At 41.9% G+C, this 72,089-nt stretch overlaps 1 protein-coding gene and 1 long non-coding RNA gene across 3 annotated transcripts; both read right to left on the reverse strand.

Moving 5' to 3' along the window:
• Positions 1 to 43,003: 43,003 nt before the first annotated feature.
• On the reverse strand, positions 43,004 to 47,654 carry LOC311253646. 2 transcript variants are annotated; one of them, XR_014621760.1, is made up of 8 exons: positions 47,607 to 47,654; positions 47,350 to 47,478; positions 47,110 to 47,205; positions 45,546 to 45,621; positions 45,180 to 45,331; positions 44,838 to 44,948; positions 44,581 to 44,695; positions 43,004 to 43,590 (listed from the first exon to the last, which is right to left on the reverse strand). It is a non-coding gene; the product is annotated as an uncharacterized lncRNA (long non-coding RNA). The 2 variants fall into 2 exon arrangements; XR_014621761.1 differs by lacking the exons at positions 47,110 to 47,205; positions 47,350 to 47,478; positions 47,607 to 47,654 and adding an exon at positions 46,886 to 46,972.
• Positions 47,655 to 47,997: 343 nt separating this feature from the next.
• Positions 47,998 to 54,587, reverse strand: LOC311253647 (uncharacterized protein; the record flags this gene model as incomplete). The annotated part of the gene is made up of 13 exons (XM_084384153.1): positions 54,565 to 54,587; positions 53,284 to 53,483; positions 53,040 to 53,187; positions 50,708 to 50,810; positions 50,414 to 50,572; positions 50,189 to 50,233; positions 49,987 to 50,079; positions 49,816 to 49,890; positions 48,999 to 49,087; positions 48,798 to 48,900; positions 48,559 to 48,675; positions 48,303 to 48,454; positions 47,998 to 48,148 (listed from the first exon to the last, which is right to left on the reverse strand). Exons 5-13 carry the CDS (start codon positions 50,432 to 50,434, stop codon positions 47,998 to 48,000), a joined length of 846 nt encoding a protein of 281 aa, XP_084240279.1. The 5' UTR covers positions 50,435 to 50,572; positions 50,708 to 50,810; positions 53,040 to 53,187; positions 53,284 to 53,483; positions 54,565 to 54,587.
• Between the last annotated feature and the right edge of the window lie 17,502 nt (positions 54,588 to 72,089).

Here is a 72,089-nt window from a genome sequence, read left to right on the forward strand (position 1 = left end):
CTCTTGAACAAGGAGAGAGAGGGGAGAGTATGCCTCCTTTTCTACTCTCTGAGACTCTAGGAACCATGAATGCACTCTGGGAGTGCAGTGCTCTGGTGCGGTAGTAGGGGACTTGAAGATATGAGCTCCTATTGCTCAAAAAGACATCTGTGATGAGTTACGAAAGCATGGAAGGAGACCTCAAGAGTACAGACAAAGATACAGACTACGAGACCATTGAGAAGAAGGACCTTGTGAGTAGCAGTTGAATATGAATGAAAAGCACCACTGTAAACAACTGCAAGGTCGTAACCCTAACCCTAAGGAGATGTAGGGTCACATGACCTGACAGTACGAAAATGTCGGGTTTGATACTGAGATAATAGGTGTGACCAAACATCCTGTTCTTCACATGGTAGAAGTTAGAAGTTACCATGGGGTTACTGTGGTGTGTGTAGTGTGGATGAATAGTGTGGTAGGAACTGGTTTTATTGCTGCATGGTAGCACGAGTACAAATCACCTTTCTTTTTAACTTTCAGGATCAACAACTCCCACAGATAGTAGGGATGTGCGCATCAATCCAGAAATATCGATACTTCCGATCTAGACGTGTGTTTTTTAGAATCGATCTTCCCATCAAAATATCGATCCTGTTGTGTTTGCAGACACAGATAAGAACGGTAATATTGAGACACTACACTGTATGGCCAGTGAGTGGCGCTGTAAGATGGTGATAGTGGATTAAGACTGGATAGAGAAGTACGAAGGAGAGTTCAGAAAGAGATGCTACGAGATGTACATGTACCCTGCTACTAAGAGTTCAGTAAAGTAACTAAACTGTTCGTCTGGCTCCTCTACTTTACTCACCTACACCACAAATTGGCGACAAGGATGAGCGCTTCTGTACCGAGTCCACCGCCCTTCCTTCCTCATGTGGGTGAGCCGCAAATACTGTTCGAGACGTGGCGGAAGATTTTCGACAACTACATGCTCGTCATTCATGCAAGAGGAGACGCATGGCCGGATGCAAGGCAACGTGCAGTGTTACTTCATTGCCTGGGTCCGGAAGGACAACTACTTTTCTACACTTTGCCAGACCAAGGTACGACATATGAGGACGCCATGTCCACCCTCGAGAAACACTTTGTACCAAAAGTTAATGTTGTGGCCTGCAGACACACATTCAGACAACGCACTCAACGAGCGGATGAGACGGCATCACAGTATGTGGCAGCTTTGAGAGCATTAGCTTCATCGTGTAGTTTTGGACAGATGGAAAACAAGATGATCCGTGATCAGCTGATTTCAAATGTTTACCTCGCTGCTGTGAGAGACAAATTACTGCTAGAGGACGACCTCACTCTGGAGAAAGCTCACACAATCGCATGCCAGGTGGAGGCAGCGGTTAAAAACGCCACACTGCTTTCTTCAACTAAAACGGTCCCGACCGCGCCAGTGCAAGCTGTCGGTGCATCCAAGGAGCATTTCCGAGGGCAAAGAGGAGCTCGCGATGCCAAAGCCCCAGCTCCAGACCGTGATAAAAAGGGGAACACAAACCAACAGCAACGTAAGTGCTTCAGATGTGACTCCAACAAGCACTTGGCTAATGATAAAAACTGTCCAGCTGCTTCAGTAAACTGCAATAAATGTGGCAAAAAGGGGCATTTCGCCAAAATATGTAAATCTACTGTAAGTGAAGTAAGAGAAGTTGTAGTCCCTGAGCTAGCTGTACTGTGGATGGATAACGTTAAACTTACTGCAGCAACTTATGATAAAATCACCTGCAATGTCAATGTTGAAGCACCAGAGGGAAATTCTCATGTCCTGGAGTTGATTGTTGATACGGGAGCATCTGTGTCTATTCTGCCAGAGACAATGTACAGACAATGTTTTGCAGATTGCTCACTGACAGAACCTCAAGTCAAACTGGTCACTTATGCTAGACGTGAGGTGCCTGTTATTGGTTGCCTGCCAGCAAAAGCAGCCATAGCAGAGCAAGGCAGCAGGGTCCCAGCCTCCTTCCACATTGTTAAAGCTGGATCACCTCTGCTGGGCCTGGACTTGATTAAAGCGCTCAATGTCAACATTGTTGGAGGCAAGGTGAACTACAGCAAGGAAACTGATTCAAACTTACCTGCTAATGACATCCAAAAATCCACAGTGCAGATGGTTGAGTTAGCTCCACCGCATCAGCTTGGATGTGTCAAAGGGTTCATTCATAAAGTACAAGTTAACAACACAGTGCATCCAGTACGTCAAAAGTTGAGACGCCTACCACTGAGAATACGTAAGGAGGTGTCAGCAGAGCTCAACCGCCTACTTCAAGCTGGCATCATAGAACGTGTGGATGCGTCTGAGTGGGTGAGTCCCCTGGTCGTGGCACGGAAACGTGGGGGAGGGCTGCGACTGTGTGTTGACCTGTGTGAGCCCAATAAGAGTGTCATCATGGACTGTTATCCTCTCCCTCATATGGAGGACATATTTACAGAACTGGCAGGTGCTACACACTACAGCCAAATCGACCTGAGTTCTGCTTACCACCAACTGCCTTTGCACCCTGACAGCCGAAATCTCACGGCATTCATAACACATGATGGTGTCTTCAGATTTACACGAGTCTCTTTTGGCCTGGCTTCAGCACCGTCTGCATTTCAGAAAATGATGCAGACCATCCTGAAGGATTTGCCAGGAGTTCAGAACTACTTGGATGACATCATAATTTATGGTGACTCAAAAGAGATGCATGATCAACATCTACAAGCTGTTCTGCAGCGACTGAGAGATACTGGCCTTCAGATCAACTTCAACAAAAGCTCGTTTGGTCAGACCTGCATTCCATTACTTGGACATGTCATTTCAAAGGAGGGCCGAGCCCAGATCATCTGACTGCCATCGCTGAAGCTCCTGCTCCAAAAGACATGGCAGCACTACGCTCTTTCCTCGGCTTGACTTCCTGGTTCAGCAAGTTTCTTTCGAACTATGCAACACTGGTTGAGCCACTACGACAGCTGCTCAGAACAAATGCTCAGGCTGAACTTCAATGGGACACGGCAGCAGATGAAAGCTTCGCTAAGCTGAAAACTTGAGAGTCCAGCGCTTGCCATCTATAACCCAAAGCTTCCGACCTTCATTACGACAGATGCCTCAGACTACGGGTTAGGAGCTGTCCTGACGCAGCTGCATTCAGACAATGCTGAACACATTGTTGCCTTTGCTTCCCGTACACTTTCAGCTGCCGAGAGGAAGTACTCCACAACAGAAAAAGAGGCCCTAGCCTGTGTATGGGCTGTGGAACGTTGGCGTACATATGTGTGGGGGCACAGATTCACACTTAGAACCGACCATCAAGCTCTTACCACCCTTCTCAACACCAAAGGCATGAACAGAGCTGGCATGAGGATCGCCAGATGGTCAGCGAGACTGATGTGTTTTCAGTACGATGTGCAGTACCGCCCAGGTTCACAGAATGTTATGGCAGACTGTCTTTCACGTGTTCCCCTCGTCAACTCCAACATTGCTGCGGAAGCTGAGCAATCAGAATCAGAATCAGAATCAGAATTCCTTTATTTGTCCCGCAAATGGGGAAATTTCTTTGTCACAACAGCCAAAGGACAGTATCACACTTAAACAGTAATAAAAGTAAAAAATAAACAATATAATAAGACATAAGAAATAGAATTTAACTGGTATATACATAATATCTACAATATGAAATCGGTATTTACAATATGACATAGTATTTATTATTTATAATATGGACAGTGTAAGTTTAAACAGTTGGTATTTTTATTTACAAACAATAAATAATAAATATGGATATTAAAAATTGTCCAATTTGTGCAAACCAGAAAGTGTGTGGATATGTGCAGAGTTTTTTATTGCACAGTGCACAGTGAGGTCTACTGGGAGCAGTGCTGGTTGTAGACTCTGACAGCAGCAGGAAGGAAGGACCTGCGATACCTCTCCTTCACACACTTGGGGTGTATCAGCCTGTCACTGAAGGAGCTGACCAGTGCTGTGATAGTGGCCTGTAGGGGGTGGGACTCCTTCACCAGCAGCGATGATAGCTTGGCCATCATCCTGCTGTCTCCCACCACCTGCACTGGGTCAAGAGGGCATCCCAGGATGGAGCTGGCCTTCTTGATAAGTTTATCAAGTCTCTTCCTATCTGCTGCCGAGATGCTGCTGCTCCAGCAGACTATACCATAGAAAATGGCTGATGCCACCACAGAGTCATAGAAAGAAGTCAGGAGTGCCCCCTGCACTCCAAAGGACCTGAGCTTCCTCAGCAGATGGAGTCTGCTCTGACCTTTCTTGTATATTGCTGCAGTGTGATGAGTCCAGTCCAGTTTGTTGTTCAGGTGAACTCCCAGGTACTTGTAAGACGTCACCATCTCAATGTCCGTTCCCAGGATGTTCACCTGAATGCAGGGTTGTTTGCGCCTGCGGAAATCCACCACCAGCTCTTTGGTCTTCCCGGCGTTGAGCTGGAGGTGGTTCCGCTGGCACCAGTCCACAAAGTCCTGAATAAGTTCTCTGTAGGCTCCGTCATCCCCGTCCCTGATGAGGCTGACGATAGCAGAGTCGTCAGAGAACTTTTGTAGATGGCTGTGGGGTGTTTGGTGGGAGAAATCAGCAGTGTACAGGGTGAACAGGAAAGGGGCCAGGACTGTTCCCTGTGGGGCCCCTGTACTGCAGACAACCGTGTCCGACACGCAGTCCCGAGTCCTCACATACTGTGGCCGGTTGGTGAGGTAATCGAGGATCCAGGACGTGAGGTGTTGGTCCACCCCCGTGAGCTCCAGCTTGTCCCCCAACAGTGCAGGCTGTATGGTGTTGAAAGCACTGGAGAAATCAAAGAACATGATCCTCACAGTGCTTCCAGGCTGCTCCAGGTGGGACAGTGATCTGTCCAGGAGGAAGATGATGGCGTCGTCCACTCCGATGCCAGGCTGGTAGGCAAACTGGAGTGGGTCCATAAAAGGACCCACCAGAGGGCGGAGATGGACAAGGACCAGCCGCTCCAGGGTCTTCATCAGGTGTGAAGTGAGAGCAACTGGTCTGTAGCTGTTGAAGTCCTTTGGGTGAGGGATCTTTGGTACTGGTACCACACAGGAGGTTTTCCACAGCAGTGGCACTTTTCCCAGCTTCAGGCTCATGTTAAAGATGTACTCCACAATCCTGCACAGCTGGTCTGCACAGGACTTGAGGAGCCTGGAGCTGATCCCGTCTGGACCCGTGGACTTCTTCACCTTCATCTTCCTCAGTTGATTCCTCACCTGGATAGTGGAGAGGGACAGATTGGAGCAGGGGGGCTGAGTGTCGGGTGGGGGAGGTGGGTGAATGTCAGGGGGGGCAGTGGAGGGTGTCTGCGACATGAAAGCAGTGGAGAGGGAGGTAGAGGTGAGAATGGGGCAGGAAACAGGGGGGGTGGAAGAGGTGGTGGGGGGCAGCAGAGATGAATGGGCCGGGGGAGGGGTGGGTGTCTGGTCAAACCTATTGAAAAATAGGTTCAGGTCGTTCACCCACGTCTGATCCCCGGCAGCCTGGGAGTCTGGTTTCCTCAGTCCTGAGATGGTTTTAAGGCTTTTCCAGACTCCACTAACGTTACTCTGCTGCAGCTGGACCTCCATCTTCCTCCTGTAGCTGTTCTTCCCCTCTCGGATCTTCTTCCTCAGCTCCTTCTGCACAGCCTTCAGCTCCTCCTTGTTTCCTGACCTAAAGGCCCTCTTTTTCTCCTTAAGGAGAGCCTTAATGTCAGGATTAATCCAGGGTTTGCTGTTTGAAAAACACCGTACAGTCCTGGTGGGTACAGTGTTTTCAACACAGAAGTTGATGTAGTCCGTTATGCATCCTGTTAAGCTGTCGATGTCCTCCCCATGAGCAACACACAGTTCTTCCCACACAGTCGAGTCAAAGCAGTCCCTCAGAGCCTCTTCAGACTCCTCAGACCATGCTTTAACTGTGCGGGTTTCCACTGGTTGCCTGTTTACAAGGGGCTTGTACACAGGCAGGAGATGAACCAGGTTGTGGTCAGATCTTCCCAGGGGAGGGAGGGGGGATGAGTTGTATGCCTCCTTGCTGTTGGCATAGAATAAGTCCAGTGTTTTATTGTCTCTGGTGTGGCAGGTGACATACTGAGTGAATGTGGGCAGGGTGGAGGACAGAGAGGCATGATTGAAATCCCCAGAGATGAGGAAGAGGGCCTGTGGGTGCTGTGTCTGCAGTGAGCTTGTGACTGAGTGGAGAGCGTCACAAGCTGCATCAGCGTTAGCAGAGGGGGGGATATACACTGCGATCATGATCACCTGTGTAAACTCCCTCGGGAGGTAGTACGGCCTCATGCTAACCGCTAAAAGTTCAATGTCCTTACTGCAGACCTGCTCTTTAACAGTGATGTGCCCAGAGTTACACCATCTGTCATTAACAAACACAGCCAGCCCTCCTCCTTTCCTCTTACCGCTCTCTGCCGTCCTGTCCGCCCGCCAAATTTGAAAACCGTCCAGATTAGCGTCCGTGTCCGGGGTCTGCGCCGTTAGCCACGTCTCAGTAAACACCATGATGCTGCTCTCACGGTAGTCCCTCTGATGCCGGGTCAGCGCCGTTAGCTCGTCCATCTTGTTGGGGAGAGATCTTACATTCCCCATGATGATGGACGGGAGGATGGGTCGGTAGCGTCTCCTCCTGCTACGGCGAGCAGCTCCAGCACGGCACCCGCGTCTCCTCCTCTTCAACTCCCGCGGGACATCGGGCCGCTCGAGCGGCGGCACCGCAGCGCTACTGAGGGCCAACAGCTGATCCCTACTGTAAACAATAGGGCCGCGTACAGGCTCCCCGGGCACGGCGGAAAACAGCGAAAAAAGCAGAATTAAGACCAGAGCGATAAAAACAACTCTGGTCTCCATACTGCCCGGAGAAAGAGCTCCAAAGTCAAGTAAATAAAAAAAGTTAAAAAGTACTAAAAGTTATAAAAAAAGAAGAAAAAGCTCAAAGGTGAGCGAGAGCTGCTGTAACAGGCTGCCACTCACGCGGCGCCCCCTCCTACCCTCCTACCCTAGCAAGAGTTATTCGCGGAGATTGCTGAGATTTCTCCTCTCCTGTCAGCCCTGCCACTTGCAGATTTCAAAGCTGAATGTGAGGACTGCCCTGAACTTACAAAGCTGAGACAGGTCATTCAGTCAGGATGGCCTAAGACGAAAAAGTCTCTTCCAAGTGATGTGCAGCTGTACTTCCTAATGCGATATGAACTTGCTGTTGAGGCACCACTGATCTTCCGTGGAACTCGCCTGGTAGTGCCTAAGTCTCTTCGACAGAGGATAGTACAACTGGCACACGAAGGGCACCAGGGCGTGGTCCGCACGAAACAACGCCTCAGAGACCTTTACTGGTGGCCACACATGGACGACCTAGTTCACACAGTTCTGTCATCCTGTACGATCTGTCAGTCATGTGACAAAACAGCCAAAACTCCTCCTGCCCCAATGCAGCCTGTTGAATTTCCAGGGGGCCCTTTTCAGCATGTGGCTGTGGACATTGTCGGCCCGTTTGAACGTGGGACTTATGACTGCAGATTTGCCATTACTCTCATTGACTATTTCAGTAAATGGCCGGAAGTTGCCTTTACTTCATCTGCAACTACAGACACAATCATAACATTCCTGTCTTCCATCTTTGCACGTGAGGGAAATCCCTGTGCCATTACAACTGATAATGGCCCACAGTTTACGTCCTCTGCCTTTGCTGAGTTTCTCACAGAGAGGGGCATCAAACACATCAGAACAAGTGTTTACCATCCTCAAGCTAACGGAGGTGTCGAGCGCTTTAACAGAGTGCTCAAGGACTGTATTCAGAAGCTCAAGCAGCCCAACGCCCATGGAAAGCAGCAGTCACTGAAATGCTACACAGCTACAGAGCAACAGCTCATGCGACAACTGGTGAATCCCCTTTCCAGCTTCTGAGAGGACGACCGATGTGGACAAAATTAAATGTTCTGCTAAACCCTGAACACAGAGAAAAATATGGTCACATTGCAGCCAGAGTTGCCCTACAGCAGGAAAAGAGCAAACGCTACACGGACATGAAACGAGGTGCGAAACCTCCCAAGGTCACAGTCGGTGATAACGTCCGGGTACGCAAGCCTTTTCATGTTGGAAAAGGAGAGAGACAGTACACTGATCCCATGTCTGTGGAGCAACAGACAGGACTGAGCACCTTCATCCTGAGCAACGGGAAAAGGTGGAATGCAGCACGCCTTTCTCTCTGCCCAAAGAGCAAAGAGGAGGAACAGAGAGCTGGTACAGTACAGACCACCAGTCCAGCTGAGACCATAACAAGACAAACTGCTCAGAGAGAGAGACAGAAACCAGCCTGGACCAAAGACTATGTGTTGAAATAGCTCCAAGCCTAAAGCAAAACAAATGTGAAGTTGATTAAGTGACAGTAATGTGAATTTCAGTTGCTACATTTTGAATTGATATAGGTCACATTTTCAGTTATTCTTATGAAGTAAGGTCAAGTGAAATGCCTGAAGAATTTATTTTGGTCTACTTTATATGTATACAGCATTTGTTTATGTTTGGAAATACCTGACGTACGGTACAGTCACTTTTCTAAGTATGGTATATAGAAAGATATGATTTCAGGTTACAATAACACTGTTACAGTTGTAATATTACATTAACAGACTGAATAGAACAAGCTGGGAAATGTTGAACATTAAGTTACGTGGTAATGTTACCTTACAGAAGAAGAAAATGTTTACTACTGCTGCTAAAAGTTGTTCATATGGAGAAGTAGTATTTCTATGAGTAACAGGGGAGTTGTTGTGTTTACAGACACAGATAAGAACGGTAATATTGAGACACTACACTGTATGGCCAGTGAGTGGCGCTGTAAGATGGTGATAGTGGATTAAGACTGGATAGAGAAGCACGAAGGAGAGTTCAGAAAGCGATGCTACGAGATATACATGTACCCTGCTACTAAGAGTTCAGTAAAGTAACTAAACTGTTCGTCTGGCTCCTCTACTTTACTCACCTACACCACAGATCCCAAGTCCGCTTTTACAAGATAATACTTAATAATACTTAATACTTTTGTGACACCGAATCTGTAATCAATTCTAAAAAAGTAAAAAGTGAAATCTGTAGTCAGTATTTGTGTAGGATATAGGAACTGCTTTTCCTCCGCTCTCTCCTCATGCTTGGCGCCCGCGCACTGATACGCGCGCACACGCCAGCAGCCCTGTCAGTCACATCATCACAGGGGAGAATAAGTGAAGCTCTGCAGTATGGCAGACAGAAAAAGAAACATAGTTTCGCGTTATTTCACTCCAGTGAAAGCAAATGAAGCAACTTGTGACATGTGTCGAAAGTCTGTGAGGTATTGTGGCAACCTAAATCTAAACAAACACTTGAAGATGAACCACATAGAAGAGCATGACGAGTTACAGCGGAGGCGATTAGAGGAGCGTGAGAGAGAGGGAGCGCAGGGAAATGACCCCACACCTGCCGCCCGAATGAGACAGACCTCTATGATGGAAAGCCCTTCAGAGAGGCAGGCAATATCCAGGTATATAGTGAAAATACGTCACAGTGCCCATCACAGGCTTATAGACGTAGATTAGATAATTTACATAAAATACCAGAATGTATTTTGTCAATTTTGCATTAAAACATAATCTTTATTTTTTTTATTATTATTTTAGTGTTTAGTTAGAAAAACAACGTTGACTTCCAGAACAATATGTAGTAAATTTAACTCGTATTCCTGCCATCATCTTAACACAATTCAGTGTCACTTTTATCAAAAGTTGGATAATGCATTGTATAATTAAACTTGTACTACTTAAATGGCACATTCAAGTGAACCTGTAGCTATTAAGTCTATTGTTGGTTGTGTTTGAGTTATACTTCCCATAAAAAGACTTCCTTATACATCAAAAATATTTTAATTTTTTATAGATGACTCCCAAAGAGCTGCAGAGATTACAAGAAGTCTGGGAGAAACGATCGTAAAGGACCTACAGCCAATATCAATAGTAGAAGACAGAGGTTTTAAGGCATTTGTTAAGACTCTTGATCCCCGCTACAAAATCCCAAGCCGCAAACATATGATGGAATGCACAATTACAGACTTGTACAACGACTGTAAAGAGAAAGTAAAGGCAGCTCTACAACGTGCACACAGTGTGGTTCTCACAACAGATATGTGGACTTCGTGGTCCACAGAAGCATATTTGACTGTGTCCTGTCATTTCATTGACAACTGGCAAATGCAAGAATTTGTTTTGGAAACTCGTTGTTTCCTTGGTCAGCACACAGCAGACAACATCAGTCTAGAGCTGAAAAGAATCACAGATGAATGGGCCATAACTCAGAAGGTGATAGCAGTTGTCACAGACAACGGTGCTAATATGGTTTCTGCAGTTCACAAGGCTGGGTGGAAGCACTACCCTTGCATCGCTCACACCTTAAACCTTGTCATAAAAGATGCAATAAAAGCGGTCCCTGAAGTTGCTCAGCTCTTGACAAAATGCAGCAGCATAGTCTCCTTTTTCCACCATAGCACAAAGGCTACAGAGAAGCTGAAGCAGATCCAAAAACAACTGAAGGTTGCAGAGCATAAACTGATCCAATCAGTGGAAACTAGGTGGAATTCAGTTTTCTACATGTTAGAGAGGCTCCATGAACAGAGGGAAACCGTGATCACAGCCCTTTGTCTACTTGGGAAGAACTCTTTTTGCTTAAATGATGAAGAGCTCTCCATGATCCACCTAATTGTTGAGGCCTTGAGACCCTTTGAGGAGGTGACAAGAGAGGTTTCAGCAGAAAAATATGTCTGTGTGTCAAAAGTAATCCCCCTTGTATCACTTCTTCACAGAGCAAATGCAGCCACTGAGCGTCAAGGTCTCTTTCAGCAGAGCTGGCACTGCAATCTCAACGCAGATTCCATGGGATTGAAACCTACCACAGTCTTGCTGCCAGCACTTTCTTGGATGTCAGGTTTTTAAACCTTGCATTCCGTGACAAAGACAATGTAGAAAACATGAAAAAGCGACTCCTCACTGAAATGCAGGAAACTTATCAGCTAACCTCAGAGTCGTCTTCTGCAGCCCCACCAGCAGCTGCCTCAGCACCTGGGCCGAGCTCTGCCTCACCAGGGAGTGCTGCACCTTCTTCCAGCTCTGCCCCAGTGAAAAAAGGGATATGGGCCGATTTTGACACCGCACAACGGGTACTGATGCACTTATTGAAATACGTCGCTACGCGGAGGAAAAGCCAGTTCCAAGGGACCAGGACCCATTACTTTGGTGGCAAAGCCACGAGCAAGCCTTCCCGTCCCTAAGCAGACTTGCAACCAAGTACCTCAGAATCACTGCTTCATCTGTACCCTCAGAGAGGATATTTTCCAAGGCAGGAGAGTTAGTGAGCCAGAGAAGAAACAGACTGAAGAGGGATCATGTCAACATGCTGTTGTTTCTTAACAAAAACATGTAAATAGGAAATGGTAGAGAATGTAAAATGTGACCTTTGTTGTCAAAGTTCAAGTTCAAGTTCTGTCAAGTTCTAACCTGAAGACCATTCCGTCTGGTCCAAAAAGAATTATATTGAAGTCAAAGTAACTGTTCTTATTTTCATTTTTTTTTTTTTTTGAGAGAGAGATTTTTTTAAAAATGTGATTTGCTCAGATTTTCAGTTGACCTGTTGATTTTCAGTTGACATGTGGATTTGCACAGATTGTCTTTAATTGCTCTGATTAAAGAGAAAACAAAATCTGATTTTTGGCAGCTTGTTTAATTCTTATACATATGTATAAAATACATTTTTCATAATCACATTCACAAGTGTTCATTGTAAAAGTCATAATTTACATATACACAAGTGGACGTCTAAGTATCAATATCAATATCGGGATACTAGCCTTGGTATTACTTGGTATCAGATCGAAAGGAAAAACAGTGGTATCGCACATCCCTAACAGATAGTTACTTCCCCTTTCTTTCTTCTTCCTTCACTATCTCACAGTGCCCCCTTGTGGCAGAACGTGAACTCAGGAATCTAAGTGAACACAACAGTGTGTTGCTCTAATAAACATGTATCATGTATGAGAATATGGAAGGAGGGCTCAAGACTATGGACAAAGAGATATGCAGCAAGAGGACTTTGTGAGTAATACTCTGATATATATGTAAAACACATTGAGTGCATGTCTCTGTCTATTGATTTGTCTGATGCTGTGACGGAAACAGTAAACAACTGTAATCTCCTCAGTCCTCTGGTCCTTTCAGGACCAAAACCAGTGATTGGATATACAGTTCAGTTAATGTGGTGAACTGAAGTTTTTCAATATACTGATGATGAAAACGTGGAACTTTGGCATTTATAATGAAATTAAGAACTCAAATTCCATCTCTGTGTCCTCTGAGTTAAATAATGTATTGAATATTCTTCAGTCGCTGTTGCTGTTTTCCCCATTAAAATGGAAGTCAGCTGGATCCCTGAAACATGGTACACGAGCTGGTGATGAAACTAAAGTGAGTGGTATAAAAATGGGCTTGATGTGTACATAAATTACAGGTATACATCAACTTGCACACAAGTCTAACTTAAACTCATGTAGAGGTCATGCGCCATGTGTTGTCTGATCAGGGTCTGGATTACTAGGCGTGTTTATTCTGAAAAATGTGTTGATGAAGGTTTGACCCCTTTTGACATTTGAACAGGAGAAAATTACCCATTTCTCTATGGAGAGAATTGTGTTCCTTCATTATCTAATCAAATAGAATAGATTTGAAACGAAAAACTTTGATTTGATTTGATTTGATTTGAGAGCAAAAGAGAATAAGTAGTAAAAAATATGAGAGAGCATATTTCTTCAACTTCAAACCTTTGCTTGCTAATCAGTCCTCTTTGCTTGCGGGTTATAAAGTTTTGTTTGCAAATCAGTCCTCTTTGCTTGCAAGTTCTAAAGTTTTGCTTGCGAATTTAACTGCACTTGATGGGCGGGGCCTACGCTGGTGGATGAGAGAAGAGTTTCTATTGATTGGTTTGACCTGGCTCCTGCGCCAGCTACGCCTTCCGCATTACACCTACTTCTCCCTTGTGCTGTGCTGCTTGGAGGTAAGTTGATAGCCTGTTGCTCTTGAAACGTTTCCCATAAGTAATGAATTGTGCTATATGTCATTGGCATATGTACAGGCTACAGCCTGTCGTACATTCACAACAACAACAACAACAACAATTTAACAAATTCACACCCATATTTCTAACCAGCCAGCATTACTGGTCTATACAGGAGTAGCTGTGTCAGACGGTCAGACTTAAATGACACTGAATGATGCTTTTGACCTCCGAGATGTAGAATGTGTAGGCTATAGAAGAGAAACGCAAATATCAGCACCACTGATCTGTATAATCAGACCAAAGGGCATTGTTAAATTATTCACCATGTGTGTTTGTTGACATTAGAACAGCTGTAGTGAGAACCGGATCCAGGAGGAGTAGCGGCAGCCCACTACACAGTGGAAACTGGCACCGCGTTCAGCTGTAGTTTAGTAATCCACAGTAGTATTGTTGTGTGGGAACCGTGACGTTTTGGCACCGCGAGTACCATGCAACACTAAATGTTTAAATCACAGCCCTACGTTGTATATGCCTCCCTGTAATTCACTCACTCATTAGGCTACTCTGCTCAGGCCATAACTAGCAGAGACAACCATGTTGCTGCCAATCAGTGTGCTTGCAGCAGCAGGGCATTATAATTCATAACTTGTGTTGTTGTTGTTGTTGTTGTTGTTGTGACTGTACGGCAGGCTGTAGCCAACGATATATAGCGCAATTCATTACTTATGGGAAACGTTTCAAAAGCAACGGGCTATCAACTTACCTCCAAGTAGAGCTTAGATCAGGCCCAAAAAATCAAACCCGATCCTACCCGAGCCTGTGTACGTTGTGTCCAAGCCCGGCCTGGCACGGCCCGGCCCGTCACATTAACTGTAATTATGAGCCCGATTTAAACTCGCCAATTTTGTTTAATACGTGGTGTAACAGTCAGAGTTATTCAATGTAGCGCCACTAGGTGGCGCCTCCTTTTGTTTAGTGGGTAATGTAACCTGTACGATGAAGAAGAGCAGGTGTACTTCCGCTCCCCTAGAGAAAGGATACTGCCGACAGAGCAAAGACTCCCCATTTTATTTTGTTAAGTGTTGGTGCAAGAACCTCTGCCTGGATTATTTGCATGTATGCCTGTAAAATCTAGTGCCGTAGAGACCTGGCATGGTATGGTCAGTATTATGAATAAAAGTGCCATGCAGAAACCCCCACATGTTGCCTGCTGTCTCTTGAGTAAACGGAGGCACCCGCACTAAAGTGGACCATCACCTTCCCCTTCACCAGCCCACATTACAGTGGGCTGTTATAACTGATGTTCTCAACTACAACTCCGAGTTGTTTGAACTACAGAAATCTGTTTACAATTATCTTAATGAATAATGCAACAAGGACGAAGCATGTACACTGCGTTGTTTGTTCATTCAGAACGTAATGGATCACAAATGAATAAAGTAATGATTTAAAAAAAACAAAACATACACAAATGCCTGATCAAGGGCCCGGCCCGGCCTGGCCTGAGGATAGTCTGGGCTCGGGCTTGGCCAGAGAATCTAAACTCTACCTCCAAGCAGCACAGCACAAGGGAGAAGTAGGTGTAATGCGAAAAGCGTAGCTGGCGCTGGAGCCAGGTCAAACCAACCAATAGAAATTCTTCTCTTATCCACCAGCGTAGGCCTCGCCCATCAAATCAAATCAAATCAAATCAAATTTTATTTGTATAGCCCAAATTCACAAATCACAGTTTGCCTCAGAGGGCTTTACAATCTGTACAGAGACGACACCCTCTGTCCTTCGACCCTCGATTCGAGTGAGGAAAAACTTGCCCCAAAAAAGGCCCTTTTAACAGGGAAAAAAATGCGGAAGAAACCTGAGGGAGAGCCACAGAGGAGGGATCCCTCTCCCAGGACGGACAGACGTGCAATAGATGTCGCATGTACAGAGCAGATCAACGAGATCACAATATATTCAATTATAAGCGATGGTTGACAGGAGTGAAAGTACATAAAGATGTATTACAGCAATAATAATGAAATGCACATGGAAATGTGATTACTAGTGATAACAGTAGTAGTGATTAATGGTAAGGATAGTGTGTAGTAATGCATTACAATAATAGTAGTGGAACGTATGTAACAGATGTGATTAATATTAGAGACAGTAGTGGTGGGTGTCAGGCAGGGTCATGGCACTAGGCGCATCCACGATCCGGCAGGGTCATAGCAGTAGGCGCATCCACGATCAGGCAGGGCCATGGCAGTGGGCGCATCCACGGTCAGGCAGGGCCATAGCAGTGGGCGCATCAAGTGCAGTTGATTTGCAAGCAAAACTTTAGAACTTGCAAGCAAAGAGGACTGATTTGCAAACAAAACTTTATAACTCGCAAGCAAAGTGGACTGATTAGCAAGCAAAGGTTTTTGACTTTAAAGCAAAGAGGACTGATTTATAAGCAAAATGGTCCGGGTATGAAAGTATAATCCGTTTTTCTGTCAAAACCAAAAAACCAATAAACTGAAACAGCGCCCCTTTTTCCTTCTTTCGTTTTGAATCAAAAACGAAAAAACCAAAACCAAATAACGGCCGAAATTTGGTTTTTGCAAATTCATTTTTTCGTTTTTCGTTTCTTTTTTTCATGAATATGATGGCGAATATGACGGCAGACAGACCGGAAGCGGAAGTGAAGTGTAAAACTGTCAAAGTAATAGTTTAGCGTGCTGGCGCTAACTTCTTAGCATATTATAGACTACCATCCTCTTTCTACACCATATGGTTCACATTTATTTTACTTCTATGAAACTATAACAGCTGGTTGTTTGGAAGAACGTGTTAGGCCTATAATTATAATTTTATGCAGTTTATTCGACAATGCTGTAAACCAACAACCACGCCCCTTCCGGGAGGCTATCGTGGAACTGATCACTGTGTCGCGGCAGCAAGGGTAAAGACAAAAGGAAGAAAACAGATAGCTGTTGCTATCGTTTATTTTGTTTAAATGGGCGAAGGTTGATCTGCAATGCTCAGCTGTCAGAAATTAAAAGCTTGCCTCATTGTCATATTTAGCTGTGATCACTTTTTTGTAGGCTATTCCTCACAGCTCTCCATTAAATCAACCTGCTCCTCCCGACTGAAATGAAGTGATCACAGGCGCAGCTCATCACCGCCGTGACACCAGTTGGGTCTGTCAGGGGATTTAGTTTTTGTTGAGCCGCATCATGAACACAGAGCCTGGCTGTGTTGGCCATTATCCGCCGTGGTAGCCCTGAGGTCTACTATTCATGTAAAAACTGCGCCACCCTGTGGCTAAACAACTGCACTTAAGTTCTCATTTTCAAAATCATTCAAGACAGTCTGGCTGCAGACCTGCACTGTCAGGACACCTAGTCTTGACTGTGGGTGACTTGATAGATGTTCTTAATTTAGGCAGGGAACGTAAAGCCTAGCTAATAGTAAAGTTTTTCCACAAAGTGCATTCACACACTCGGCTAAAATTATAATTATAGGCCTAACACGTTCTTCCAAACAACCAGCTGTTATAGTTTCACAGAAGTAAAATAAATGTGAACCATATGGTGTAGAAAGAGGACGGTAGTCTATAATATGCTAAGAAGTTAGCGCCAGCACGCTAAACTATTATTTTGACGGTTTTACACTTCACTTCCGCTTCCGGTCTGTCCTCCGTCATATTTGCCGTCATATTCATAAAAATAAAGAAACGAAAAACGAAAAAAATGAATTTGCAAAAACCAAATTTCGGCCGTTATTTGGTTTTGGTTTTTTGGTTTTCTCGTTTTTTGATGCTGACAGCAAAAACCGTTTTACCGTTTTTGATTCAAAACGAAAAAAGGAAAAAGTGGCGCTGTTTCCGTTTATTCGTTTTTTTGGTTTTGACAGAAAAACGGATTATACTTTCATACCCAGACCCAAAATGGTTGTATGTTTTTACTTACAAACATTAGTTTTGATTGAAGTTGAAGAAATTTGCTCTCTAACATTTGTCTTTAAATTGCAACCTGTTCTGTTTCGATCTAAAAAATAATAATAAATTGATTGCCACTTTCTCTCACATCTCTTTTTTGGTCTCAATTCTATTCTATTTGATTGAATAAAAAAAGGAACAAAATTCTCTCCATATTTCTCGGTATGAGCACACTCTGTATGAGAACTTTAACACAAAATTGTACAAATTCCATGATGTATCTTTTAAAGCAGAAACCCATTATTACATTTGTACTTGAACCCAATTCCTGTCCTCTCCATGTGTCCCTCTAGTTAGAAAAGTGCTATCCCCATTAAAAGAGAAGTTGACTGGATTCTCAAGATGTGGTTACAGTTATAAGTTAACTTGCACACAAGTCTAGGGTAAAATCATGCAGAGCTCACGTATCTAGGTTGTCTTATCAGGGTCTGGATTACCAGGCAAAGGTTATCTGATTATTCTGAAAAATGTGTTGATGAAGGTTTGACCCCTTTTTACATTTGAACAGGAAAAAATTACTTATTTTATCAGTATGAACACTTTTAATACAAAATTGTGCAATTTCTGTGATGTATCTTTTTAAGCAGAAGCCCATGAGGGAGGGTGTGTCAGAAATTGATCCTTGCAGCCTTGATGAGGAGGGCAGTAAGACGGATGAGGTGAGAGTACCATCAGTGTCATTCAGTGTAGTGTAGTGGTTCTGAATCCAGGTCTTCAAGGCCACAGAACATTTTATTTTTTCATCTTGTATTTTTAACAGTCAGTGATTATGTCAGGGGTCTTGTCTTAGCCAGGACTTGGTTGCTTGATGTTGACTGGCTAAAGACAGTTGATGTAATGAAACAAGTGTCAGAGTATGGTGAAGTGGAAAACCTTCAGTGCTGTTGATGTAGAGGACGAAAGATTTAGGGCGAATCCTGGAGCGTTTACCCTATTGGTGCAGTTCGTTTGGGAAGGTGTGAACACATCAATCGCACTCGGGTGCGGACCAAAACAACTGGACCGAGACCTTGTTGAAGAGGTGGTCTCGGTCCGATTTCAAACAAACTCTGGTACGATTCGTTTGTGGTGAGAACATGATCCAACCTCGATCCGACCCAACTGCAGGAAGCATTAAGCATGTTTTCGACTAAACCACCTCCCATAGCCTGCTATGCTGTGCATTATGGGTAGAATAGCCTTTACAACATGCAGCATGAACAATGATGTACTCCAACAGAAAGTCTCCTCTGTCAAATGGAGCAGATGTGAAGATGCCAAGACCTATTTGAGACACAAAAAACAAAGTAGTGACATATAGTAAAATCATAATTTAAAGTTTAATCATGACTAAAAAGTCAGAAGATTCAACTTACCTTTGAAGGCATTGATGTATTTGATGTCAAGTCCCACTTTGTCCTTTCCAGTAGTCACATAAAATTTTGCATCTTCCTTTGGATTTATGCGTCTTCACCTTTGCCTGTTTCACTGGCAGGTGTCATTAGACTGATGATGATAGATAATCATGATCAGAAAAATAAAACAGCTTGTACACTACTGATAACATCGTTACTGAATCCAGACTTACTTTTACACTGCTTAAAAAATTAATTTACTACATGTGCACATATTTATATAGCACAAAACAAGCTTACAAAGTCCTTCACATAAGAAGAAAAAACATCAGATAAATAAACACAGATAACAAAACCAACTCCCGGGAACCTCTAGTAGGCCTCATGGACTATGATCACCATCTAAAAGTCCTACAGACAGGGCTAGGAGAGCAAAATGTTTGAACTGACATTCGCCAGCAACATAGCAGCTTAGCCAGACACACATTTCATATAAACTATAAAAATAAAGGGGGAAAAAAACAGGAGAAAAGTTATCAGTCAACTGTGCTGTTACTTTAATGGGGGATGCACATGTGAGATTCACAACGGTGTCAAGTCAATTGATGTGGCTGCAGAACCACTTCTAATAAGCATGAAAGAGGAAGATATCACATCAATACACAAGATGAGCAAGACGGGTGAGGTAATTCAGACATTAAACTCATTTGGTCAAATGCTCTAGTTGGATGAGCTGATGACATGTCATGGCACTGTAAAAAAAGATGGTGGTGTGAAACTGGAATAATGCACCCTAAAGTAAAATGTCATTGGCCATTTTAAACCTCACTTTGGGGCAAAGTCTAAGTCGATCTGAACTATCGCGAGTCTTGTTCATCTTGTCCGGCGCGGCTTCCGTTGTGCAATCGGCTGTGAGGGAGACTCGCGTTAACGCGGAGTGTGCCTCCAGTGGACGAGCAGTATGGAGGAATATTACAAAGTGTTTGTGTAGTTTTATGGACCTTTTCCTCTCGGGCACAATTGACGCTCATTATTAGGGCTGAGTACCGAACTTCGGGTCTTTAATGGCACCGACCGAAATGCTTCTGTAGTACCGAGTATCAAAATATGCCTTGTCTTTTGATGCCAAGTTTCGGTTCCCAGAGGTTAATCACGGGATCAAGATCTGATAATGCTGCCGATGATTGGCTGTAACGTTACGGCATGCCGGAAGTGTTTGACTGCAAGACAAGCGGACCGACCATCCTCCTCTCAGCACTTAAGTCCGCCTGTGCAGGGCTCTATACTGCGAGTATTTCACTCGCATTTGCCCCTTGAAAAATGTATGTGCGAACCGGGAAAATGATTTTGGAGTACAGTGTGCGAGCAAAGGTCACAAGTTACCATCACAACCACAAGTTACCAGCCCTTTTCACACAGACGCCGCATTATCGCCGTAGCGGCGGTTCGCCAATTCTCCACCATTGGTTGTTCACACAGAGCCGAGCAGCTCCAGCGTAAAAGACGAACCAGAGCATAATTCACACAGAAAGTCGGCGCCTGTGAGGGTTGACATACAGTTGGTGAGTTTAAGTTTTTTGACAGCGACAGATGCTGTTTTTCGGCCAGAAATGTGACGAAGAGTCGGTCGGACAGACAGGAGGCCAGAGGCTTTTCCTCATATAAGTTGCCGAAGACACGACCAGTTACTACCTTACAGTTGTATGGTCATGTGATGTTGCTTTGTGGGACATTTCTCTATATTTTGTTGAGTGATGGACCTGTTCAGTTATCAGACAGTGAACACAAAAATCATTGTTTTGCAAAAAAAAAAAGTTTTGTGTTGCCTGCAATGAAAAAAATTATATCAAATACTGTAAGTCTGTTGAAAAACAGCTGAAAAATAAAACTCAAGATTTGTACTGTAATGTGTTATGTAATAGTATTTGTGTTAGAACTAATATTATAAAATTGGTATCGAAAAAAGTATCGTTCAGGAACCGGTATAGAAATGAAGGTATCGGTATTGGTGCCGGGATCGAACATTTTTGATTGATACTCAGCCCTACTCGTTATATGGATTATTCCTGCCGGAGAGTACCCCCCTCGGGTCTCCAGCTGCACTTTGAGGAAAAAGAAACTACACCGGACTTCTCATCAGCATGAGGGTGAGTCGATAATGACTGAATTTTGTTTTAGAGTGAACTATTCCTTTAAAGCTATCTACAACCAGTGGGATTGAGACCTGTTGCCCAGGAGCTCAGCACGTCCCTGATCCGGAAGCAAAACTGACTGTGGACTCTTTTAATGGACTCTTAAAAGTATCTTTTAATTCATATTATTGACCTTGTAATAAAATAATATATTTGTAGAAGAACATTCCCCTCTGGTCTCTGCTGTTTGGGATGGTTGCTCCCCTAACAGAAATAATTGTGGTCTTGCACCCTGTCCCAGTCACTCCACTCGGTGACAGATACACTAATAATAAATAATTTAATTTATTTTATTTTTTTTTATTAATCACTGGCGATCAATAAAGCACTCGCTTTATGTGACGGGGCACCACCTCCATGGTTTGTCTGTTTGAATAATCCGGGGGGAATTAATCAAATCCGACTGGACAAGGTTAACTTGTAACAATTCTAATCAATTTCAGATCAATTTATTCAATCTCATAGCTGAAGTAGTGATTTCTACAGTATCCATCGGTTCTCCACATTAAAAACAAACCTGCACAGACAACGACATACGGCTAAATATGTTTAACTAGATAAATCAGGGTGAATAAATGAAATGGTAATTTAAACAACAAAAGATAACAGTAAATTTGGAGTCTGTAATGATAAAGGTAATGGGATTATATGAACATGTGCGGATGGTAAGATCGCGGGTCGGGTGAAGCCTTCAAATATTACAAGAATAATTTTAGTACTAACAAAACCCTAACCGAATTTCTCTTAAGATAAACAGATATGAATCAGAAGCCAAAAGACACCAACTCGTGTTTCATGTGTGAATCAAGCTGTTATGAGCGATGGAGAACCTACTTTCTTAGCAGAGTTGTGGAGTCAGCAGCGGCAGGTTTCTCTCCAGTGATTTGCGACTCTAGCTGGCAGTCCCGGTCCAATGGCCGAGTGTCGCAGCTCGTCCGGTATCCGCCGGTTGGCGACCTCGGTCCGATGTCGTAGGAAGAGTGCAGCTCGTCCATTACCGAGCCGGTGACAATTTTGGCTCAATGCCCAGCGGGATGGTACTGCTAGTGAGCGTTGGGTTCAGAGCCGGTATGGCTTGTCAAAGAGTTTCTTTCGCTGGAAACCGCTTGCACGGTTTAGGACAGCAAGTTGCTGTAGTGTCGTGATGATGATTTTAATAAAGATGTACTTCTTTGTTCCTTCGAGTGGCTCTCAGGCTGTGACTTTGTAAACTAAATTTAACTTCTTGAATAAAATAACTGAGGATGATACATTCCGTTATTACTCAATACAAGATAATTTAAATTAAGTTCACTTCCTCTAAATCAGGTTACAATACTTAACTGTATAAAACAAATTAAAACAGAACTTCGTTCTGCTAGAAACTTAATAAAAAGAAGTTAATGTGGTGAAAAATATAGTGAGGGAAGAGGGTTTTTAAGAGTAAGAGATTTCAAGAGAGAGCGTTAAGAGTAAGAGTAGAGAGAAGTGATGTCTCTGTTTTGTTGTCTCCAAATGGCAGGCGTGCCTGGGGGCAGGGCTGCCGGCTTTTTGTCTCCAAGTAGATAGTAGAAAGTGTGAAAATTCACAGGAACTTACTAAAACTAAACTATAGTTTTAAATGTTTCAAAACCATGCTTCACCTTCCACAGAATGTCACCATGGCCTAATATGTGGACTTTGTCTTACACAAAATCATGTCATTATTAAAACCACTTTAACATTCAAAAAGGAATTAAAACTGGATCAAAACATCTAAACACACTTGATTATACAGAAGAACTAACCACTCATATATTTCTTACTTATTAAACAGGGCATATCAATTCACTGGTAATAATCCAAAAATGTATTAACAAGATGATTAAAAAGTTCTTCCCATTCATACCAGGACTCATCCTTAGAGGGTACTGTGGTTCCACGGAACACAGGACATTTTACACGTTGAATTTGATCTCAGTCAATCTTAATCGTAGGGAAATGTAAGAAAATCAGATTAAATAACTTTTCTGTTTAATAATTTTTTTTTAAATTAGGAAGATGAGGTTCTGGCTTAATAGCTATTTAGAATCTTGTTGAAATCTGGAGAAGTGTGGGGAACTTCACAGTGGAATGCAACCGATGAGAAAAACAAGATTGTAAATTTCTGAGCTGTTGACCCAGATCAGTAACGAAGAGGGGGGTTTTACCTTCACTCTGGAAATGTGTGTGTGTGTGTATGTTAATTTGGATCAGGAGAGAACATAGCAAATAAGCAATTGTAAATGAGATGAACAATGGCTAAGACATAAAATAACACATGATTGTCACAGTTCTTCTGTTCCTCTTGATATCTGGAGAGTGGATTAATTTGATGATGAACCTCTACTTGTCCTCCTTGCCAGGTGAAGAGGATAGCTCATATCTGTAAAGGAATGTTTGCCTTTCAGAAAACAAAACCGCAATTAAAAGCAGAGGCAAGGGACATGTTTTCCTACATTTGTAAAAGGCCTTTTTTTTTACTCTGGTATGGTTAGTCCCTATTCAACGTGTAAAACCAAAATACCTTAAGAACATTCTCGTGTCCATGTTGAAGGATAAAATTTACAGGTTTATGGCCACTGATTAGAAAAGACAGACCTAGTTTACATTTCCCTAAAGATAGCCATTTCACACAAAGAAGAATAAACCAGACTTGAATCTGAGCCAAGTAATCCATCTGTGATTTAGTCAGGTTTTAGCAATACTGCTGAGACCATGGAATGTTTTGAAAGCCTGACACTGAACACTCACGCACATCAGCTAGTCAAAAGCCATTGCATTTACAAACTGCATCAGAACACTTTATACCAGAAACAAACAACAAGAAACATGCATGTTGTTACAAGGACATGCTTACTTTTAGTGCCAGATTAGGGCATGCATGACACATCAAGTTCTCCTGTTCACAAATACATTACCACAAATTAATAATTTAGACTTTCTCAAAAGACACCCTAGACTGTGATGGAGTACATGGCAAGTTAGTTTCAAATAAGGTGATTTCCTTACAATTCTATTTTTAAACATGGGAAATTAAATTGACATTCAACAATTTCAGGAACAGTGTTTTGCTGAGAAATCAGACTTTAGGAAAAAAAACAATGCTTCAGTACCAGCCTTTTCATTGTATTCTCCATACTATTTAAGCTGAATTTTCCTTTTGAGGGCTGTAATGCGGTTATAAACACAACATTTCAACTTCTGTCAATTCCGACTCTTCAGAGCTTGTGGTTCAGCCCTTAAACATTTCTCGCATTCACTCTTTGATGGTACAATACAAAAATGGATGAATCGATTCATTCGTCTCTCTACTGCCTCTACTTCTGCTTGCTGCCAGGGTGTTCCTTTACCTGTAAGTGAGGACAAAAACAAATGTTTAAATAAAAGTAAATGGAAGGAGCTACAGTTCCTATAAGTTGTAAGTCTTGTATGAGTATATGTATACCTACATCTATAGTAAAAGTGAAATTATGAGGCTGGTCAGACCTGGTATTACCATATGTCCTAAGTGATCTGATATAAACAGCTCTGTCTGTCAGTTCACAACTGACATTAACATGCGTCCGAGTGACCACTTGTGATCACATCTCACTTTACTGCACTATACAGATTAACACGTACATCACCAAATCACAAATAATTGAGAATTTGTCAGAGACAGTGTTTCACAAAGTTTCTCCCAATTCAACAACTCACAAAATTGAGCTTTTTTTTAGGGAGTTTGGGGACTTTCTCCATGGGTGACAAACAAGAAGCCTACATTGGTTACTGTTTACTGTATTTTTAATATTTAACATGTTCACCGTCAATACAATGGTGCATGGTAATGGTAAGCTGGTAATTTGAGGGGCAGAGGTTGCATTAGACTTTGTCAGTGTCCGCCATTTTGGTGGACAAGGTCCTTAAATATCATAATATAGTTTTGTGGTCATTTGATATACAGGGAAAAAAAAAAAAACTACAGAAAAGTGACCACATGTACTTAAATTCTGTCAGTTGATTTGATAAACCTGATAGACATTCCATTTCAAACACCATTTCCCTTTATACAAATGGCAGCAGCAGAATTTTTTTTTTTTTAACTTTTTTTTTATTGGGTTTTGCAGACGTATACATTTGTATAAGGAGTTAAGTATACATTTTTTCTTTTTAGAAAAACAACAGAAAGAAAAAGTGGTCACTGAGGCATTGCTGCATGCCCGAACAACTTGTATAAAACTAGAACAACCACAATGAAGAAAATTAAATACAAAAAGTTGAAAAGTAGGACTAGGACAGAAATAGACAATTAGAAAGAAAAAGGAAAAAAAAAAAAGAAAAGAAAAAGAAACAAATAAGAAATACAGGCACATCAATCAGGTAACAGTAAACTGCAATACAGAAAGCAACAGAAATCCCAAGTCAAAGTAGCGACATATAACCCTCATCACAGCAGAAATAACATATCCACCTCTCTCTAAAAATCTCAGTCCAGTAATTATACAGACCCTTTCCAAAAAATTAGAATATCATGGAGAAGTTTATTTATTTCCATAATTCCATTCAAAAAGTTAAACTTTCATAGATTATAGATTCAGGGCCCACAATTTAAACGATTTCAAGTATTTATTTGTACATAATTTGGACTTCCAGCTCATAAAACCCACGAAAACAGGAATTCAAAAAATTAGAATACTGTGAAGAAATCAGCCCAAATTTTGCAGGGCACGAATGTTTTAAACTTAGTGTCACACACTAATCATCTACTAAACTCAAAGCACCTGCACAGGTTTCCCCAGGTGTCATTAAATTGCTTCACTTTGGTTCAATCATCATTGATACCCTCCATAGGATGGGTAAGCCACAAAAGTTCATAGCTAAGGAGGCTGGCTGTTCACAGAGTGCGGTGTCCAAGCATATCAATGGAAAGTCTAGTGGAAGGGCGAAATGTGGCAGGAGAAGATGCACCAGCAGAAGAGATGACCGTGGGCTTCAGCGGATTATCAAACAGAGAAGATTCAAGAATCTGGCAGAAATCCAGAAAGAGTGGAATGAGGCGGGAGTCACAGCTTCAAAAACCACCACATTCAGACACATCCGGGAGATGGGCTACAACTGTCGGGTTCCTCGGGTCAAGCCACTGCTGAGCCTGAGCCAACGTAGGAAGCGTCTCAACTGGGCCAAGGAGAAGAAGGACTGTACTGTTGGCCAGTGGTCCAAGGTCCTCTTTTCAGATGAAAGTAAAGTGTGCCTTTCATTCGGGAACCAAGGTCCAAGGGTTTGGAGGAAGACGTGTGAGGACCTAAACCCCATTGAGAATCTATGGGGTATTATCAAGAGGAAAATTAGGGGCACCAGACCCAAAAACAAAGAAGAGCTGACAGCAAGCATCAAGGAAATCTGGGCTTCCATAACTCCCAGGCAATGCCACAGGCTGATTGCCTCAATGCCACGGCGCATCGAGGCAGTGATTAAGGCAAAGGGATTCCCAACCAAGTATTGAAGATTGACATATCGTTTTGAAAGTACCATATTTTGGTTGATTTGATGTGATCCTAATTTATTTCTTTTTTTTCCTGCAAAAACTGAGAAGTAAATGGTGATTTCTTCACAGTATTCTAATTTTTTGAATTCCTGTTTCCGTGGGAGCCAGAAGCACAAATTATGTACAAATAAACAAATACATACTTGAAATCGTTTAAATTGTGGGCCCTGAATCTATAATCTATGAAAGTTTAACTTTTTGAATGGAATTATGGAAATAAATAAACTTTTCCATGATATTCTAATTTTTTGGAAAGGGTCTGTATAGAGATGGACAATGCCAGAGCATTTGCAGGAGATTGCTGACACCTATCACAAGTTGGGGTTACCTATCACACCCTCATAAATGTTATTCAGTGCAAATTAGTATACCGTACCTATTATACCTGGTTTGACTGGCTAAGACTGTATTGCACAAATAGAAGATTTATGTACCCGTCTCAAAATCTCTGTCCAGACTTCCTCTGATATCGCTACCCCCAGGTCCTCCTCCCAGAGAGACTTTATTAAGCCTAAGGGCTCTGAACGTAAAAGAATCATTTGGTTATAGATATGAGATAGAGCCTTTAAGAGTGGTGATTGGTATCAAGAAAATCATCCAAAGCTGAGTCAGAGGGTAAATTAGGAAAGCTAGGAAAAGTGTCATGACAATGCTTCGGACTTGTAAATATCTAAAGAAATGTTGCTTAGAAAGTGAGAATTTGTCTGGAAGTTGCTGAAATGAAGCAAAGACATTATTGATATACAGGTCTTTAAAGTTATGAATGCCAAAATGTGTCCACCTTAAGAAAACCCTGTCTATAAGGGAAGGAGGAAATGCATGGTTAGCTGCAAGTGGTGCATACATAAAGAAAGTCTGTAGGCCAAAGTAGCGCTTAAACTGAACCCAGATCCTGAGTGAGGTCTTAATCACATTTTTGGTGTAGGGAAAAAGTGGAGGAGTGGATAGGGGAGTGCACTAAGGTTTTCAGGGAGACTGGCTTTGCTGAACTTGCCTCCATAACCAGCCATGCTGGGGGAGGATCAAAAGCCTCATATTGAAGCCAGTATTTAAGAATCCTGATATTGGTAGCCCAATAATAGAATCTAAGATTTGGCAGGGCCAGCCCTCCCAGTGGCTTCGGTCTTTGTAAATATTGTTTGCGCAGCCTAGGAATCTTTTTATTCCAGATAAATTCTGAAATCAGGCTATCTAGTTTATGGAAAAAAAGACTGAGGGAGGAAGATTGGTAAGCACTGGAACAGGTAGGAGAGTCTTGGGAGTATAGGGAGTATATTCATTTTAACGGAGTTGACACATGCAATCAAAGACAGATTGAGCAGAGACCATCATTCAAAGTCTTTCTGGATTCGGGTCAATAGGGGGGCAAAGTTAGCTTTGTAGAGGTCTTCAAATGTATGTGTAACATGGACTACAAGATATACAAAACTATAATGGGCAACTTTAAAGGGGAAATTTTCCAGGGGATACATCTTAGCAGCGGGGTTAATGGGAAATATCTCACTTTTGTTCAGATTTAACTCGTAACCAGATATTTGACCAAATGAATGAAGGGTGGCAAGAGCAACGGGAACTGATACAGGCAGGTCAGATACATATAAAAGTAGGTCATCTGCATAAAGGGAAACTCTCAGCTGAGTATGGTTGCTAAATATGCCTGTAATAAGGGGATTAGACCAAGGGCTATCGAGAGAGGTTCATTTGCGATTGCGAATAATAAGGGGTTCAAAGGACAGTCCTGTCTAGTAGAGCGATAAAGGCGAAAATATTCTGATTGGATATTATTTGTCCTGACTGAAGCTTGTGGGGCTGAATAGAGCAACTTAATCCATGAAATAGTTCTCCAAGGCATAGAAGAGGTAATCTCACTGAACCCTATCGAATACCTTTTCGGCATTTAACGAAACTATGGCTTCAGGACGTTGTAAAGTACACAAACGTCTAAGGTTAGAGAAAGAGTGCCTATTTCGAATGAACCCCGTTTGGTCCAAGGAAATGATAGAAGGGAGGAAGGATTCCAGGCGTAGGGCTAATAGTTTGGATAACAATTTAAAATCAGCATTCGATAAACTTAATGGACGATAAGAGGTGCAGTCTAATGGGTCCTTGCCTTTTTTAAGGAGAAGGGAAATGGAGGCTTGATTGAGAGTTTGAGGAAGGCGGCCCGATTCAGATGATTCATTGATCATATCCAATAACAAAGGGGCAAAAACTTTTGCCAAAACTTTTTGAAAATTTGGAGGGAAAGCCATCTGGCCCAGGACTCTTCCCATTTTGCAGAGATGAAGCAGCTGTATTAAGTTCAGTAATAGTGATTGGCCTCTCTAACTCTTCCGCAGCTGCTTGCTCAAGCGAGGGTATGACCAAATTTTTTTTTTAAAAATGTCAAAATCAGGAGTGACATCTTGATCAGATGAATAGAGAGACGTGTAAAATTCCTTAAACACATTGTTAATTTCCATGCGTTCAGTGGTGTTACATGAGTTAGTCTGAATTTGTGGGATAAGGTGAGATGCTGATGCCTGACGTAATTGGTGCTCTAACCATTTGCTGGCCTTATCTCCATGCTCATAGAACTGGGACTCTGTTTGTAGGAGAAGTTCAGTAGTACGTCGTGTCGTCAGAACATCGAATTCTGCCTGTAAACAGAGGCGCTATTTATATAGCTCTGGAGGTTTGCAAGTAGCATACAACCTGTCAAGTTTAGATATAAGTTGTGTCAGCTTAGTTAATTTTTTCTTTCTAAGTTTCTTCTCATAACCTGTGTAGGAGATTATCTCCCCCCGATGTATGCCTTTAAGGCCTCCCATAGTACCGAGGCAGATACATCGGGTGTTTTATTAGAACTCACAAAAAAATCAATTTGTTGTGAGACAAAGTTAACAAAATTATCATTTGAAAATAAGCGTGTATTGAGACGCCATGGTGCATGCGTAGAATTAAAGTTCTTAAAGCATATATTCATATCAAATCAAACTATTTATATAGCACTTTTCATACACGGGCGTGCAGCACAAAGTGCTTTACACATGAAAGATAAAACAATAATAAAGAAAGCGCCTCCCTCCCACCCTCCATACTGCACACACACACACACACACACAACTGACAATTGGGAGACATGGCAAGGCACTGAGGATTGAGGAAGCGCCACCTTTGGGGTCGTCCATATTGGGAGGAGTCACAGGCTGTGCCACAGGGGGCACCAGTGCTCAGGCCCCCCGACCCCAACAGACCCGAGGCCGGGCCGAAGGGACCCAAGGACAGCACCCCCAGCAGCAGCCCAGACACAACTAACCCTAACCCTAACCCTGTGGAGGACCCCCTGGGGAAACACTGGAGTTAAACCTTAAAGACTAAAAACATAAGATAGGATAAAAACCCCGACAAAAGATAAGTAAATAGAGTGAACAGTTAAAGGATAAAAATACATACGATAATGAATAAAATAAAGTAATACCGCAGATAAATAAAACAAATACAATTTTTTGGCTGTTCCACAGGTGGGGGCCATAGTGGCTAAATGCCACCTTACCATGGGTTTTAGTTCTTGGTTTTGGTATGGATAAAAGGCCGGTGCCAGAGGACCTCAGTTTCCGCAAGGGTTGATATGGTAAAAGCAGGTCAGATAAGTAGCAGGGCGCAAGGCCATTAAGACATTTAAAAAACAGTAAAAGAACCTTAAAATCAATCCTGAAGTGGACGGGGAGCCAATGCAGCGACTCTAAAATCGGTGTAATGTGCTTCCGCCCTCTGGTCCTCGTCAGCACGCGTGCGGCTGAGTTTTGTAATAGTTGGAGATTTAAAATACTCTTTTTGGGAAGACCAGAGAACAGGGCATTACAGTAATCTAAGCGACAGGAAATAAAAGCATGCATTAGCACCTCCGTACTGGCCTGGGAGAGAAACGGGCGGACTCTGGCTATGTTCTTTAGATGATAAAAACCTATTCTCGTCATATTTTTTATATGTGGAATAAAATTCAGCTCAGAATCAAAAATCACACCCAGACTTTTTACTGACTGTGTTGGATTAAGATCTTGTAGTTTTGGTAAAAAAGTTTCTCGCTCTGGCCTTCAGGACCTATAACTAAAACCTCAGTTTTGTCCTGGTTGAGCTGTAGGAAATTCACTGCCATCCATGACTTGATGTCTACAATGCAGTTAAAAAGGGCATCAATTTGCCCTGTGTCATCAGGAGACAACAATGTACAGTTGTGTATCATCAGCGTAACTATGGAAGCTGATGCCGTGTCTCCTGAATTGACCCTTGGGGAACCCCACATCCACTTTAGTTGCCTCGTAGTAATAGGGGCGTGATCAGAAATAACAATAGCATCATATTTACAGTTCGATACCGATGACAGCAGTCTATTATCAACCAAAAAATAATCAAAAGGTGAAAGTGTGATGGACCTGAGAAAAGAAAGAATATTCCCTCTTAGAAGGGTTGAAAAAGCACCAGACGTCGGTGACAGCAAATTCCTTCATAAAGGACTGGATTTCCTTAGCCGACTTCAATGGAGCGCAAGCTCTGGAGGAGGAACGGTCCAGCTGATGGTCAAGCCAGCAATTAAAGTCTCCACCTAATATTAATAGAGGTGGGTGCAATTCATCGATGTGGCGATGCATCGCGATGCGTCACGTGACGATTCGGCATCGATTAATTAACGTCGATGCTTTGCTAGGTCCGCGCATTTAGACAGAAGGCGGCAAATTGGCGGTCTGTTTTGGTCCGCCAATTTGACGCCTCTGAGGGTACACTTACTGCCGCCTCCATTGCTATCTAAATCCGAGGCGTCAATGTCCCGGCAATTGCGGGACATAGGCGGAGGTGTCGATAACGTGCACTGTTGTGCGACCCGCAGCCGGGAGTTTTAAAACCAGGAAACAGCTGATCACAGCAGTCAGTTCATCACTTCATCCGCGGATGTCAAGATGAGCAACTGGAAAGCCGCTGAGATCCGGGAGATGCTACCGTCTCCTCGGTCTCTGTAGCTGACAGCTAGCGGACACAACCAAACAGCTAGTAAATCAAATCAAATCAAATCAAATTTTATTTGTATAGCCCAAATTCACAAATCACAGTTTGCCTCAGAGGGCTTTACAATCTGTACAGAGACGACACCCTCTGTCCTTCGACCCTCGATTCGAGTGAGGAAAAACTTGCCCCAAAAAAAAGGCCCTTTTAACAGGGAAAAAAAAAATGCGGAAGAAACCTCAGGGAGAGCCACAGAGGAGGGATCCCTCTCCCAGGACAGTAGTAGCTGCTGACTGTCAGCTGTTGTGTAGCGGCAAGTTACGAACGGTCGCTACTTTCAAATTAAAAGCCCCCCGCTAAGAACCCAGTTCTAAAATCCAATGGGGTGCAATGTAAAGCTCTTATTTTGAAGACAACTTTGTTGTCACTGATCACTGCCCAACTTCGTGCTTCACGCCACGTCACGTCACATGTTTACGCCTCATTAAATCCAGGGCTTGACTGTTTTCAGTGTTTTCCGCCAATAGAGGGGGCTCTCCTGCAAGTGGAGCTTTCCCTGGTCAAAGTTAAGTAGGTCAAAGTGCAAATGTTTACATAGTCATAAAATAAAATATTTTGTGTCTTTGAAAAATACAAGTCAAATGTTCAAAAAACCTTGTTATTTACTTTATGAGTGTAGTTTTAGGAGACTGAGTTAATTGATAGGCTATTTATTTACAAATATAGCCACAGATGAAGACAAAATCAATCTTGTATGGAAAAAAGCATAAAAAATTGCAATAATCGAAGAATCGTGGCCAATAATCGAATCGAAGCTCCCATAATCGAAATCGAAACGAATCGTGAGGTACCCTTGTTGGAACACCCCTAAATGTTAAGTGATGTGACGACAAATCAGAGCGATTTAGAAAAAGGCTTTTACAGAAAGCATCGTTGTCACAATTGGGAGCATAAATGTTAGCCAAAACCACCCGGGTGTTGTGGAATCTTGCCAGCAACTATGATAAATCTGCCTATTAGGGTCAGAGATGGTAATGGAACGCACAAAGGGAACAGATTTATGTAACAAGATGGCTGCACCCCGAGATTTGCCTTGAAATGAGAAATGATAAGTCTGACCTACCCATCCCCTCTTCAATTTAGAATGGTCCGAGTCTCTGAGGTGGGTCTCTTGCAAAAAAATCACAACGGCACCAAGATGGTAAAGATGGTGCAGTATCTTACTTAGTTTTATAGGATTATTGAGCCCTTTACAGTTGAAACTAGTGAATCTAATGGCACACTCACTGGCTGAAGTTGCATTAGATGGGGTCATAGCCAGCTAACAGGAGTATTATGTAAGAGATATTATGATGATCTGAGGCAAAGCTGGAAGTGAAAACTTGACTGATGTAAGACAAGAAGAAACAAAACAAAAAGAGACAGAAACAGAAAAAGAATAAACCTTTCCGTACCTTTCCCCTCCCACCCGTCCCTCCACCCACATGGACTTTAGCAGAAGCATCCCCCCAATCTGTCACACCTCTTGAAGAGAGCCTATAATAAACAACTGAAGAACTACAACTAATTAGGCGTTGGAACTGTAACATGGGGTAAAGTCAATGAAATTACACTGTAATAAATGTACTTATAACCAAGCCAGGTAACTAAAGCTGACTAATAAATCAATACATTAAACAATCCTATTGAACAATAATACGAACATTAAGCAATAAAGAACACTTGCAGCATCTCACAATCAATTGTGTCATAACAGTAAGGCACCTATAGTGCTACAGTTTTTGCCTGAGGTATTCCTGCATTCAAGTGGTCACTAGGGCTGGGCGATATATCGATATGAAAAATATATCGATATATTTTTAAATGTGATATGGAATTAGACCATATCGCATATATCGATATAGTTCCTTGCTCCAGGCAAGCTGCTGACCCGGAGCTCTCTGCACTGCTCCCCCCGCCCCTCCTTTTTTACCACAGAGGGGGGAGGGGCAGGAACACACACTCCGGCACTCTTCAACAAACATGGAGGAAGCAACAACGTCTGCGGAGCACACACATCCCTAAACTTGTGTATGAAAGACACGTAGACTTGTAGTTCATCAGACTTGTGTTTTTAAAGACTGGACATTTGACAGGACTACAGACGGTAAGGGGAGACGATTAGCCCGGGTCAACTTCCTTAGCCGCTGTCGGACACCGCCTTTCTTTCCCCTCTTCCTCCTCCTCGTCTCACTCCAAGTGTTTGTAGAGGTGCGCATAAAGTCATTGTTGCAGTTAAAAACATATTCGTCACTGGAAGGGGAAAAGTCCACAGTTAGATCCACTGGGAGACCATGGGATTGAAATCCGAAAAGGATGTCATGACTGTATTGAATCCTACTTGTGTGAGGAGGATTGACAACCAGTCCCAGTGTGAGATTCAGCGTGGCCGTCAGGAAAAGTAAAAATACTATCTACCATCTTCGACTCAAGCGCTACAAAACTATCTGAAAAGTGCGCATAAGAGCGTTAAAGACAGGATGCCACTGGTTTGGAAGTTAGTAAACACTGTTGAGTTAATAAACAACTAAAAACACACACACGCCAACGCCTTCTGCCGGTCGCCACAAGAGCAGCGCCCAATATATATACACTCACCGGCCACTTTATTAGGTACACCTGTCCAACTGCTCGTTAACGCAAATTTCTAATCAGCCAATCACATGGCAGCAACTCAAAACATTTAGGCATGTAGACGAGGGCCGTTTCTCAATACCCAGTACGCAAGTTCGAACTTGTGAACTCCGGGAGTCTGGACTTGCGGAGTTCAGTTGGAAGAACGAACTCCCGGGGGACGGGAGGACGGGAGAACGGGAGGACGGTCTTTCTGCAATTGGAACAGGAACGTACTTGATGACGCCATCGTCATCGTCTTCGCTGGTTTCGGCACTTCAACTTCTGGTTATTTTCTGATTAAAATAAAAAATAAACCCAATAAAAAAACTCCGTTTCATTTGTATATTTTAATATATATTATATGCAGATATAATATAGAATTTTCTTTTTATACAGATATGAATATAGAATTTCAGAAAAGTGGCTATATAAAGGGCGAGTGGCGGGAAAATATTGTGGGTTTTATTGTAGTGGACAGAGCAGTGACGCAGCGGCAATTGAAGCACTAACTATCTATTTATTTTGTTATTCATACTGTTATCGTTAATATTGTTGTCAAATTGACGACATATGGCGCAGTTGGTCGCTACTTTAATCGCCGGGGCGATGTACAAGGAAGCGGAAGACGAAGCGGACTGTTTGAGGAGGAGCATCCGCCGGAGGAGTGCCGGCATTCGGCGACGGACAGAGAGGAGGCGTGCCATCCTGGCATGTCTCTCTGGAAAAGTTAGTTTGTGTAATCATAACATTTTATTTAGTCCTAATTTAAAAAAATGACGTGACCTTTTTGAAAATTGCTGTTATGTTTAACTACAACACCTATAGGTTTGTTCACATAACTATATAATGCATAGAATTTCAAGTCTAACAGTTTTATTGTATGTGGTCCCTGTCAAATTAACTCAACTACTTTTACTACATTGATTACTATACATGATTAAAAACAGACTTCATAATAATAAATCGATGATTACATACACTATAATAATAAATAACTAATAAATCAAATATTTCCTCTGATATAGGACCAAGGCCCTGTGCATATGTATGCACAGCTGAATGACCAGGTGCCTATCCTGGCCACATTCTTTTCTGGGGCTGAAGTGAAGCCGGCGTTCAGGCTCTCCAGGGACAGCATCACCATGCTGCTCCAGATGTTGCCCCGGGAGAAGAGCCATGGATGGAGCCATGAGCTGGAGGTGCTGGTGACACTCTACTGGCTCGCCTGTGGAGCGTCGTACCGGGTCACCTCCAATGTCTTCTCTGTACCACAAGCCACTGTGTGCAGGATTGTGCACAGGGTTGTGGAGGAAATGATGACCATCCTGCCTAGAGTGATCCACTTCCCCAGGGCTGAGCAGATGGCAGAGGTGGGGGCTGGCTTTGCGCTGCTTGCCGTGCATGAGGCATTTCAGGCTGCTGCTGGTGCCATCGACGGGTGCCATATAAAGATTGTTCCTCCTGCTGAGCCACAAAAAAAAAGCTATATAAATAGAAAGCTCTTCCCCTCCATTATACTCCAGGGAATGTGTGATGCCAAAGGCTCTTTCCTGGACATTTATGTAGGTCAGCCAGGGTCAGTGCATGATGCACTGGTCCTCCGGAGGTCACCATTGTACCACCAGGCCCTGTATCCACCAGCTGGATACTTTCTACTGGGAGATGGAGGGTACCCATGCCTGCAGCGCCCTGTGGCCATCATGACCCCGTATCGCCAGCCTGTAGCAAGTATGAAAACATACACAGACACGCACACACAGATAATTTGGGGAGTTTCAAATACACTATACATTTTCACATTTTACATTTAAATATTTCTTTCTAACCTTGAATAGCCCAAGTTGAAGCCCGCTTCAACAGGCACCATTCAAGGGCAAGGAACATAATTGAGCGCACCTTTGGGATCCTCAAGACAAGGTGGCGCTCAATCTTCCTGAGGGCCCTTGAGATCCGGCCCGTGTTTGCCCCAAAGGTGGTTGGTGCCTGCTGCATCCTCCACAACATATGTGTTGTAGCTGAGGACATCCTGGAGGAGGAGGTGGAGCAAGAGGAGGACGAGATGGTGGAGGTCCCCGGCGGCGAGGCTGACCCAGGAATTGAAGAGGGGGATGAAAGGGGCCTGGCAGGGAGGGAGGTCCGGGGACGTCTGGCTGCCCAGCTCTCTGCTCCTCGGGACCTGCCTGCATGTCTGGGTGAACATGATTACATCTAGAGAGTAAATATTCACTCGCGCTCTCTAGATGTAGTCATGTTCACTTGGGAGTGTGTAAATATGTACATATGGTTAGATGTCAATGTATATATTGTGTAAATCAGATGAATATAGATTGTATAGGTGTAAATATGTTGTACATATGTAGTATGTATTTTTTTTATATTGTATTTTTTTCAGGTTAGCCCAAATTTAAATTCAATGAAATCACTGTAAATTATATTTTTTCTTTTCAATGTAATTGGTTTTGTTTTTTTGGTTCATTCTAATTTAAACACAACTGTAAATAAAAGTATATATGTTGTCTATCCAATGTTCTTTTTTGTATAAATGTAAATAATTACACATATTGAATATGTACAGTATCGCTTAAATATGAATTGTCTCAAACACATTTTAAACAAAATTTAATAAACACAAGAACACAGAACAAAAAATAATTAAATATCACAACACACAACTAAAACTTATTTACAAGCCTCTCAAACAATGAGAGGTACCTCTCGGTCCTGTCAGCTGCTGCCCTCTCCCTCTCCTCCTCCCTAACCAAGGCCTCTCTCTCTCTCTCATCCTCTCTCTCAGCTTGTCTTTTCAAAAAGTCCAACAGTTCATTCTCCCTCTTCCTCTTTCGTCCTGTCCTGCTTTCCTCTCTTTCCTCTCTCACTTCATCTTCCTCTGCAGAGGTAGAGGCCGGGGTGCTGCTGACCACGCCACCTGGCGTGGCACTGGCCACAACCAGGGGCGGGTTGATGGCATGCTGCCCCTGGAGTACAGCGTCCATGAGGCTGTACCACTGCCAGGTGGCAGCGGTCACACTCCCGGCCTCTACCCCTTTCCCAGTTGGTGGGTCTTTTAACTCCTAGAAATAAGTTATTAATCATTACATTGTGACACTGAAAGTCTTTGTTTGGTTTAATTTATGACATGAGAAAAAGTATTTTTTTCAAAAATCAGAAAAATCCAACAGAGCTTTCCATCACCATTTTAAACACAAAGATATAATTGGTACCTTATACTTGTCCTTCAGATTGTTCCATTTTTTTTTTTGACTGTTTGGCAGTGATGGGAAGGCCACATATTCTAACAAAGTCCCTTGGAAAATACATAAATACATTAAATTGCATACTCCTCCATAATATGGTTTATGACTGGCAAAGTCGAACCCTTCCCCAGATATACAGGCTATGATGAAAATAATATACTCACTCCCATCCCGTCTTTGCAGAGTTTTTACGCCCTGTGAAAAGGGCCTTGTTCTCCGAGCGCCATTTGATCAGGGCCCGGGTCTCCTCAGCTGTCCCTTGAATGAAATTACGGTCGACAGATTTAATACACAAAACCGTACATTTTTACACTTCTGATGTGTTTAAGTAGTCAAGCTAATAGGGAACAACAGGGAGTATGAGCGGATAACGTTACGCGTTTTGGTCGGCGACAAGTGCTTCATGTTAAATGAAATATAAAACTTAAATAAAACCCTCGCACCCCACACAGACCAATTTATCCGGTATCAAAAACCCTAAAGTATTTCGTTTCAGACACTTACCCATTAAATGCAAAGTGAACGGTCACGTTTTACCACTACAACGATACAGAACCAGCGGGCGGCTGATTTCAGAGGGTCACGCCGGGACACGGCTGTAATCTGCGGGGTAGCAGTAATGCTAAGCACCCGGGCCAATTTGCTAGCAGCTAGCGGAGTACGATAGCTGTTAGCGGGTGGTTACCACCGAAAACGTCGAAGCAAAAACTACGTGCGGCAGTAATGAATCGACCACAGCACTAATTTGCTGTTATAACATTCTCGTACAAAAAATTAAAACTTACATTTCGTGACCCTAAATCAAACGTTTAAAACTTGTAACTTACAGTTGTGAGTCCGCTCCTCGGCCATTGCTATCACGAAATGCATTCTGGGATACGTAACTTCCAAAAGTCCACACAAGTCTCCACCGATGCATCCTCGATGAAACGGGTGGGGCGAGAACACATCCGGGGTATTCGACCGTACTTGGCCAGATGCGAACTTTGAATTGGAACAGTACTTGGTCCGGTGCTGATGACGTTTCTCAAGTCCACAAGAACAGAAGTACAGAGAAGAACGCATATTGAGAAACGGCCATGGTCAAGACGATCTGCTGCAGTTCAAACCGAGCATCAGAATGGGGAAGAAAGGTGATTTAAGTGACTTTGAACGTGGCATGGTTGTTGGTGCCAGACGGGCTGGTCTGAGTATTTCAGAAACTGCTGATCTACTGGGATTTTCACGCACAACCATCTCTAGGGTTTACAGAGAATGGTCCGAAAAAGAGAAAATATCCAGTGAGCGGCAGTTCTGTGGGCGCAAATGCCTTGTTGATGCCAGAGGTCAGAGGAGAATGGCCAGACTGGTTCGAGCTGATAGAAAGGCAACAGTAACTCAAATAACCACTCGTTACAACCGAGGTATGCAGAAGAGCATCTCTGAACGCACAACACGTCGAACCTTGAGGCGGATGGGCTACAGCAGCAGAAGACCACACCGGGTGCCACTCCTGTCAGCTAAGAACAGGAAACTGAGGTTATAATTCGCACAGGCTCACCAAAATTGGACAATAGAAGATTGGAAAAACGTTGCCTGGTCTGATGAGTCTCGATTTCTGCTGCGACATTCGGATGGTAGGGTCAGAATTTGGCGTCAACAACATGACAGCATGGATCCATCCTGCCTTGTATCAACGGTTCAGGCTGGTGGTGGTGGTGTAATGGTGTGGGGGATATTTTCTTGGCACACTTTGGCCCATTAGTACCAATTGAGCATCGTGTCAATGCCACAGCCTGAGTATTGTTGCTGACCATGTCCATCCCTTTATGACCACAGTGTACCCATCTTCTGATGGCTACTTCCAGCAGGATAACGCGCCATGTCATAAAGCGCGAATCATCTCAGACTGGTTTCTTGAACATGACAATGAGTTCACTGTACTCAAATGGCCTCCACAGTCACCAGATCTCAATCCAATAGAGCACCTTTGGGATGTGGTGGAACAGGAGAGTCGCATCATGGATGTGCAGCCGACAAATCTGCAGCAACTGCGTGATGCTATCATGTCAATATGGACCAAACTCTCTGAGGAATGTTTCCAGTACCTTGTTGAATCTATGCCACGTAGGATTAAAGCAGTTCTGAAGGCCCGGTACTAGCAAGGTGTACCTAATAAAGTGGCCGGTGAGTGTAAATGCTGCCCTTACTAGTGTTTGTCATATTTTGTTCTTTTGTAATGTTCGTTATTTGCATCTGTGGATTTGTTAGAGAGAAGAAAATCTGTAATTTGATTTTAATAAGCCTTTTATAGTTGTCAAACTAAAAAGAATTTGATATTGTACTTTACTCATATAAATATATTTATTTCAGAAAAAGATTGGCCTGTTTTTTTTATAGGCTATTTTCATTTAAGATATTTTTTTATTTAAATGTGCACCTTACGGAGCTTTGATTTCAAAAAAGGTACTCCTGTTGTTATACAGTATGTTTACATTTTATTGGTATTTGAACAGCTGAGCATTTATTCATGAACCAGGTGAAGAAACCCGTTTATTATTTTTTCATTTGATTTTGCAACTGTTTACTGAAATAGCCGGTTTCAATAAAACTACTTGTGACATGTCATATTTGGCTTTGACTGAACATTTGCTCTCACTTTGCGGAAAAAATATCAGGATATATATTGTATATCGATATTCAGCCTAAATATATCGGGATATGACTTTTGGTCCACATAGCCCAGCCCTAGTGGTCACCATGAGCCTTGTTGAAGAAAATCAAGACTGGCAGGAGTAAACAAGAAAAATAAATAAATAAAAAAATTGGTGTCATATCAGAACTGTAGTTCACTGAACACATTAAGAAAACATGACATCCAGGATGAATGGCAAGTGTAGTCCTCAGGACTAGTAACAGTAGCAGCCCAATAGCAAGTTAACATGCTAAATAGTGTCAGGAGTGCTGTGATGTAAAGCGTAGAGTGCGATGGGCCCGGTCCAGCATAGGTTTGTTATCAAGACCAAGTATGTCTTGTAGGAGCTGGGCAGCAAACTCGGTAGGACGAGGACCTTCTGTGCCCTCAGGCAGGCCAACTAAGCGAACATTATTCCATCTTGAAAGACCCTCCAGGTCCTCGCATTTCTTTGACAGGGAGTCAACAGTGGCGGTTGGCTTGCTAACGTTAGCTCGGAGGTCGGATAGCTCCATGTCAAATCAAATCAAATCAAATCAAATTTTATTTGTATAGCCCAAATTCACAAATCACAGTTTGCCTCAGAGGGCTTTACAATTTGTACAGAGACGACACCCTCTGTCCTTCGACCCTCGATTCGAGTGAGGAAAAACTTGCCCCAAAAAAGGCCCTTTTAACAGGGAAAAAATGCGGAAGAAACCTCAGGGAGAGCCACAGAGGAGGGATCCCTCTCCCAGGACGGACAGACGTGCAATAGATGTCGCATGTACAGAGCAGATCAACGAGATCACAATGTATTCAATTATAAGCGATGGTTGACAGGAGTGAAAGTACACAAAGATGTATTACAGCAATAATGATGAAATGCACATGGAAATGTGATTACTAGTGATAACAGTAGTAATGATCAATGGCAAGGATGGTATGTAGCAATGCAGTACGATAATAGTAGTGGAACGTATGTAACAGAGATGTGACTAATATTAGCGACAGTAGTGGTGGGTGTCAGGCAGGGTCATGGCAGTAGGTGCATCCACGATCAGGCAGGGCCATAGCAGTGGGCGCATCCACGATCAGGCAGGGCCATAGCAGTGGGCGCATCCACATGTCGTGAGCATTGTCTGAGCGCTCGAGGTCCGTGATCGATTCGCCATATAAAGCAAGTCTGTTCTTAAAGGGCTCCAAAGCCGCCACGATCTCTCTTAACTGCTGCCGAGATGGTGGTATCAAACTTACTGAGGATGTCCGAGCGCATTTCGTCCATCATCTCCCTCATGTTCGGCAACAGGGTGATGTGGCCGGGTGAGCCATCTCTCCACTGGTCACTGCATGGCGCTGTGCCAGCCTGTGCAGGTTAATGTGGGGCAGCGCTGCGGGTGATTAAAACCAGGCGTGTTGGTCGCCGCTCTCCCGATCTGCTTCTGCTGTGCGGTGAGTCTGGCGTGTTGGTCGGCGTGCATGTCCGTGTCTCCCCGTCGTGTTATTAAGGTAGGTACCCTTTATTATCTGCTGTTTCATCGCAAATTTATTTGGCTCTGGGGCTTCATCCTCCCGCTGCAGTGCTGGGAGCGACAGTGAGCCGGCGGGCGCGAGCAGGTTGGGTGCAGTAGAGCTCAGAGGTATGCTGCTCGTATTTGTCTGCTGCTGCAGTTTTTCACTTATTGCCCTAGTTGTGACACATTCTCTTTTGCTGTGCAGCGAGGCTGCCGTAACCAGCGGTCCCCCGTTCTCCTAGTTCTGCATCTATCCATTTGGCGTCCTGGTGCGTTCCAGTCATCGGCCACCATGATAAGGGTTGCTGCTGTCCTGGCTCGGCTCCAGGTGGACTGAGATGTGTCATACTGTCTCAGGTCACTGTATGTGGTTACAGCCTCAGGCCCAGTTTGAAGGCGTCACGCCATTATTGTACCCACACCACGAAATCCAGTCCGAGTCCAGCAGAGTTGGCTCACCTGTCTTCTCTTGATTTAACACATTATTTTCCTTTATTAATTGAAATATCAAAGATTGTTTTGTGGATTTAATTTAGGTTGCACTTAGTTTATTATTTGTTTGCTAATAGTTTAGATTGTCTTTATTGCATTAAGCTGATTTTGGGTTAAAATATTATTTTCTTTCTTTGTTTAATATTTGATCCAAACCTAAGTTGGTTTATATTGTGGTGTTAATTTTCTTAAATTCCTTAGTTATAAACTGAATTTGTTATTTCCTTTTTTTTTGTGATATATAAAATATTTCTATTTTGTTCTGATATTTTCTTTGGGTTTCTTTGGTATTAATTAATTGATTAATTGTGTATTTGGTTTCCTTTTCTTGCTTTTTAAACCGTAGATTCCCCCAGAGGTCCCCACACTGTGCCTTGTGTTAATTTTGTGTTTTTCTTGTTTTACAACAGGTGCTGAGGCCCAAGCGAGTGGCAGTCCTCCCCTGGTGGTGGTGTTTGACACAGTCTTTTGGTTGCAGTGCACTGTTGGTTTATAGTTTGGATTTTGTCCCTTTTTGAGTTCCCTGCCGCCATGGTGAGCCCCAGCTCACCATTGTTTCTTTTGCCAGTGTGGTGGCTCTATCTGCATATTCCCCCTTGGGTCAGCTAAGCCTGCAACCCTCCTTTAGTCATTTTAAGCCATTTTGTTAAAGTATATTTCTTTGAAACCACGTCCTCTGGCCCTCGTGATTGTACAAACCTGTGTTGGCTAGGGCTGCAACGATTAGTCGACGTAATCGATTATGTCAACAATAAAAATTTGTCGACGCAAAACTTTTGCGTTATACCGATGCCTAGAGTCTTATGCCGTTCCTCGGAGAGGTGGCCAAAGTTATGCCGATTGCTGCTCAGCGGCTTATACCGATGCCTAGCCTTATGCCGTTCCTCGGAGAGGTGGCCAAATTTATGTCGATTGCTGCTCAGCGGCTTATACCGATGCCTAGAGCCTTATGCCGTTCCTCGTAGAGGTGGCCAAATTTATGTCGATTGCTGCTCAGTGGCTTATACCGATCCCCAGACTCTTATACCGTTCCTAGGAGTGGTGTGCCGCTGTTATGCCGCTGATATTCCGCCGACACATGACGGTGTGTGCCGCTAGAGAGCGTTATGCTTCTGAGAGACTGCTGGATGGGTACCGTCCCCTGATGGATATGCAAATGTAATGCCACTGGGCTGGTTTTACGACAAGTGCTGCCATAAATGTATACATTGTTGTAGTCTTTTTTAACAATGCTAACTTAACACATTGCCGTAAATAAAGGAACGTAGGCTATGTGTTTCTTTTGGATGTTATGTTGGTGGGACGTAGGCATATAGACAGTAATTACACGTGGGATTCTTGCAATATGATAGCAAAGTAATATGTCTAAATTTGGGCCAATACACTACTTAAAGCTAATGAAAGCGATAGCCTTAGCTAACATGGCTACTGTAAGCCCAGCCACCGTAGCCAGTCTGACTAATCGATAGCAGAAACTTTGAGCCAACCAACTAAACAATACTTCCTGACAGGCTTCCTTTACTAGGAGAACACAACAATACATTACTTCGTATAAAAAATTCAGTCTGAATCATTGTATCAAACAACTGTTGGAAATTAATGTATTGGGGTATTTTCTATGATCCACCTTCAGATAGTCTGAAATGACAATCCACATATGTATTGTTTACACCACATATTACTGTTAATTCAAACATTTGCTTGAGAGTGAAGATTCAGTTAGATAGACATACTAGTACATTACTAGTATATGAAATGTGTTTCTATGAGTATTTTAGGCTAATTGGACAGGGTAAATACATAACAAACATTAGAGGGTGTAGTCATTTTTTATTGTCAAAAACTCTCCATAACACAAACAGATAACCATTGTTGAACAGGTCAGGAACGATTAGTTGCTGGAGGGTGAATGGTTCAGCAGAGAGACCTGGTGAAAGTAGGAGGAGGAAGATGAGAGAAATGAGAGAGAGTGAGGGGGACAGAAAAAAACAGAGCTTGCAGAAAAGCTTGAAGAAAATTTACAAAAAAGTCTAGTTCGTTGCTTTCTTCTTGGCAGAACACAAATGAACCATTAGTACTACACTAGGGATGAGAGATTCATTAAGCCTGACAATGACACACTGAAAGGATAATGGTAACAGGTGTGAGGCATATTAAAAACAGTGACTTCAAACTACAAAAATATAGTCTAGAAATGGTTGTTTTGGTGTTAGAGGGTTATTGACACTGTGACTGATCTAACTATTAATCACAGTCATGGCCTGTGGGAAGTTTTGGGCCAATGAAAACCCTCATATGTGGACAAACAAAAATTCTGCTGCAGGCACAGGTTTGGAGAGGTGACCATGACCACTGGGCTGAACAGCGTGCATGCTATAGATAATGTGTGAAACATCAACCGCTAAAAAGGCAACTCATACTGAGTAGCGTTTGAGAAGAATGCTTAGTATTTTTACTTAAGTATGATTTTTTTGCAGTTGGCTGCAGACTGCAGTTGGCCTCACAAAACAATGCCCGGTCCCCCACTGACACTGACACTGAAAATGACTCTTACCTCTTGCTTGACCCCCACTGACACCATATCTCTTTCACTTTGTTATCACTTATGGTTCTGTCTGTCTCGTTATCATGTTGTCTATTTATTGTTTATTGTTTGGCACACATAGCTTCGAGACCAAAACAAATTCCTTGTATGTGAAAACCTACTTGGCAATAAACTTCTTTCTCATTCTGATTCTGATTTTAAGACCAGAAGTTGAAATTGAGTTTTAGTTTTAATATTTTAGTAATGTAACTGTATTCATACAGATTTTCAGTACTCTTTCTACCACTGGGTTCCTCGTACAGAGCTCATAGCGCTTACCAGAGGGGAGGAGTTTGAACAGGTTGTGTCCAGTTGTGCACAAATGTTTCCTACCCGTTTTAATCGCCTGGTTCCTCTGTCGGAGCGCAGGTATGGCTACAGAACCCTGGGTGAGGTGGCTCACTGTAGTACCCACGACTCTCTCCTCTCCTCCCTTGCCCAATATATCCTTGAAGAAGAAGAGAGATATGAACAGTTAAGGTTGACATTACAACACATTACAAGTGTTTGCTGATATGAAATGTAGCTCAACAAAGCCAAAAAACTGCAACTGAGCGCACTGTTATGAATCAGAAAACTGGCATTTATACCTCCAGGGAAGGATTTGTATAGCAATCCACAGGCAGTGCAAGGTTCAATAGTGTACATGCTTTTGAGTTCTTCTTGAAAAGCAGAAGAAAACTTTTGAAGATTCACAACACCTATTGAGAAAAAAACAACACATTAATACATAATTAAAACACAGAAGGAGGCTAGTGAGGGAGGCCACCAAGACACCTATGACTACTCTGAAGGAGTTAAAAGCTTCAGCAGCTGAAATGGGAGAGACTCTGTATACAACAACTGTTGCCCGGGTTCTTCACCAGCCAAAGCTTATGGGAATACTTTTTATAGGCACTGTATATACATTTGCTTACGTTATTGTTACTTACTTTGTAGCCATCTGTAATGTGCTCTCTTCCGGAACCATTTACTTGATACAATGTCCCTAAACGTCTTGCATACAAGTGCAATCTTTGCGATGGCCATCTCCTTCCATGAGGATGACTTCCAGAAACACCTCCACAAGAAGTTCATCAGAAAGCTGTGCAGACAAATTCAAATAAAATTTTAAAAATTACTGCACCAAAACTTTACTTGAGTATTTATCCAAATTAGAACACTGATGTACTTTGTACCTTTTGGCATATATGTGGATGTGTTGGGTTGCACAAAATGTCAGTGAATGATGATGATCGCTTATGACTGGTAATTACTATGCAAGTAAAAATTGTAGTTATCATTGAATAATAAAGTACCTCCTCAAAGTGCGTTGTGTGAGGCCCTCCTGTTGTCTGCACACATTTGGCACCTGGGGCAGTTCCACTTTCCAACCTGCCAAGTCATGGAAAAGGCATTAAGTTTATTTGTGGAAGCTTGAATATGTAACTGCAGCACTTGAACTCTTTCGTGATTAGTTGAAAAACAGTGGTGTGATGATACACCCAGCTCATGACAGAGACACTACATGATTTTGGGTTCACGAGAATGAGACGTTTTTTGAACACTATTTGCAAAGACAACTTCAATGATGAAATATGTGACTGGAAAAATAGTGTTTGCACAAAATGCAAAACAATGCTGATCCATCGTGAAATGTTTTAAATAGTTCTTATCTTGTAATGAACGTCATTTCAGTTCTAGTGTGTGACCTTGTTACTGAACTCCTTTCCATAAATTCAAATGAGAAATTAATAGATAATAATAATAATAATAATAATAATAATAGTCTCTCAATACTTAAAGTGCAAACACAGACTGACACATTTTTTGTTCAAGCGTGATAAAGACAGCTGGCTACAACTACAACGACAATTTGCGTAAATTGTCGGTCACAGTAGCAACACCATGGTTTAGCATCTGAAGCTCGCAGTCACTCGCAGATGCTTGTAAAACTTCAGCTATGCTATCTGTGGGTGTCTTTGCATAGTGCTCGTGTTAGCCGCAGTGTACGGCACTATTTTGTAGTATTAGTGCTTATAATAGTGCTTACATGTTGTTCCCGTCTTGTCTGTCACCGTGTGCCGCTTATTGCTTCCACCAAGCACTCTAAATGTTGCCAGTTGAACGTCAGACTCCGTTATACGAGCTGCCGCTCTGCATTTGTTCTGTAGCTACTCATATCGCGAGACAGCTTTTAACCTCCACGAAAAATAGCTTAACGATTTTATATCGCGAGATCTCGTGGTACGGGATGATTGTTGATCACTATACTAATTTGTGACATTTGTGATGCTGCAATAATGTCATTGCTTAATGTATTAGAAAATGACATAGACTTTATTTTCTTCAAAATTGCTCTAGGGGCTTCTGTTAGAAATTAAAAATGTTTTTTATTTTGACATGTGTATTTTTGTGCCATTTTTAGACGTTCTGTTGTTTTAAAAAAATATATTGACACTTTTACACAGTAAATGTTTTTATACAAAAATGGACTACTGTTATCAAATATCCACTTGATTTGACAAATTTGGATGGGTAACGCTACATAAATAGAAGACAGACTTGAAATATTGCCCTATGCTTTACCACTCACCTAACCCTAACCCTAACCCTAACCCTGACTTGCAAATACTGTTTCTAAATGTTAATACATTACCATTCCATCTTGTTCCACAAAAAGGTGGTACTTAGCAGAATACATTCTGCTTCATACCGGCAGATGCTGAACCGCTGTGTTAGCCACTCGATGACTACCTGGAACAATTTTTTTTTTTATTTGTCATTGTGGTTTTATTGTCACAATTCATTTAATCCCCCGGGCAAGAAATAATTAACTTTTTATTTGTCTAACTTGGATACAAAAAATTATGTTGTACTTACCTCTGGCAAAATGACCTCAATTAAGTAGGCATCTCTTTCAGCAACAGCCACTTGTTTGGCAACAAGCCCTTCTAACCTGACAATGAGTTCTCCTGTCTGAAATATTGATAATGACAACATTAATATTTGCCTTTATTTTCATATTGTATGCATTTCATACGTAGAGACACCATGAACTATTTTTTTCATTTGTAAGGTGTTTATTAATATATTAGCATTACATGCATGTATAATCTTTACCTTTATGTCGTCAAAAACAGACAGGTGGTCAGCATAGAATGCTTTCAGTGTTGGGTCTTATCCTGTGTTCCTGAACAGGTACATTCTGTTTGACAGAATGCGACCTGACAGAAGATCTATCTCCAAACACTGAGAATACAAAATAGTTTAATCAGTCCAAATACCTTTAAAAAGCAACATGTCAGGTTTGGAAAAAGGATGTCATTATTCTTTCAAACCAAACCCCAAACCCAAAAAGGGAAATCTGTCAGTAATACCTTGATCTCTTTGTCAGTCAAAATGCTGTCTGCCTGGGTGGATTCCACACTATCTTTATCCCTGCAAGAAGTAAAAGCATGAACTATGAGGTCGGCTTGTAATTGCAATATAGCAAAGACATGTATTTGAGAAAATGTTCCTAATTGACTTTTGAGCTGGAGGACAACACTTAAAAACATTGTAATTTCTTTGAAAGTCAGCTTGCTAAAGTACCGTACTACTAGCACAATTTAAAAACATCACTGTTCAACAAATTATGGTCATATTTCATACAGTAATGACAGAACGATAAAATTACAGCAAATTATTTGAGATATTTTATTAGGTTTTTTTAATTTATTTATTTATTTTTTTAGGTTATTTAATGGAACATGAGCATGTGTCATATACTTACAGATATGTAGTCATGTCGCGATCACAACCACAATGGAACTCTCTGGTGGTCCAGTCTCCTTGCACACCTGCGCATTCAAAATGTATCCAACCTCCACAGCTTTTACACTCGAGCCAAGAAAAGTTTTTCACTTGACTGTGGAGTGTTCTACAAGACAAATCGAAACAGTCTATCAGCTTATTCGACTATATTTATCTTAAAACTGTAGACACCTTTATTATGCTCTACTTTTGTATCAAACACCTGGCATTAATCATTACACAAATGCTGCGTATTGCTGTTCAATTTCTTTCTTCAATACCTCTTTGAGCCAGTTACCCGCTGAAACACGCAGGCTTGTTTTTCCCAGGCTAAGCAATGACAGTTGGAGTCGCTTGCTTTTTTTTCCTGTTGCTGAATCCTGTCCTCCTCAAATTTTATTTTTTCCAGGTCTTCTTTGGTGAGTGGGAAAGTCTGTGTGAATGACAAAAAATAAAAAAATAAAAACATAAATAACATTACTCTGAATTCTCTTTGAGTAAACATTGGCTTTAAGCGAAAAGTTTAATATATCTGACCTGAACACTCAGGCCTTTTATCATCTCAGCCGCATTGTGTCTCCTTAGAGTTCGACACTGGTTGAGGGAGAGATCATCATTGCTGACATCTCTGTTTTGGACCTCATTCTCAGCTGCCTTTTTTTGGGATAAAAACATAGTCACAAATGGCATACAAAACAGTTATTTCTTGTTGTCATCCTGTTTGTGTGTTTTACAAATGATGACAGCTCCTAACAAAGCTGAAACAGTTTACTTACCGAGCACACAAAGATCCCACAGTTATCATGGTCTCTCTGCCTCCACTGCTTTGGGAATGTGACCTTCCATCCCTTGAGACCTCCGTGGTTTCTGAAGACATTACTTTGATAACAAAACATAAGGGGTCACATTTCTATGACAGTAATTCCCTTGCCTAAATTTTTTAACCACCCTCTGAATTTTGTGTCTTCACTTCTCACCTCAGAAGAGCCATGTCGTCATCTGTCATTGTTGTTTGAATCCTCAAAGAATCGTACAATCTCAATTCTTTGTTTGAGAAGTCTAGTACCTAAGTCATAAAGATACCAGAAGCACATATATCTGCAGTTACATCTTTTGTTTTGTCTAACAGAGAAAAAGTAATGCTTTTGATAGCCACAGTGATAACTTTCTAACCAAGTTATCGGTGCATTTATACATTTATATATTGTCCTTCAGTCTCTGTCTTATCACACCATTAAGGCTATACAAAATAACATATCAATTATACAGTACATCATTACAAATGTTCTTACCTAATGTTCTATGACTTTTTTATTGCAGCATGTCCACTGTGTGAGACCTATATTTATATGCTGGACTTGAGTAAATATGATTGTCTTCTTAAAAGATAAAAATGCATATTTACATGTCAAATATGAGCTCAACTACCATGGGGGAATGCAAAACTCCCCTTTAGTAACTGATAAAATGTCTCACATTACACTTATTATTTGTGTTATTTATTAATATAAGTGTTAAACATTTCTTGCATAGTATTTCAAATATAGCATCATATGTTTATTGCATTCTTCATTCTGAATGCATGTTTGGGTGATAACTTTTATACTACTTTGGCTACTGTTTACCTGCTGTTCACTTTAATTCTTGAAGTAAAATTACACACAAATTTAACATGTTGCTAACACTTTGCTGCAGCAAACATGGTCCAAGCATCTCTTTTGAATAATTATAGTGATATACATGTGTTTAACATCATTTTTATGACATGGTTGATGTGCTGTCATGTTGGCCTACCCAAAGGATAAAGTGGTTTCCAGTCTCAGGAGTGCTGTGACCCACAAGCCTTGGCAGAAATATTCGGTCTGCAGTCTAGTGCAGTGGAGACAATAGCGATTTCAGTATTAAATGTCCATGTTAAAAAGACAGATTGTAAAGACATACATCTTTCAAGAATGGCAAACCCACCTTTAAGTGTTTGACAGTTTTGTCCTGGACATGGCCATTTCTTATCCAGTCCCGACTCCACAGAATGTTGTCAAAGTGAGCCAAACTCACAGACTGTGCAGTGGGGATAAAGATTTATAAGTGTTACTGTCTCCTACCTTTGCTGAGGATGTTGTGTTTGTTCAGAATTGACAAAAGCATACACACAAGTACTTCATATTACCTTACTGCAGGCCCGTGTAATCTGTGCCACTCTGAAATTGACAGCCTGAATAAAAAAGATGGTGATATCAGTTTTTGCAGGATTTAGCACATAAAAATTGTCACCACACACTTGAGTGCACACTGACATGAGCCACAGCATTTATCTTTAGTCAGACTGCATGTCTGACTGTAAACATAAACGTCTTAATAGATTTAATAATGTTAACAGTACTGTCATACTCACATCATCTGTCAGCCACGGCATCGTCCATGAGGTGTCGTCCAGTAAATCCAGAGGGCAAACACTCTTAATGTCTTTTATTGAAATCTGGAACTTTCTCCCGATTTTAGTCAAAACTTGATTTTCGTCCCGAGATCCAGTTAGAAGACTTTTCAAAGTGCTCTACAAACAGCAGTGTTTTCTATTAGCTTATACAATTCATAATCATTATGGAAGTACAAAATGAGAAAAGTTATGTTCACATTGTACGATTTTCAAACTGTTTTTATGTGAAAAACATCAGATGCAGCTACTAACCTTGTCCTCTTCAGATATGCTGTAGTTGCTGGCCTGAAAAGTGACGTCTTGGACCTTGTCTGCTGGAACAGCAATAGGTGGCGGTGGAAGTGGCAGTGTCCCACTGCGGTGGAAGTGGCAGTGTCCCATATATTGTTATTTGGTCTTTACACATGTATAAAGGCACTATTCCTTAACAGCGGTGTTATTTATAATGTAAGGGTGTATTGCATGTCCTCGGTTGTTAAATAATGGAAGAGCAATGCAATAGGTTGCATCCTGTGTGCTGTGATCACAGAAATACAGAATTTTAGTTTTTCACTGTCATAGTTGTGCGGGTGGTTCATAGTGTCACAATGTTTTTTATAATACAACTCCTATATTTCTACTCCCATATACTAAACACACCACTTGAGTCTCCAGCTGGTCCAGAATGCTGCAGCACGTGTACTGACAGGAACTAAGAAAAGAGATCATATTACTCCTGTATTGGCCTCTCTGCACTGGCTCCCTGTGAAATCAAGAATAGAGTTTAAAATCCTTCTCCTCACTTACAAAGCTGTTAATGGTCAGGCACCATCATATCTCCAGGAGCTCATACTACCCTATTACCCAACTAGAGCATTAAGCTCCCAGAACGCAAGCTTACTTGTAGTTCCTAAAGTCTCCAAAAGCAGAATGGGAGCCAGAGCCTTCAGTTATCAAGCTCCTCTTCTGTGGAACCATCTTACTGTTTTGGTCCGGAAGGCAGACACCCTCTCTACCTTTAAGAGTAGACTTAAGACCTTCCTTTTCGATAGAGCTTATAGTTAGGGCTGGCCCAGGCCTGTCTTGGACCAGCTCTTAGTTATGCTGCTATAGGCCTAGTCCGGGGGACAAATGACACACTGAGCTTCTCTCTCCTCCTCTCCTCTCCATCTGTATACATTATGCCTGTATACATGCCCCATCTCTGCATGTCACTGACTTCACTTCTTCCCCGGAGTCCTTGTGCTCTCTAGTCCTACAGGCTCCCATGGATCCTGGCCGCGCCCGGTTCGTGGATCGTGGATGCGCCTACTGCTATGGCCCTGCCTGATTATGGATGCGCCTACTGCCATGGCCCTGCCTGACACCCACCACTACTGTCGCTAATATTAGTCATATCTCTGTTACATACGTTCCACTACTATTATTGTAATGCAATACTACATACTATCCTTACCGTTAACCACTACTACTGTTATCACTAGTAATCACATTTCCATGTGCATTTCATTGTTGTTGCTGTGATGCCTCTTTATGTGCTTTCATTCCTGTCAACCATCCATTATAATTGTATACATCGTGATCTCGTTGATCTGCTCTGTACATGCGACATCTATTGCACGTCTGTCCGTCCTGGGAAAGGGATCCCTTCTCTGTGGCTCTTCCTGAGGTTTCTTCCGCATTTTTTTTTTCCCCTGTTAAAAGGGCTTTTTTTTGGGGCAAGTTTTTCCTCACTCGAATCGAGGGTCGAAGGACAGAGGGTGTCGTCTCTGTACAGATTGTAAAGCCCTCTGAGGCAAACTGTGATTTGTGAATTTGGGCTATACAAATAAAATTTGATTTGATTTGATTTGACCACTGTTGAAAACATGTAAACAAACCTGAAGACCTGAAGACCAGTGTGCCCAGCGGACCCAATGTCAGGGGCACGGATGACAGTTTTCTGATGTCATCAAGGAATTTGTTGTTAATGCAGCAGTTGTGCATCTCCAACAAAATCCTCACTGTCTGCTTGAAATGTACCTCGTTCATTTGGGTGAGCGAGTACCTGGTAGCTGCTAACTCGCGATTCAGCTGTTCTGCTACAGATGAATTTATTTTGGAGCGTAAATTGGGGCACAAGTTCAAACTCCTTAAACTTTCCTCTGGTCTCTTCTGGTGGAAACGGTCGTACAATGCGTACCTCTCAGTGGTTTTGGTAACTGGATGGGGCAGTATCCATCGGTCATCGTTTTTTGTTGGTGGTTGTAAGGGGGAATGTGTACTGAGGTTTTTTACCCAGGCCATTTCAATTTGGAGTTTCTTTTCTGCTGCACTTGCCAAATTGTCTGTGGTTGGTGGACACAATCGCCCTGCTTCGATTGTTCATGTGTCTGGCAACTTGGCCAGACACATCTGAGATATAGCATGTTGGGAATGCTTTAAAACTAAGCAAACCATCAACATGGTCCCTAGCGGACTCAGTCCAGAACAAAAAGTTCAAATAGTAGACGAGGGCAAGAGAAATGCAGTACTCCACCTGTAAATAATAAAAGAAAGCATAAACATAGAAAAAAAGACCAACGACACATAATCATTTTAAAGACATCTCATTTTGAAGTCTAACCTCCAGTCTTTTGCAGCTTCAAGAAAAGCTTTGGGTACACTTCCTTGAAGTTGACGAGCTCCTCCAATCTGTTCACGAGGTCAGTGACAGATCCCTCATCACTGACACCAAGTGCATTACAGGCCTCTTGCAGGTCTTTCTTTAGAGGCTGTGGGTGTTTTGGACAGTAGTAGTTTTTTTGTATTACATTGTTTAGACAATATAAATGACGAAAATAACTACTGACATTTTCAATATAACACACCTTCTTCAATTCAAGCAGGGACAGAATCGTGTCTTCATCCAACTGCTTTGCTGGCACTTTTGAATCTTCTTTTCTTTTTTTCATGCCTTTCTTTGCCTCTGTTTTTGGCAGCATGTCCCCCTTTCTAACATCCTCCCCCATCCAAGGAGCCAATGTTGAGTATGATGTCTTGGTCTCATATGGGTTTCTAGTTGATGTACCTGGGGATATTTTTAAATGATAAAAATAACTTTCATTAACATTAACAACATACTCTATGTAATTTATAGATATGCAGGCCTGTGTACTTCGTGTGATATGTATGTCCAATTATACTGTTTTCCGGTTACTCTGAATAACGTGTTTTTTCTTTAGCTCACTCACAGTCCTGGCTACCTTGACAAAACTTAAAATGCACAATAAGTGACTTTAAATGAGGGAAAACATACAAATCCCCTCAAAGAAATAACAACACAGAAGACAGCACCTTGGTCCCAAAAATAAAATGTAAATCAGTACATGTGCAGTAAGCCAACAGAAAAGTCCTATATTCATTACTACAAAATATGAAATTGGGCTGATTTTAAATGAGCATTTCTAGCAAAAAGTGTACTGGAAGCATTCATGATCGTTGTTGTGGACTGATGGCTGTGATCTGTATGCACTTTTTATATCAAATGAATTATGTGAATAACAGTTTACTCTGGACAGAACTCACTTAAGGGTATACTCCCTCTTGTGGCATAAGCGAGCAACAATGTGGTAAACTTTTATAACAGGTATGTATAGTCCTGTCCAGCTTTGATTATAATTTTGGCCACAGGCAAGTGATGAGAGATCAGTGTGAATTTTCTGTACAGGCCATTCAATTCTTTTGGATGCATACTTAGAAGAAAAATGAGGGTTGTGAGTGATAAAAAAAATTGAGTCTTATTCTACCAAATTCTATTGTATTTTGTGAAAACGCGAGGATATCTCCCTTTTTCAAATTAGATGACAAACCATAATTAAAAGAACACTCTTTTTTCCAGTTTTCGTTTCAGAATAGGCAATTGATTGATATGAAGGTACACAGATAAGCTAATAATTACCTCACAAAAGTTCACTTGGAGCTTATAAAAACAAATCAAAGTTATGCCAAAAGTGTTTTCAATTTTCCGTACAAGAACAATGTAAATCAAATGTTAACAGTTTCTGTTTGACAAACCCATCCCCTTTCCTTGAGCCATTTTTGTCTTGTCATGTAAATGTGGTTATGGGGCCTAGGATAGGAACTTTAAATGTCTAATGCAATAAACTAACCTGATATAAACCCCTCGGCGATCATTTCCTGTCTAGCTGTTCCCATGCGCTGTTGATGTTGATGCTGAGGTCTTCTTCTGTGAGAACCTCTGGATCAGGCCTCTTAAATGTAGAGACTGCAAAAAGTCATCATATTAGCAACAGCAGTGTAGAATGATATAAACAATAGCTGTTATTGATAATTAGCATAATTGCAAACAATACTAAGTTTAGTTAGATGTTCATGTATACACTGCAGGCTCACCTGGTATGTCAAAGGCTACCTTCCAGTTTGCATCTGCGATAATAACTGGAGGGCAGTCCCCACACTGGTAACAACTGAACATGAATCTGAAGTCTGTCAATGACAGAAAGTGGTGAAAAGCTCTTCGAACAGTTTGGTGGTGGAAACGGTTGTCATTGAAGAATGACAGGGTTGACGGCATGCGACCAGGAGCGGTTTTGTTCTGAGAAATGCATAAAAACCTGAGTCAAAAAAATACATCCAATTGCTGTTGTCACACACAACAGTCCTGAGACATAACTTTTCTGTTACCAATAACCTCAACGACTACTTAAAATAGAGAGTTAGTACATTTAATGATGTCATAACACGTAAAGCATTATATAGTGTCTAATTTCAATGAAAAGTAGCTTAAAATAAAGAACAAAGGCCCCTGGCAGTAGTTCATCATTATTTGCATGACAGATGACGTTCAATAAAGATTTTCACTCTAAACATTAACACTTACGGTCAATGCAGAAAGCAGAAGTTCACATAACGGGAGGGTCAGGAAGACACGGTCATTGAAATTGTGGAACCCAGACTTGTAGTCCTGAAAACGCACATGGTTCTTGCATAGGGGACACTGCTTGATGGCCACGGAGATACCTGTAGATCATTTAGGGTCAAATGAAAACAAGATGACAAACAAACACAGATGAAGACTTAATATGTACAGTATATGTAACATAATGACTGATAGACAGACAGACAGACAGACAGTCAGAAAGGACAGACAGAAACAGATGCATGTTTTTTAAACTATCAACATCACTTGCCTTTTTTAATGTATGTGTAGCCATAAACAGTTGCCTGAGTGGTAATAATGTTGTAGGGCAGTAGATCTGGTGGTGTGGGTCCCGGACAATATGGGCAAGTGGTCTCTTCTGGAAAGAAAACATTGGGGGGATCCTTCTCTTTACTTCTGAGATCCACTGGTAGCTCCTGGAGTGGTGGGATTTTCTTTTTAGTATACAAATAGTTGGTCATTTGACATACATTTCTGTCATTTTCGGCATACGCTGAAATTTCAGCTTCCAACATGTGTATTTCTGTTTCCAGATCGTCTATGTCATTTATCAGGATGTCTGAATTAGGCAGGAGAAGATCTGGGGATTCCTGAAAGATCCACCACATTGCCAGCATGCGGTGGAGACAACAATGTGATTTCCCAGTCCCTCTACACTGGCAGTTCCACTTACCAGACACTGAGTCAAAGGTTACTCTAGTGCGCCCACATTTGCACCAGTTATCCATCTGGCCAGTGTATATAGAGAAGAACACCCATCTTTTGGAGTATCCCATGTCACCATAAAAGAGGTGTGTCCACTACATTTTCTAAGGCAGCTTTATGCATGCTCTCACACTGGTCAGACCACTCCTGTGATATTAATCCCTTGTCTTTCATTGCCTGCAATGACTGGAAGGTCAGGCTGGCAGGTGGGCTACAGTTGTTAGAAAAAAAAAAGCGTCGTAACCGCCATTACGCGTTTTTTCGATGGCACCATTTCTAAAAATGTTGAGGGGCCACAACAATACAACTGACCACCTATTTTAAGGCTTTTATGAAAAAGTGAACGGTTCACCTCAACTTATTGTAACGTATTATAATTCCAACTCGAACACAGCAACTGCAACTTGGCTGTAAACTTCGGTAATGGCTTCACGTAAGCTTGCTTGTAGAATTATGACAAGGTGATTCGGACTTTTTCAGTTAGAGTAATTCCATTGCCAGTATAGCATACTACTTAAATATTGTAAGGAATACTGTAAAATCATGGAAACCACTTTTTTTTTTCCTTGTGAGAGCTTGTATGCGAGCAAAACTTACCAGCTATGTCTTCAAGTCATCAGGTAAACACTGTCTCTGGTATCAAAGAGTGGTAGACGTACTGACCTCACGCAACACACTTGAACTATGGGTAATGGCTTAGCGCTGATCTACTTTGCTATTGCCTACATAGCCTATGATTCATATCGTTTGTGGTATGACGTAAGGCAATTGATATTGGGGGTTGTATAGAGGCGGTGGATGAGCTGTATACACTACCCAGCAAGCAACTTTCTGTGTAATAAACATGTAATAGCCGTCAATTGCAAACCTGATGACTAGGCTAGAACAAGGCTAAATTTGGGTATGAGGATGTTGATTAAATCTTCACATATAGACCACATTTCACCAGTATTTGCAATACTGGCTTAGATGTGAGAAATTAGAAAAATGAGGATAAGATCTAATTTGCACATTTTAAAGGATAAAAGGTTTGTTTATGGCACAAAAGAAACAGAAAGTTGCATAAAGCAGCCCCTTTGGATCAGCGGTCTCGTGCTTAGTATTCTCCTGGGCGGGTGGTCACGCTATCTAGTACGCCACTGAGTCGAGAATGGAAAGCATTGTACAATTCTTTCACTCGTGTATTTTGCTTCGCAAGTACGGTCTCTGGCAATAAGTGCTCGTGTTTACAGTGTCTGCGCCTGCGCTTTCCAGCAGGAAGCACAATTGTTGTTTTACATTAATGTATGAAAATACTACCATGATCTCAGGGAAATGTGTGCCGAAGCAGGAGTGGTATATGTAACTATTGTATATATATACATACATCTCTAGTTTCTGACACGATTGAGGTCATTCAACATCTCCCGGACTATACTCAGGATGTTTTATGAGTCTGTGGTGGCCAGTGCTATACTATGCTGTTGTGCGCTGGGGCAGCAGGCTGAGGGTAGCGGACGCAAAAAGGTTGAACAGACTGATCCGCAAGGCCAGTGACGTTGTTGCGAGTGGAGCTGGACTCTCTGACGGCGGTGTCAGCGAGGAGGATGCTGTCCAAGTTACATGTCATCTTGAACAATGGCTCTCATCCACGCCATGACGTGGTGGTCAGCCACAGGAGTACATTCAACACTTTGTTCAACTCCTAATATTATTATTATTATTATTATTATTTCTGCATATTCTGAATTTTGAATGGGAGCAATTTCCCCTCGGGGATTATAAACTATTTCTGAATCTGATTCTAATTCTGAACAAATGCTGCTGCATAGACATGTGTAGAATAGCATGATCCGATAGATGAAAGATAGGAGTAACAATTAAATTGAGACGCTACATTTTCAGCACTTTCTTTATAACAACTAGCCAGACTGTAAACAGGTCTAGGTTCAGTGGCTGTTAGACCATGAATGAAAACAAGTCATCAAATGTCTACAGTGCCACCCTCTGGCAGATATAGGAACCTGCATCTGGACATTGGCAGCAGTGAACTATTCCAGGCGTAGTCAATACATTTACACATTCTCATTTCTTAAGCTCATGAGAAAAACACCCCGATGTCTACAACAATCCTCCAGTGAGCATTTTTCTGTTAAACAGAAATCACTAGCAACACAACATTCGACTGGCTCAGAAGTGCAAATGTTTTATTGAGTATATGAAGACAACAATGACAAATTCACATTTAGACAATATTCCCACCAGGATTTGCAATACTGGCTTTCAACTAAGACATTTCAATGTGTTTTCTTAGTCAAGCTCCAAAATTAAGACATGCTCTTATTTGCACATTGTACAGGATAAAGGATGTCTTTATTGCAAAAGAGGAAAAAAAAAACAATGGATAAATAAAGTTCACATGATCAGTTCAAACTCCTTTCACTGCAAGGCCGCTGCACTACTTACTGCATCATAACAATGTTACTTACTACAAAGGTGGAAAGCATCGTATAGCTACATGTATTTAGCTTGTGCCTTGCACACAGTCACTTATAAACATCACGTCTCAGCCTAAACAAATGATCCAAATGAGTAAACAAATTTAATGGTGACTTGTGACACATTCATTTTGTACCCACATCTTCAAAACAATATTGAAATCCCAGTTGGTGGCCACTGGCATAAAAACGACATATTCCTCTGGATCATCAGTGGTATGTCTATAACTAAAGGCTTATACCTTTAATTATGGAGTAGTGGTATGTCCATGCCTAAAGGCTTATACCTCTGGAAGAGTAGTGGTATGTCGATGTTGAAAGGCTTATTCCACTGGATCAGTGTTATGTGATGCAGGACACCATATGGTGCTGAAGCAGGAGTGGTGTGTCGGTAGTAGGGGTGCAGTGTTGGCTGAAGACTTGTGATATTCAAGGACAAGAACATGTGTAGAATAGCATGGTCCGAGACCTAGATGAAACATAGGAGTAACAATTAAATTGAGACACAAAATTTCCAACACTTTATCACAATAAGCCAGAAGTATACAGTAAAAGTAGCATCATGTATTTTGAAGGGTTTGGGATTCAAGGCTTCAGATAATTTAAAATAAATGTAAGCAGACAGACAGAACTGGACTGATCAGAGCCAACACTCACAGCTCTACTACTTTACTCTGCAGACCACACTGTCCATATGACTGCATTAAATCAGTCTGTATGTGTGTGTTTGTATGTGATAGTTTGGTCTATGACAGACGGGGCAGTCATAATATCCACATCAGTTTTATTTATATATATATACACATACATATATATATATATACACACACATATATATACATACATACACACACACACACATATATATACATATATACATACATATATATATATATACATACATATGCATATATACATATATATACATACATATATATACATATATATACACATACATATATACATACATATATATACATACATACATATACATACATACATATACACATACACACACACACACATATATATATATATAAACATACATATACATATATATACATACATACACACACATATGTATATATACATATATATGTGTATATATACATATATATAGCTGTGGTGGCATGTACGCCAGAAGGGTAAATTCACGAGTTGAACCGATAAAAGTTATTTGTCTTCGTTATCAGTGACTTACAGCCGTAGCCTATCTGTTTTGTAGTGGTTTGTAGCATATCGTCGCTGTCAAGCAGAAGCCTCCTATCTTCAATATATGGTATTAAATTTACGTGTCACTGTACAGTGGGTACTAGTTTCATTTGGAGGATTTCACGCGTGAGTCACGGGAGAGTCACACAGATTTTTTTTTTGGAGGAGTAATTGTGTTTTCACCAGAAGCTGCAATGTGCCCAAACAACCGCCAGGTGGCATCTGTGAGCAGCAGGACGCCTCCATAAGACAGCAGCACGGAGCAGTGAACACAAATGGGGAATGCAATATAATAATAATACAGCATGGGCGAGCGGTCTTAATAAGCTATAAATGCAGTGCATGCCCAAGCCCTTCAATAAAAATAATTGAAAATATTAATCTGGCAGTGTGTTCAATTATACAATACCTTAGTTCTACTGTTTTGGTCTTAAATCCGTGCCTAATCTGTCCCGTTTTGCTTGCGAAAAGCTGGAAAGCTGACAGCTTGTTTCGCGCGTGCGCACTGTGACACAGAGTAGTACAGTTACTGCTAGAGGCTGTGTTTACTGTAGAAGAGCATTTTGAATGGCAAAAAAGCTGTCAGTGAAGCAGCTTATCTGCCAACGCGCATGCGCAAAACTGACTTGTTTGAATTGTTCAGCGGGAAACTGTCAGTGGTTCATTTCATCGTGTAGCCCGGTCAAAATGAGTGAAAATATTAATTCTATTCAGTCTTTGCGTTCAGTGCCGTTTTCGCGGAGAACTTTTGAGGAAAAGAAAACTATAATTTCAAGTGGACGGCCTACTCCTGAAGTAAATATCACAAAAACTGGCCGACCCCCCCTCCCGTCAAACGATCCGGTCTGACAGTGACATATTGCCTGTTCATTCATGAAAACCATCTCGAAACACTCTGTCAAACAAGTGTCAGATCTGTCAATCTGCGGCGCTACTAGCCTAGTTCGCTCATTTTAAAAACACACCGGCAGCAGCGCCTACTGATCTGAGACGTGTCACGTGAGTTACTGTAAATGCTGTGTGGAAAACCAGCTGTGGTCTGTGATTGAGGTGCAGAAGGGTGAGTTTGGAGCTGACGAGAGGATCGCGCTGACGACCGTTTCATTACATTTTTCTCATTGAAAAACTATACAACTGGCATTTAGATTATGTTCTGCACAAAAAAATAAGTGAAATAATAACAATTCGGTTTTAGCAATCAACCGCTTATAGTGATCAAATGTACTCTGGACCAACGTGATCACTATAAGCGGTTTCCACTGTAGTAGTTAAAAACCATATTATATTTTTTATTAATAAATAAATACCCCCCTTACGGGCGCGCATGCTATTGACACTTCAGCATGACCACAGTAAAAGGTCACCGCTCGCCACTGTAATACAGTATAGTTTTTCAATGAGACAAATGTAACGACGGCAGCTACAGTATACGTCTCACTCTTTTTCGGTCCTCAGTCTCGTCAGCTCGAAACACACCCGTCTGTATTTTTAAAATGAGCGAACTACTGTACAGTAGTGCCGCAGATTTCTCATTCCCCACCTTGTTTGATTGAGTGTGTTGCTGGATGATTTCTCATGAATGAACGGGCAATAGCCTGTGTCACTTTTTTTAATTTCAAGTCAAGCGGGGAGGGGGGGATCCTTGTACCTGGGTTACTGTTACCAAGGATACGGAAATAAAAGTAGCGAAGCTCCGGACAGAGTTGCGGTGATTGTATCCACTTTATGATAGGCTACTGTAGATTATGAAAACACATGAGTCTATCACAACAAGGGATTTTCCAGATCAAATCCGTTGGATTATCCATACGAGAGGTAGACTGCCGGTTCTCACGGCCCGGACTCCTGCCAATAGTTTTTTTTTGTGTTTTTTTTGAGGGTGTGTGTGTGCCGAGCGGACCCCTTTAGAGAGACACGCGTCTGTATGGGACAGGCTTTTATTTAATTTAGAACAAACCTTATGCTCAGCAAAAAAATTTTAGGTCGCCGGATCTGAACCCGATCGAGTTAGTCTGGGCTTCAATGAAACGCTACATTCGCTGTGAGGCCAAACCCAAAAACAGAGATGAACTGATCTCCGCAATAGAGTCATTTTGGAAATATAAGCTCACCAAAGAGGCCTGCAACAAATACATAGATCACTTGGACAAAGTCATTGAACAGGTCATAGCATTAAAGGGAGGACCGACTGGCATGTGACTGCATGGCAGACGGCGAAAAATGCCCAGGGCCGAAGGATCTCCTGCTGAAAGACTGATGCGCACACTACGCAGATCTGAGGACACACTCTGCTTTAAATTACCTACTGTATATCATACTGCACTGTTCTGTATACCTGTCGATTTTTTAAACAAAAATGTTTTATTTGAAGCACGTAGGCTACCATGTACTGTACAGACCAAAAGTTTGGACACACCTTCTCATTCAAAGAGTTTTCTTTATTTTCATGACTATGAAAATTGTAGATTCACACTGAAGGCATCAAAACTATGAATTAACACATGTGGAATTATATACTTAACAAAAAAGTGTGAAACAACTGAAAATATGTCTTATATTCTAGGTTCTTCAAAGTAGCCACCTTTTGCTTTGATAACTGCTTCGCACACTCTTGGCATTCTCTTGATGAGCTTCAAGAGGTAGTCACCTGAAATGGTCTTCCAACAGTCTTGAAGGAGTTCCCAGAGATGCTTAGCACTTGTTGGCCCTTTTGCCTTCACTCTGCGGTCCAGCTCACCCCAAACCATCTCGATTGGGTTCAGGTCCGGTGACTGTGGAGGCCAGGTCATCTGGCGCAGCACCCCATCACTCTCCTTCTTGGTCAAATAGCCCTTACACAGCCTGGAGGTGTGTTTGGGGTCATTGTCCTGTTGAAAAATAAATGATGGTCCAACTAAACGCAAACCGGATGGAATAGCATGCCGCTGCAAGATGCTGTGGTAGCCATGCTGGTTCAGTATGCCTTCAATTTTGAATAAATCCCCAACAGTGTCACCAGCAAAGCACCCCCACACCATCACACCTCCTCCTCCATGCTTCACGGTGGGAACCAGGCATGTAGAGTCCATCCGTTCACCTTTTCTGCGTCGCACAAAGACACGGTGGTTGGAACCAAAGATCTCAAATTTGGACTCATCAGACCAAAGCACAGATTTCCACTGGTCTAATGTCCATTCCTTGTGTTCTTTAGCCCAAACAAGTCTCTTCTTCTTGTTGCCTGTCCTTAGCAGTGGTTTCCTAGCAGCTATTCTACCATGAAGGCCTGATTCACACAGTCTCCTCTTAACAGTTGTTCTAGAGATGTGTCTGCTGCTAGAACTCTGTGTGGCATTGACCTGGGACACTTTCAAAGTTTTCCCAATTTTTCGGACTGACTGACCTTCATTTCTTAAAGTAATGATGGCCACTCGTTTTTCTTTACTTAGCTGCTTTTTCTTGCCATAATACAAATTCTAACAGTCTATTCAGTAGGACTATCAGCTGTGTATCCACCTGACTTCTGCACAACACAACTGATGGTCCCAACCCCATTTATAAGGCAAGAAATCCCACTTATTAAACCTGACGGGGCACACCTGTGAAGTGAAAACCATTTCAGGTGACTACCTCTTGAAGCTCATCAAGAGAATGCAGAGTGTGTGCAAAGCAGTAATCAGAGCAAAAGGTGGCTACTTTGAAGAAACTAGAATATAAGGCGTATTTTCAGTTGTTTTACACTTTTTTGTTAAGTACATATTTCCACATGTGTTAATTCATAGTTTTGATGCCTTCAGTGTGAATCTACAATGTCGATAGTCATGAAAAGAAAGGAAACTCATTGAATGAGAAGGTGTGTCCAAACTTTTGGTCTGTACTGTATATATCTTATATTTTTGGGAAGTCTGAATTCCAGTCACTACACATCTTATGAACGTGATGTAAAGTAATAACTTTATTTTTTTATATATATTTTTTTTAAATGCAGCCTCTAAAACTAGAATGAAAAATATTTTCCTATGTTCCATCTTCTCGGCTCTATTGAAAGTAATGAGCTTAATAGACATATTAGCGCCTCCATTTATCTCTGACCAATAGGTGTGCTTGTAATAATTGCTGTGACGACAGCTGGACACAATGTAACACATTAGCATCCTCCATTTATCTCTGACTGTTGGAGCCATTTTGTATATTACACATAAGGTGATAAATAATTTAGATTTGTTGGATTTATTCTGATTTTGTATATTTGAGGTTATAAGAGTGCCTATTAGTTAATAACAACTGCGCTCTTCTTATTGGCTGAGATGTGCGTAACGTGATGCGTGCGTACTTTGGTTCAGTGATGATTATGGAGGCGAGGAGAGCACACTAGTTTTTGACCGTGCTAATGATTATTGCCTGATTTTGGATTGCTACAGTTTTATTTTTTGTTGTAACTTGAATAAAGGTTTCAATAAACCCACGTGAGAAAGAACTGTGGAGTTTTTGTGGCCTAAGACACGCGTCAACTACATGCTCACGCTCCATAATTTTAGTGTGTGTTTAAAAAGTAAAAAGAGATGGAGTCACACTTACACTGACCAATGGGTGTGTTTGTGGATACTTCACTCAAGTACATTGTCAGACAAAAGTCCTGCCCCCCACAGTACTTCACACAGCTGTTTGCTTTGAACAGAAAAACCGGTTCCTACAGTAGCTCTCCTCACACTTTTCAGTTCATAAGTGAAGAAATTTCGTCGTGTTTCATGTAATAAATTTCACATGTAAGGGGAGCTGAACATACAGCCTCCATTCAGAACTCCAAGACACATGTGCCAGATGCACAGAGGCATGCGTAAAACACAGATTGAGACCACTTCATGATGTTTAGTTATTTTTTTTAGTTCATTTTCGTTTCTTTTGGATTTTTGTGCGTATTACTGAGCTGTTTTGGTCCATGTTTGTAAGCCTTTTTTCCCCTGGATTATATTTTCTAAAGTTGCAACAATATAGTAATATAATATATATTGTTTTCGTTTCATTTCGTTAAGTATAAATCAATCAATCCATTTTCTTTGAAACTATGAGATTGTAGAGCACCTAAAAACCAAAGCACCAGTTCACTGTAGCGATTTTCATACACACAGCCAGTCTCGCTTTCAATAAAACACACTCGCATTCTATTACAATCGGTGAAATATATGAAAACACAATTTAAAAAATGACAGTTGTTGCTCTAGTTTTTTGTTTGGGTAAGCTTCATATTTAAAAGCGCAATGTTCAGCTGTCAGAAATTAAAAGCAGCCTCCTCTTGTTATATTTGCAGCAACACTGTTGCTTCAGGCTGTGATCAGCTTTTTTGTATCGCTCATAGCCTACTTTCCATTAAAACAACCGGCTGCTCTTGGCTGAAATCAGCCCGTTGTGGCTCCATTCTACGATTAAAGTAGTATCAACAAAGTCACTGTTAACAAAATTAACATCTAATCTGTCCCTTCAAATTGTGTGTTTGGAGCAGCTGCAGACAGATGTGCATTAATGCTCCGCTCGTGAGTCCAGCTGCATCGGGTCCAGGCTGCTGGCACGACCGAAGCAGCTTAGAGACTGTTTAAACGAGCGATCGTGGGCTATAAGTGGATTGTTACATTCACGAGAACTTGCAGAAAATAGATATGAGACAATTTGCTAAAACTTGGAGCCAGACCCGGCCAGGCTACAGGAGAGATCAAAAATATGGAGGGGGACAGGACCCCCATGAGAACCACTGATCCTGTTGAACGTAACCACTGTGAAACAATAAAAAACAACATTGATCTGATTTACCGGCGTAGCGCTCCCTCTCTCCATTCACTCTCTAGCTCTCTCGACCACAGCTGCAAATTAAGTAGCCTATGGCCTATGAACAGCGCCACTCTCCATTGCAGCTATGTTGTGGTCAAATGTGGAATTATCCCCAAATCTTTTGAGCTGCATTTCAGTATGATGCTTCCACCTAGTGGCTACAATGTGACCTACAATTTCACGCAACGCATGAATCACGCTTTCCGTGAGGGAAACCTCTATTTGAAACTAGTACCAACTGTAGGTAGTAAGCTACAAACCTACGAGCAAAAAGAACGGAAATGGACATATTCATCCAATAGTGTGCAACCAAAAAGTGATTTATTAAAATTCAAAGTTATTAAAAATGCAACAGATCTCGAATGACAACAACAACTGCGGTTGTTGTGAACCCAAGCTCTGCCGTGCATCATAACATGACAAGAGGCCGGCTGGAGATAAGCTCTTTGAATACATTCATTGGTTAATAATGTATACAGACGTGAAGGGTGGCCAGTAAAATCGATTATAAAAAAATAGTCGAAAAAAGTCAAATTTGCAAATAAGAGGTTTTTGTCTGACAGCAACAATATCAGTAATAATTCATGTGTAGGATATTAAATCAGTACAAAACAGTAATAATATAAATTGGATAAGACACTGAATAGTAAACCTCCACTTAATGCAATGATTTATAACAATAATAATTCATTTGTAAGATATGTAATCAATTAAAAACTGTAATAATTACTATCAGGCATGACAACGTGATGATGCATAGATTTCAGCTTCTTAAATGATACACAATTCTGTTTTGTTCTCTCTTTTAGTAGTTCCAGTGCCAAGAAAAGGCGTGTAGATGACTTTGTTGTCAGAAGAGGCACATGAACCCCTCCAATGGCTCAAGTCTTGACAGAAAGCATCGTCAACATGATAGTCAATGACATCAAATCAAATCAAATTTTATTTGTATAGCCCAAATTCACAAATCACAGTTGCCTCAGAGGGCTTTACAATCTGTACAGAGACGACACCCTCTGTCCTTCGACCCTCGATTCGAGTGAGGAAAAACTTGCCCCAAAAAAAAGGCCCTTTTAACAGGGAAAAAAAAAATGCGGAAGAAACCTCAGGGAGAGCCACAGAGGAGGGATCCCTCTCCCAGGACGGACAGACGTGCAATAGATGTCGCATGTACAGAGCAGATCAACGAGATCACAATGTATTCAATTATAAGCGATGGTTGACAGGAGTGAAAGTACATTAAGATGTATTACAGCAATAATAATGAAATGCACATGGAAATGTGATTACTAGTGATAACAGTAGTAGTGATTAATGGTAAGGATGGTATGTAGTAATGCATTACAATAATAGTAGTGGAACGTATGTAACAGAGATGTGACTAATATTAGAGACAGTAGTGGTGGGTGTCAGGCAGGGTCATGGCAGTAGGCGCATCCACGATCAGGCAGGGCCATAGCAGTAGGCGCATCCACGATCAGGCAGGGCCATAGCAGTGGGCGCATCCACGATCCACGACCCGGGCGCGGCCAGGATCCATGGGAGCCTGTAGGACTAGAAAGCACAAGGACTCCGGGGAAGAAGTAAGTCAGTGACATGCAGAGATGGGGCATGTATACAGGCATAATGTATACAGATGGAGAGGAGAGGAGAGGGGAGGAGAGAGAAGCTCAGTGTGTCATTGTCCCCCAGACTAGGCCTATAGCAGCATAACTAAGAGCTGGTCCAAGACAGGCCTGGGCCTGTCCTGGCCCAGCCCTAACTATAAGCTCTTATCGAAGAGGAAGGTCTTAAGTCTATTCTTAAAGGTAGAGAGGGTGTCCGCCTCCCGGACCAAAACAGGAAGATGGTTCCACAGAAGAGGAGCTTGATAACTGAAGACTCTGGCTCCCATTCTACTTTTGGAGACTTTAAGAACTACAAGTAATCCTGCGTTCTGGGAGCGTAATGCTCTAGTTGGGTGATAGGGTAGTATGAGCTCCTGGAGATATGATGGTGCCTGACCATTAACAGCTTTGTAAGTGAGGAGAAGGATTTTAAACTCTATTCTTGATTTTACAGGGAGCCAGTGCAGAGAGGCCAATACAGGAGTAATATGATCTCTTTTCTTAGTTCCTGTCAGTACACGTGCTGCAGCATTCTGGACCAGCTGGAGACTCTTTAGAGACTTGTTAGGGCAGCCTGATAATAGAGAATTACAATAGTCCAGCCTGGACGTAACAAATGCATGGACTAGCTTTTCTGCGTCTTTTTGAGACAGGATGGGCCTGATTTTTGCAATGTTACATAGATGAAAAAATGCAGACCTTGAAATTTGTTTTATGTGGGAGTTGAAGGACATATCTTGATCAAAGATAACTCCCAGATTCCTGACGGTGGTGCTGGAGGCCAAGTTAATGCCATCCAAACTCGCTATATCATTAGATAATGCATCTCTAAGGTGTTTAGGACCAAGTACTATAACTTCGGTTTTATCTGAGTTTAACAGCAGAAAATTGCAGGTCATCCAGGTCTTAATGTCCTTGAGACATGCATGGAGGTTAGTAAGCTGATTAGTTTCATTTGGCTTTATTGATAGGTATAACTGTGTATCATCTGCATAACAATGAAAGTTTATGGAGTGTTTCCGAATTATATTTCCTAGAGGGAGCGTATATAAGGTGAATAGTATGGGTCCAAGCACGGAGCCTTGAGGAACACCATGACTAACCTTGGTATACAGGGATGACTCATCATTAACATGTACAAACTGAAATCGATCCGATAAATGGGACATAAACCAGTTTAATGCGGGTCCTTTAATGCCAATTAAGTGTTCCAGTCTCTGTAGTAGAATGTGATGATCAATGGTATCAAATGCAGCACTAAGATCTAGTAAGACCAGGACAGAGACAAGTCATTCGTCAGAAGCGATGAGGAGGTCATTTGTAACTTTCACCAGTGCCGTCTCTGTGCTATGATGTGCTCTAAAACCTGATTGAAAATCCTCATATAAACTATTTTTATGAAGAAAGTCACATAGCTGGTTGGCGACCGCTTTCTCAAGGATCTTGGAGAGGAAAGGGAGGTTGGATATAGGTCTATAGTTGGCTAAAGCTTCTGGGTCAAGATTAGGCTTTTTAAGGAGCGGTCTAATTACAGCTAGTTTAAAGGATTGTGGTACGTATCCTGTTAATAGAGACAGGTTGATCATTTCTAGTAGAGATGTGCTAATTAAAGGTAAAGTTTCTTTCAGCAACCTAGTTGGGATGGGGTCTAGGAGACAAGTTGTTGGTCTAGATGAAGAAACCATCGAAGTTAGTTGGTGGAGGTCGATGGGAGAGAAGCAGTCTAAATATAAGTCAGAATTTACAACTGTTTCTGAGGTTCCTGTGTTTAAAGATACAATAGTGCCAGTTGAGGGCAAGCGATGATGGATTTTGTCTCTAATAGTTAAAATTTTATCATTAAAGAAGCTCATGAAGTCATTACTACTGAGCGTTGTAGGAATACATGGTTCAGTAGAGCTGTGACTTTCTGTCAGCCTGGCTACAGTGCTGAAAAGAAACCTGGTGTTGTTTTTGTTTTCCTCTATTAATGACGAGTAATAGCTTGCTCTGGCATTGCGGAGGGCCTTCCTATATATTTTAAGGCTATCTTTCCAGGCTAAGCGGGATTCTTCCAAGTTGGTGGAACGCCATTTCCTTTCAAATTTCCGTGATGTTTGCTTCAATTTGCGGGTATCCGAGTTATACCAGGGTGCTAACCTCCTGTGCTTTATAGGTTTCCTTTTCAGGGGGGCAATAGAGTCCAGTGTTGTTCGCAATGAGCCTGCAGTGCTATCAACAAGATGATCGATTTGTGAGGAACTGAGGTTAGCGGAGGAGTCCTCTATTATATTAAGACATGGCATTGAATTTAGTGCCAGCGGTATAATTTCCTTAAATTTAGCTACAGCACTATCAGATAGACATCTAGTGAAGGAGTTTTTGCCTAATGGTGTGTAGTCCAGTAATAGAACTTCAAAAGTTATTAAGTGATGGTCTGATAAAAGAGGATTCTGTGGAGAAACTGTTAGATTTTCAATCTCGATACCATAAGCTAGAACAAGGTCAAGGGTGTGGTCAAAACAGTGAGTTGGTTTATGTACACACTGAGAGAAGCCAATGGAGTCTAATAATGAGATAAATGCAGTACTAAGGCTATCATTAACGGCATCCACATGAATATTAAAATCACCTACAATAATTACTTTATCTGATTTGAGGACTATACTTGATAAAAACTCAGAGAATTCAGATAAAAACTCTGAGTAAGGACCAGGTGCTCGATACACTACAACAAATAGAACTGGCTGTAAAGTTTTCCACGTTGGATGTGAAAGACTCAGAACAAGGCTTTCAAATGAGTTATAATTTAATTTAGGTTTAGGAATGATTGACAGACTTAAGTCATAAATAGCTGCAACACCACCTCCTCGGCCGGAGCCTCGAGGAATGTGAGTATTAATATGACTGGGTGGAGTGGATTCATTCAGGCTGACATATTCTTCAGGATGCAGCCAAGTTTCAGTAAGACAGAATAAATCAATATTACAGTCTGAAATTAAGTCATTTACTAGTACAGCTTTCGATGACAGGGATCTGATATTTAGGAGTCCGCATTTAATTCTCTTGTCTTGTTTTGAGATTGCAGAGTTGCTGTTAATTTTTATTAGATTTTCATGCACAACTCCTCTTCTGTGGACTTTTGATTTGATTAATTTAATTAATTTAGGTGGTCGGGGGGCAGACACAGTCTCAATGGAGCAACTGATCTAATGGAAGCTCAGAGAAGCGTGTAAGACTGCAGCTCTGCCTCCTGGTCTCAACTCTGGGTTGTCAGGCTGGTTGTTGGCTAATGAAATGGGTTAAATTTCTAGAGATGAGAGCCGCTCCGTCCAAAGTGGGATGGATGCCGTCTCTCCTAATGAGACCAGGTTTTCCCCAGAAAGTCCGCCAATTATCAACAAAGCCCACATCGTTTGCTGGACACCACCTTGACAGCCAGCGGTTGAATGATGACATGCGGCTGAACATGTCATCACTGGTTAGGTTTGGCAGGGGCCCGGAGAAAACTACGGAGTCCGACATTGTTTTGGCATAGCTACACACCGACTCAACATTAATCTATCTTATAGACGTCCTTAAATCAACTAAGAGCAAGATTGCCCTGACAGCTGATGCCTGGACCAGTATTGCCACAGAGGCATATTTTGGCATCACTTGTCACTTTAAGTGATGACTGGGAACTCACTAGCTTCTGCCTCACCACCATGCCACTGGAAGAACGACACACTGGAGTTAACATTGCTGCATTGATTGAGTATGCCATGGCAAGGTTTGAGGTCCCTGCTAGCAAGATTGTGGCTGTTGTCCATGACAATGGCTCCAATGTTGACACAGTGCTGGCTGCAAACATTTTGAAAGAAAAGCATGGGTGGAATTCAGTCCGCTGTGCAGGCCACACTTGGCCACAATAGGTGATCGGTCATGCTCTGAAACATCCTCAGATCACTAAAACACTAGGAGCAGCGAGGTGTCTTGTAGAGCACTTCAAAAGAAGTGAACTAGCCTCAAGCAAGCTGAAGACCAAATAGAAACAAATGGGAATCCCAGAGAAGAAATTTATCCAAGATGTCTCTACTAGGTGGAATAGCACCTTTTACATGGTGACTCGTCTGCTAGAACAGAGATGGCCGCTGACTGCAACATTGTCTAACCCAAACAGTAACACAGAAAGGGAAACAGCATCTCGACCTGAAACCAGACCAGTCGGCCTTGCTTGAGGAACTGGCAAAAGCTCTTCAGGCCTTTGAAAGTGCCACTGTCTACCTGAGTGGTGAAACCTATGCTACCGCCTCTGCCCTGCCTCCTCTGGTCAGAGGGCTTCAGAAGTCCACTCAGACCACCTATGATACAGCTTCTGTTTCTGGCATTCCAGGCAGCTGCTTCACAGGAGACAACTGCACGCTGGTCCAGAGAAGTCACTGTCAAAGATGACAACACAAACACACAGATCATTGCAGCTGCACTGGACCCGCGTTTTCAGAAACTGAACACTGAACCTGGTGTCAGAAATTTCAAAGTAAAGTCCAATCTCTTGCCTTACAGTCCATGCAAGAAGAAACTGCAAAGAGGCAGTGTGCCAGTGAGAATGAGGAAGCCATTACATGTGCTAAGAGAACTTCAAATGGGTCTCTTGATTCACTGTTTGGATGTGACTCCTCAACAGATACTGACAGTGAGACTGCTGAACAGGATGCTCACAACCAAGCTATCACCAACGAGGCAAGATTTATGTGTTTAAATAAGAACAGTTCTTATTAATTAACATTTAACATCAACTGTAACATGCCATACTTTTTCACAAGCCTAATTTTCATCTGTTGTCCCATTGCAGGTACTGATGTACTTTAATCCCCTATCTTGGTGGAAGTCAAATGAAGCAAAATATCCAAGTCTTGCATCATTAGCCTGGTCATTCTTGTGCATTCCTGCCACTTCTACTCCTTCTGAGCGAC

This window comes from Pagrus pagrus (genome assembly GCF_965226575.1).
Source record: "Pagrus pagrus genome assembly, contig: HAP1_SCAFFOLD_28, whole genome shotgun sequence".
Lineage (NCBI taxonomy): Eukaryota > Metazoa > Chordata > Actinopteri > Spariformes > Sparidae > Pagrus > Pagrus pagrus.